Consider the following 72,089-nt stretch of genomic DNA (forward strand, 5'->3'; position numbering starts at 1 on the left):
CCATCAGCTCGTTGTGAAATAACAACCGGGGAAATCCATGATGAGCACTCAATAGGTTCTATGACCCCATTGGCTAGCATCTCATTCAACATTTTCTTCACCTCCCCCTTACCATGATGGGAACCTTTCTCAGTTTGTGTTGCACTGTGACCGCATTACTTTTCATCCTTATCTTATGTACGTTTCCCTCCAGATTGCCCAGTTGATCTCTAAAAACACCTTTACCCCCCTTCCAGGATGTCTGCTACAGAGAGATCATCTACCACCATGACCTGTTCTACTGCATGTGGGTCAATTTTGATATGGAGGTCAAACTGGTGATACCACCCTAAGATTGGAGGTCCAGATTCTGCTACATATACCTTATCCCTCACAGATCTTCCTTTAAAAACAATCACTGTTGCCATATAACCAAGTATGTATATTTTTTCACCCTGATACCCCCCTGGATTTATATCTTTTGGCAACTGCTTCTTATTTGACCACTCCTGTTTGAATATTTTTTTTGGTATGAAAGTATATAGTGACCCAGAGTCAACCATCAAGTCGACTTTTTTTATCACCAATGACAAACCCTGCCTTAGGCCTGTTTTTCCTCCTATCGTCTAAATTATGAGGTTCAGTGAGAAGAATTTCTCCATCCTCCTCACCACCGCAAGACGAAGGTTCAACACACAAAATCCTATCAGGCTTGTAAGAGCATTCATATGTAGTAGACTCATCTGATAACATTGCCACCTTTCCCTTGTTGGCATCTCTGCACATTCTTTCAAAGTGACCCCTCCGGCCACACTTTCTGGATTCCTTCCCAATGGCCCAACACTGCTTTGAGTCGGAAGTGTGGTCAGCACTGCCACACTTTCCACAAACCTTGTTCCCGAACCTACTTGGATATGCTCTACCCCTGTTAGCATTCTTCACACCTTTAAACTTGGTAGAGGCAGCTACATCCCCTTCACAACCCTCTACAACAGATGTTTCACCTTCACAAGACATGCTAACTTTGTTGTCCCTACGATCCATTTCTTTCATGCAAGAGTCTGACTCCTCTATTATTTTTGCAATGTCAATTGCATCCTTGAGAGAGGGGTCCTTTGCGGCCCATAAACTTTCCTGAGTCTTCCTGCTTCGACACTGAACGATAAGTTGGTCTCTGATCATTTCTTCAGTCATAGGGCCAAATTTGCACTTCAAAGAAAGTTCGCGAAGTCTTGTGACGAAGTCATCAATTGACTCTCCAACTGTCTGTGGCTGGGTATAAAACTTGTACCTTCTCAACGCTATGTTTGTTTCCTTAGCAAATCTCAATTCTAGCCTTTTTTCGTGCCTCCTCGTAAACATCCTCAATGGGTTGACCACGCTCTTTATTAGCAACAGGCAAATATTTAAAAATATGTTGTCATTCTTTGCCAAAGTTAGTAAGCAGAATTGCTTTTTTCCTGTTGCTGCTGTAGTCCAGCGCATCCAAGGCTTCCAGATAGTTATCGAACACCTCGATCCACTCATCCCACTCTATGATTGGATTCCCTGGCTGAATGAGAAAGTGAGGAGGCGTAGACACTGCAGATACATCAAGGGCACTTACATCCATTTGAACGCAAATGTATTCTCCCAACCAATCCAATTGTCTTATTTCTAGGCACTATCATATACAAGGTTCTGTCTTTAGGCAAATGTGTTTTCTCGAAATTATGTGGCCAACATATACCACAATACACCATGAGGTGGCGCTGTTGCCTAAGACTTACTGCTCTTCTCTGTTAAATGTGCCAATTACACGTGAATGTGAATACAAGGCAGAGCGTAGCTTATTCACCTCACAATTTCTTATTTTCTTGCCTTGCATATCTCAGAAATTGCAGTTTTCCTTTTTGCCTTTCCTATTTTACGTGCGCATCACTTCCTTGCACTTTCCTGACACGAAGCTTGAACTTCTCCTCACATGACAGCCTACAGCTGACTGCTCGCGTTTAATCAGAGTCTGTTGTCCTTCGTGCGTTGATAATCCTCCTTTCTTTCCCTGGTTCGGAAATTCGGAGATTTGCCTCACGCTCCACTAAATACTGCATGTCAGTGCTCTCCATGCCATTAGTACCTCGAGCAGTTTGGCATCTCTCCTGGTGTTCCTTATGTGCCCCATCTCTGTTAGGGCCCACTCGCGTAGATCTGTCCTCCATTTTCTCAGTAGCGGTCCTTGCTGAGTTAACCAGTGGATTGCAATACGCCTCTTGGCTATAACTAGACCCAGGACCAGGACCCGCCTGCTTATCTTACGTTTCGGGTCCCGAGGAATCAAGCCCAGAAGACAAGTGCAAGGATCAAAGGCTATTGTCCACCCTGTTATAGGGTCAGATCTTCGAGAACCGCCCCCAATACGTCTGGATCGTCTGGATTGTTGGGCATGTCCATACCATATGCAGAAAATCTGCCTGATCATAGCGACATCTGGGGCAGTTTGGATCTCTGGAGCCATCAATAGCTTGCAGCCTCCTGGGTGAGAGGCAAGTCATATGTATTATATTGTACTGGATTTGCTTAAAGCGATTGCTCACCGACACCTTCCGTACACTCCAATGTGTTCTTTCCCAGTCTCGCGTTGTGACCTCCTGTGGACACACCTCCTGCCATTTTTCTCCTAATTTTAGGGGGCCGTTCTTTTTATTGTCCCTCAACGCCCTATAGAGGTGAGTAACCCTCTTTCGCCCTCCCGACCATAGCAGTCATAGTGACCAGGGTTTGGGTGTGCCCCGGGGCTTCCGGAAATGTGGGCCATAATTGCCGTTCGCCTTTTTTTGCATATTGCAAAAACTGCCCTGCCCCCAACTCAAAGGTGGTCACTGCCTGGTAACTGATAGATTTACCGTCCAGTTAGAGGTCAGACAACATCAGGCAGCCCACAGCCTTCCAAGCCTCTATTGACATCACCTGGTCAATTTGAGCAGAGGGCGGCATCAGCCAGAAGTCCGCCTCCGGGGCAAAAGGTCTTTCCTGGATTATTCTATGGACCACCCGATTCCAAATTGCAGCCCCAAACTGCTCCAAAGGAGAACTGTGCTCCTTGAGCCCCCAGGCCTGCCATAACAGTACCCCTAGCTGTTGGTCCCCGTACGTACCTGCTAGCAGGGACCTCTCACAAGAGGGATCCGCTTCCAACCAAGCTATGGCATGTTGCAATTGTGATGCAAAATAATAAAGTTCCAAGTCTGGGATCTCTAAACCCCCTTTGCCCCACCTACGTTTTATGACTTCTAAACTAATCCTGCATCGCTTTCCGTTCCTTAATAAATGCACCAGCAGTGTATTTAGTTCCCTGAATACCCAGTGCGGAATTTCAAAGAAGGAGCCTTGAATGGTATAGAGACATTGTAGTAGGAACACCATCTTTATTAGTGCAATCTTTCCCATCAGGGAGAGGTTAGGCGTGTTCCAAAAGGTAATACTACCCTGTAGCCCCCGGATTATCCTCCCCATGTTGAGCTGATAAAATTCTGCCTCAGTCCTACCGATCCGTATCCCTAGGTAGCTGACCGTGTCCTCTGCCCATGGATGCTCCAGCACCAGGCGTTGGACCCCTCCCAGTAGCAATCGCGTAGACCTGTGACTTTGTTCTTATTTATTTATTTAAAGAGTTTTATATAGCTCTGGCTAGACCCAAATGTATCAGAGCGCTTTACATAAGGTTCCACATAGTTGCAAACTTACATCAGTTACAAGTTACCAATGATATCGGTAAAAACATTTAAGGAGTATAGAAGAAAAGGAAAATGGAGTGAGAAGGGGAAGGGGTAGAGGAAAAGGGGTAGGGTATACATACAACGGAGAGATGAGGGTAAAGTCTGCCCACGGTCCGGCTGGGTAGGTGACGGCCGAGGGGGAATCCACAGTCTATCTCCTCTTCAGCTATCAGGTAGCACCACAGAGCATCGGTCAAATAGCTAGGTCTCAAAAGAAAAACATTTAAGGGATAGAAGGCAAGAATAAGGGAGCGTAGAGGGGGAAGGAGGTAGGGTGAAGGGGTAGGAGGGAGATACGACAGAGAGACAAAGTAACATCTGCCCAGAGTCCAGCTGGGGAGGTGACGGCCGAGGGGGGATCCACAGCCCATCTCCTATTCAGCTAACAGTTAGCTCCACCGGGCATCGGTCAAATGGCAGGGTCTCCACAGTTGAAGAAAAGTTTGAAGAGTACCTGTCCTAGAGGGAGAGCAGGATCAAGGACAGGTGAGGGATGTGGTTAAGATAAGGTCGATGACCAGTTGTATTGTCCAGTAGTGGTGGAGTATCGTGGAGAGACCAACTGAGGCTGCCATCTTGAGTTCAGGCAGGGGGGGGTTGTGACCTTGGTGTTAAGTTCAGTAAGTCCCCAAAATTCTCAATGGCTAAGAAGCATAGGGGATGCAACCATAGGGGGCTGGTAGGGGGTCATATCTGGCAGATCAGCAGTGGGAGTAAAAAACCTTGTGGGGGTCCAAGAAGGTAGAGTATAACCGGCCCCACACTGAGATGGGGTCTCATAGTCATTAGTTGAAAGCTGGTTGCCATTTAAAGTCACGCAAGACCCAGGTAACTGGGCACAATGATCTCTGTGCACAATGGCCGCCATCTTAGGGTCAGGCAGATGGGATCTGGTCAGCCCGTGAGACACCGGGGGTCAGGGAATCATAAGAGGCACACACTCTGAATGTCATGGGGGCCCTTGGCTTAAATGGGAGTCCCCAGCCACCAACATCAGAGGTCTCTTACCGGTGCGACCCGCAGGGCGGATGACGGGAACACCTAGTCTCGTCCTCCGGTAAAACTCGACCTCCGCTCCTCGCATCTTACCACCAGAGCCTCGGGGTTTCAATAGTGGATAATGCTGCCCTCCCGTCACCTGCTTTGCCCCGATTACAGCTGCACTCAACCCGCCAGCAGGCGCTCAATCGGGCGCTTGGCAGGCCCAGCCTGGTAGTGCAGCCTCACCTTCAGCAGCTCTGATGGCCGGAATACTTCCCCAGGCGCTCTCGAGACCCAGCCTTCAAGAATCCCTCATCCGGTAACTCAAATAGCTTTAAGGTGTAATGACTCTCCCTGTTGGTCCATGGGCTCTGTCTGGGGTTTACAGCCTCTCAATCACCGAGAGTACATCCAACCTGTTCTGTTACTGGAAAACTCAGAGGCATCAGCGAATTGGGCCAGCGCCGCTATCAATACAACAAGCCATAATTGCAAAGCAGTTGGCTTTCTCTGACTCTAGGTTTGGCAACCAGTTTCGGGGGAATCAGTTGAGCTCCCCATCCAGGGCACAATTAAAGTCACTGGCCACCACCAATTCTGTATCCGGTTCCAGATCCAGCTGTCCCATAACTGGACTCAAAAACCCACAATCATCGTTATTCGGGGCGTAAATATTTTTAAGGCATATACTGCACCCATCTAGCATCCCTTCCACCACCACAAACCTCTCATCAGGATCCTGTTTAACATGCAAAGCCTTAAAGGGGACTCCTGGTGCCACCCAAATAAGCGCTCCCCTAGCAAACCCCGAGTAGGGTGTAGCAAAAAATGGACTCCTCCATCTGTGTTGGACAAATTTAAGACAACAGCTGCGTCTCCTGGAGTAGAGCTATACTTATTCCATAACGTCTCAGGTATGGCGCCAGCCGAATTTGTTTCACTGTATTATTGAGCCCCCGAACATTCCATTTGATCAGTTTGTAATTCGGGTTACCCCCTGGCATGAGTGAGTAATTTTCGGTATCACAGTCCCCCGTCTCTGGTGTGGCAACCCCCCAGTAGTTTCAAGCTTACCCCCTCAAGAGGAGGACGTCTTTGATCTCTTGTGCGACAACACAGACCACACCCGGCAGCAACCAAATCAAACCCATAACTGGAAACCCCAACTCCCCCCACTCACAGGTAGTAGCCCTTCGTTCTCACAACCAGTCCTGGTTTGAGGACTCCGAACCCCGCCCCAAAGCTCCACCCACCCCCTAGAACACCCCTCTCAACTTGAAAGAACAATTACAACTATGCTTATTGTTAGAAATGGGATCCCTGGCTGGCCAGGGCTTGCGCCAAAGTCAGTCAGAGACCACCATTCCCAAGTCAGGGCAAGGGAGTTACACGCCAAGATAACCCCTGCTCACCCTCTAGGTAACGTGACGCGATCACAAGGCTAAACTTGGAGGCTATATAGGTTGTGTTTGCACGCGCACCCAGCAACAACACCCAAGGCCCACCACAAAGGAAACTCCACACAAGGTTATATAAAAAAATAGCCTTTGTATTATACCAAAACACATTAGATAAAAACACACACTTTACAATGTGCCAACAGGCACGGGCAGAATTTACAGGGGATATGTACAAGACAGGGCCACCTTGACCACTGTCAGGAATAGGCACTTTTAGAACTTAGAATATAAATCACTGTAGCCCAAAATTGAACATAAAGCACACAACCAGTAACTACTGGTAACAGGTAAGTACCACCTAACCACTTTAGGAATATGTCACACAGGGAACCAGGACCTCACTAGCAACACCTGTACTAGCAAGAACAACCACCTAAGTATCACAATACCTGTAGGGGTATAAGCACATTACACATGATGCATCACAACACATTCAGAGGTGTAGGGAAGGAAAACACATGATGCATAACATACATTCAGAAGTGTAAGAACAAGGCATATGACTCATCAAAACACATTCAGAGGTGCAGGAAAGCACAATTGCGCCAAACTCACATAAGTCAACACCTGTGACTGTCACTAGGCCAACTGGCTTTGTGGGGGCTAGCTGCTGCCCACTAAGTGCTGGGCAGCTGTGGAAATAATGATGGGGCCAACGTTGGAGCCTTGCAGGCTCTGACCAATGCAATGTCCCTGAGCCTCTCTGGGCTCTAAACACACTGTGGGGCAAGGTGGGAGTGGCCCGCTGCCTTCTGGGGCCGTTCTACCACAAGAAAAGGTGCCCCCTGAGCCTCTGTGGCTCTAAAGAGAGAAATGCCCCCACGAGCCTCTCTGGACTCGCAACTTTGGAGTCCCCCGCCTGGGGACTTGCAGAAACAACTGCCTCCGGAGCCCTCGTGGGCTAACTCAAGAAATGGGCACTGGCGTTGGAGCGGCCCTCTGTCCACCGGGGCCGTTCTAGGCGAAGAGAAGAATGGCCCTGCACTCACCAGCTCTTTCGACCCTGGGGCTCTGGCAGCGTGCGGCAGTACCTCTGCTCCCTGGGTGTCCCGCTCGGGGACCTTTTCACACACTTTGCCCAAGGTTGGGGAATCCTCGAGTGAGGGGCCCGCTATCCAGTGGGGCCGCTTCGTGGACAGCAAAAACAACCCACCCCAAGGCCCTCTCCTTACCGGGCTCTTTCGGGGGGGGGCAGGGGGGCACAACGCTCTCCTCTGCTAGCGGCCGGGGGACTCCCTCTTGGCTCCTGTGGTCGTGCTGGCTCTTTTCTCTCTCTCTCCCCGGGGCTCTCCCGTCCCTTGGGAGCCCCGGCAGGCAGCTTCTGGCTTCCTCTTCTGGTGTTGCTCCACGGGTGCCGCGGGCGGGGCTCCTCCTCTCCGGGGCCTCGCTGCACCTCAGCTGGGATACTCCGGGCAGGGCAGGGGCGCGGGGTCGGCTCCCGCGGCCTCCTGCTCGTCACTTCTGCTTCCGGTTGTCCACTTGTCTTGCCCCCGGCCTGCCTGACTTCCTGCTGCGGGGACAATCTCTGGTGCAATTTACCAGACAAAGCGAGGGGTGGGCACCCTCAGACGTGGACAATGCTGGGTGGGCACCGGCCTTTACAGATAAAGCGCTCCCCGCGCTAGTTGGAGGAAAATAAAGCGCTCCCAGCTCTAAGTAAACAATAAAGCGCTCCCAGCGCTAAAATGACATGAAAGCGCTCCCATGCGCTTAGAAGGAAAGTAAAGCACTCCCAGGCGCTTTGAGGAAAGTACAGCGCTCCCAGGCGCTTTCAGCAAGGTAGAGCTCCAGAAAAGTTCTGGAGGCAGGCAGGGGGGCAAGGCTGGGCCTCCAGGCAGGGAGGCAGTCCAAGGGGCGGTTCTCCTGCTGCCCAACAGCAACAGCCCCCCTCAGCAAAAGCATCCTGGAAGAGAACATTTTCATGGGGTCACAGCCCCTCTTTTATACACCTTTTCCCTTCGTCTGGCTTCAGGGTGAGGGGAAAAACCAGTCGCAGCTGGTTTGTGAGCATTCTTGATGTGCTCAGCCCCTCACTCTATTCACTGGCAGGGCTAGGGACATTAGACGCACCACAGGGGACGGAGCCAGCATTGTGTGGGGAAACCCAGCCCTATTCAGGACCCAGGTGCACTCCTCCCCAGCCATCAGTATGCTAATCTCCACACTCACCACCAGGCAGACCCATCCAGACTCCTGGAGCCAGGCTCACCAGCCAGCTCCAGCCAATCACGTGCCAGCACCCTCACTGCACACGCACACCTATGTCTAGAAGTGGCACTTCCACACTAGACACATACACGCCGCACATATCATTGCGCAGCATTCAGTCACACAAGTCCGCACATGCCTTACTCGAGCCTGCACACCGAACTACCAGGGACACAGACATTCCCCATGCATTCCTATGGCAGGGCAGGCCAACCTTACTCCACGCACTCAGAGTGCGCACACACTTTCCACTGGGTCACAGTGAAAGTGAGCAGAAACCCAAAATCACTACCACCAATTCACATTCAAAAAGAAAAAAGTTTAGGGGTGAACCTGCTAGAAGGGCCAAGTCCAACACTTATCCACCCAGGTCCATATAAACCTCCCTCCCCACTTAGACTCTGTGAATCAGCTGACTGACTGGCACCACACAGCCCCACCCAACCGAGGTCTAGCCATGTTGCCTCGGCACTCCACAGCGGGTGAACCTAACCAGTATGTAGGCGAAATAATGTAACCTCCTCCATCATTTATCAAGCCCCCCCTCAAGTCCTTTGGGCTCAATGTCCGTTCAAACGAGTCTCACAGTGAAGTTAAGTGCCCCGTGGGCCAATCCCAGTACTCAGTGTCTATGATTTAGAACCTCCCGAACTCCGCGTCCAGTCCCTCGTTCACTTATTTCCAGAGCCCTCTACAGCTGGGCCAGTGGCATGGCCCAAATCCGACTGTGTTTCCTCCACCAAACAGAGTAGAGAGAACTGGTTCTACGTCGGGATCGCCTACCGCTCTGTAAGGAGTGTGCCATCTGGTTCCACCACGATGCGTCCGTCATCTGCTCGATCTCATCCCCACCGCTGTTGTCCTTCACTGGTTCCTCTGTCGATTACTCTGGTGTCTCTGCTCCTGCCATCCCTGATTTTGGTCCGGGCCAGCGAGTCCATCCAATCTGCTGCCTCCGATGGGGTACCAAAAAAGTGTACTTTGTCTGCGTACTGCACTCAGAGCCTGGCCGGAAACATCAGGCTGTATTTAATGTTGTGGCTACGCAGCCGGCGTTTAACACTCAGGAAGTCATTCCGCAGGACTTGCACTTTTTTAGTATAGTCGGGATATATGTGAATGTCTTGGTTTTCGAATCTGGGTGGGCCATTGGCACGGATGTGCTGTAGGATAATGTCCTGGTGCCTGAAATTGAACATCCGGGCAATCAGGGCTCTGGGCGGGGATCCCGGTCTCGGTGGTGGCCCCAGAGATCTATGTGCCCTTTACACCACAAACATTTTAGAGAGCCTGAGGTTGGGGAACACTTTGCCAATCCAGTCCTCCAGAAATAGGTCTGCTGCCGGCCCCTCCGCCTTTTCAGGGAATCCCAAAAAGTGGAGATTGTTCCTTCTAGATCGTCCTTCCTCGTCTTCCGCCCTGTCCTCCAGCCGGGCCGTATGGTCCAGGAGTGCTGTCACTGTCTGCCGCAGCTGTCTGACCTCCGTCTGCAGAGTCTCGAATCGCTTCCAAAATATCTGCTTTATCCTGAGCAGCCGAGTCCTGGTGGGCCCCCTGTTCCATGTCCGCTCGAAGGCGGTCCGTCGCAGTAGGCCCCGGAACCGTGTATTGCATGATTTTATTTGTTTGGGCACCTCTTAGGGGTCGGTCCTTCCCCATTATCAGCGGGGCCATCCTAGGGTACTTCTCAGTGGCCCCTCTGTCCAAAAAATAGTTCTGCAGTGAACAGTCCAGGATAGGGGTTCCCTCCGACAGTCCACCTCACCTCTGGGGCTTCAGCGTCGTCTATATCTAGCAGGCCCCTTGTCCGCTGTTCGGAGCAGTCACTTGGCCTTTCCGACACTCCTCACCAGCCTCGCCAGACAGTTCTGTTGCAGTTCACTCGTGAGCTTGGACTTCAGCCGAACCGCAGCCCATTTCCTCACTCCAGGGAGAAACGTTAATCGGGGGGGGGACTCCTCACCCCACCAACTGGGCTACAGCCCCCCAGCCCCAGGCACTACGCACCACTGTCCGGCCCCCAAGCAGTCATCAAGCCATGTTCTAGACCCACCAGCTGGAGTGCAGGTAGGCCTCACCTCGCCCCCTATGCCTCAGTTAAGGCCTGTCTCCGGCTTCCGGGTTCGTTATTGCAAAGTTATAGGGGGGCAAGTCATGCTATGGGCATGCGGGGCAGCGCACCACCACAACCAGGCTCTAGATCCAGGCCCCAGGCAGTACAGGCCCGCACCCAGGCCCTCAGGCGGTCTCCACGTTGTGTTCTGGCACGGCCCGCCGGAATGCAGGCAGGCCGCACCGCCTTGGCCTCCCGTAGATCCTGCCTGTGGGGTTCCGCCAGCCGTCTCCTTTCTCTCATTGTTTGTTTCCCCCCTCCTGGGGCCTTACAGGACTCACCACCGAGGTCTCGGGGGCTGCGCCACTATCCCCCGATGCTCGACATTCTGGTCCGCCAGGAGGCCGCCTTCACAGGGATCAGAAGTCTTCCAAAGCTGTCACGGCCCTCGACGCGCAGGTAGGCCACACCGCAGCGGCCTCTCTCAATGCTCGCCCCCAGTCTGTGGAGACCCACCTGCCGGTCCCGCACTGTGGTCGCCTTCATCTGGTGTTCTTGCCTCCTCCTGGGGTCTTATCTCCGTCTCTGCCTCCTGCCAGGACTCCCCGACGTCCGGGGCCTCCACCACTGCCCTCTGATTCCCTCCGCTCAGTGTCTGGTGAAGCGCACCATTACGGGGAACAGGATTTCCCTGGGTTTGCCGCTGCTCGTATTGATGGTCTCCCACTGCAGGGCTGAACCGCAATGTCAGGGAAGGTGTCCGCAACTGGTTTGCGCTATGAGGGTCACCATAACGCCAGGATTTTCCAGGAATAAAGCCATTTGGGGTAGGAGCACCACAGAAACACGTCTAGACAGCCATGCTTTCAGGCCACGCCCCCCTTATTGGGAGACTTAGGGGAACACAGAATAATAGAACAAGTGTTTTTACCAATTGTCTTTCTATGCATTTCTGCCTTCCACATGTAAGACAGTGTGTCAAAATAGAAGTTGTTTTGAAAAATGCCCTCTTATACTCCAGCTAGTATGGGTACGCATAAATGCAGAAATGTCCAAATAACCACTGCTTCTAAACTCCATATCTTAGTTCGATCTCCGAAATACATAGGTCACATTGATCTCTATTTTCACTCTTTATATTTTACCAAATGAGTTGCTGTACACCTTGTGCTCAATGAAAAAACGTTGCAAGGTGCAGCTCAGCTACTGGCTCTGAGTACCTTGGGCTCTCGGTGAACCTTCAAGCCCTATGTATCCCTGCAATCAGAAGGTCCAGCGAACGTAATGGTATATGGCTTTCAAAAAGGTTTCCCAAGGTGCCAGCTGAGCTAGGGCCCAAAATCCATAGCTGGGCACACTGCAAAAAAATTGCCACTTTTCAGCAGAAAAATTCGATTTGTCTACGTTGCACTATGGGCTGATTCCTGTCACAGGCACTAGGCCTACTCACACAAGTGAGGTACCATTTTTATAAGGAGACTTGGAGAAATGCAGGGTGGATTGAAGTTTGTGGCTCCTTGCAGGTTCCAGAACTTTCCATCACAGAAATGTGAGGAAAATGTGTTTGTTTTACAAAGTTTGTAAGGGATTCTGGGTAACAAACCTGGGGAGAGACACACAAGGTGTCCCATCCTGGATTCCCCTGGATGTCTAGTTTTAAAATATGTTCAGGTTGGCAATGTTTCCCTAAGTGCTGGCTGAGTTCCGGTCCAAACTCTAGAGCTACCCAAAAGGGTCCTTTTTCGGTAGATAAATGTGCTGTGTTCAAGTTGCATTTTGGGCCGTTTCCTGTTGCCGGCACAAAGTCTACCCACACAAGTGAGGTACCATTGTTATCGAGAGACTTGAGGGAAAGCCGAGTGTTTGGAAGTCTGTGGTCCGCAGATTCCAGGACTTTCCATAATAGAAATGTGAGGAAAATGTGTTTTGTTAAACAGATTTGGAGGTTTGCCGGGGATTCTGAGTAACAGAACCTGGTTAGAGCCACACAAGGCACCCAATACTGGATTCCCATGTGTGTCTGTTTTAAAAAATGTAAAGGTTTTCTAGGTTTCCTTAGGTGCCAGCTGAGCAAGGGCCCAACATACACAGCTAGGCACATTGCAAAGAAAGGGTTTGTTTTCAGTGGAAAAATGTGATGTCTCCACGTTACGTTATGGGCCATTTTCTGTCGTGGGCACTTGGTGTACCCACACAAGTAAGGTACCATTTTATCGGGGAACTTAGGGGAACACAGAATAGTAGACCAAGTGTTTATACAGATTGTCTTTCTATGCATTCCTGCCTTCCAAATGTAAGACAGTGTGTAAAAAGAAGTCATTTTGAAAAATGCCCTCTAATTCACCAGCTAGTATGGGTTCGCACTAATTCAGAAATGTGCAAGTAACCACTGCTTCTAAACTCACTATCTTAGTTCCAATTCAGAAATACATAGGTTTCCTTGATATCTATTTTTCACTCTTTATATTTTACCAAATGAATTGCTGTACACCTTGTAGACAATGAAAAAACATTGCAAGGTGCAGCTCAGTTACTGGCTCTGGGCACCCAGGGCTCTTCTTGGTGAACCTTTAAGCCCTGTGTATCCCTGCAACCAGAAGATTCCAGCGAACGTAATGGTATATGGCTTTCAAAAATCTGACATAGGAGGAAGAAGTTAAAGACGAAAACATAGGCATTAATGGCTGTTTTTTTTAACTTGATTTCAATATTTTGTTTATTTTCAACTGTTACTTCCGATAGGAAAACATTGAAATATCTTCACAAATGACCTCGTGCTGAATTCAGAATTTTGTCTACTTTTCAGAAGTGTATATCTGTCTAGGATCTATAATTGGTTTCACACCCATTTCTACCACTAACTGGAAGAAGGTTGAACGCACAACAAAATAGGCTATGTCCCAGTAAAATGCCAAAACTGGGTAGACAATTTTGGTTTTCTGATAAAAGTCTTCTTGTTCCTGAAAGTTGGAAAGATGTGATTTTAGCATCATAAACCCTTCGTTGATACCATTTGTAGGGAAAACACTTTCTTCTGCAGCACGTCTTTACAGTTTTCCGAAAAAACCAAAATATAGTTGTATTTTGGCTAATTTCTCGGTCTCCTCCAGGGGAATTGGTAAAGCCTGGGTACCCCTGGACCCTCAGCAGCAAAGTGGATAAAATACCGGTAATGAAAAAAACAGGTTACAGTTTTTGCTAACAATTCATTAACCCCCTAGCAGCCCTACAGTTGTTTTTCTCAACTGAAAATTTTACTAAATATCTCCTCGAAAGATATAAAATACACATAAATGAATAGCAAATAAATGTTGAAACATAACTGAATATTTTTTTTTTTATTTAAAAGATTTTATTGAAAAATAAAAGTTGCATGTACATAGGCAGTTGTTTCACAGTACATTTGTTGTCTCTTTTCCTTGGCCTGTTGCTGAAGAGAAAGGAAAGAAGAGGAAAGAGAGAAGAAAAAGAGAAAAAGGAGGGGGTCGTTAGTGTGTCTTCTTCAAGTGTTCATCAAGACGTTCCCACATGGGCTCTTTGGGGGTGTCGTTTATGAATGCGTTTATCTGGCCCCAGAACTTCTTGACTTTGATGCATCCAAAGATGAGGTGTTCGAGTGTGCCCTCCTCTTTCTGGCAGTTCCAGCAGTCGCTTGATTCTGCTATGCCACTTTTGTGGAGTCTGGATGGGGTCCAGTATGCTCTGTGGAGTAGCCAGTATTTTGTTTGTGCCAGTTGCGGGGTGATTTTGTTTTTTGTGGCTGAACACAACATTTGCGTCTGTTCCTTTTCGTTTAGCTGTCTGCCTAGGAGTGTTGCCCATGAGTTTGTTGTCTTCTTGTTTAGAGACATGGTGGCTGGGGCAATTAGTTTATAGATCTTCGCTGTCTGGTGGCCTGCCGAGTTTAGCATTTGCACGTACTTGACGATGCTTGGCTCCTCTCGGGTTAGGTTTGCTCTGGTTATGGCAGTTCTTATCTTTAGAAATGTGTATAGCTCTTTGTTAGGGAGGTTGTATAGTTGTTGTAAGTTTGCGAAGGTCAGCTGCCTCCCCTTAGTTTCCATTTGTTTGGGGAGGCTGATTCCCTTTTTGATCCATGTGTCGTAGTTCATCGTTGCCCCTTGATATGAGATTTTTGCGTTGAGCCAGATGGATTCCCATGTTGTGCCTCTCAGCTTCTGTGCCATTCGCCTGTCCACTCTCATCAGTGCTTCTCTGGTGTGCTTCAGTATCCTGTTAGACCATAGGGGGTGTTTGTTTGCAGTCAGTATTGCTGTTGGGTGTAGGCCTTCCAGGAGCTCTCCCTCCAGTTCTAGCCATACTGGCTTGTACTGTTGCGTTTCGTCAATCCACGCGAATCCTTGCTTGGCCAGGCAGGCCGTCTGGTAGGTTTTGAAGTTTGTTAGGTTTAGGCCTCCTAGTTCTTTCGCCAGCCTCAGTTTGGGTAGGCCTATTCGTGGTTTTTTGTTTTTCCATAGGAAGATGTTTATCATGCTATCCAGCTTTTTGTGGAAGCTATCTGTCATTGGGAGCGGCAGCATGCTTAGCGTGTAATTTATTGCGGGTGTTATCATCATTTTAATAGTCTCGATCCTTCCCCACCAGCTGATGTACTTGGGCGACCACAACTAACAGGCCTCACTTTCGAGAGACCGCTCGAGCTCGTCAAAGCATACCGCATCCCAGCAAAGAAACAATCGAACAGCAACACCCCAAGACCAATCATATGTAAACCGCTACGTGAGAACCACACAGAGGAAATTTTCGCAGTAGCCAGGAAAGGCAAACCAATGGTAATCAACGGGAAGAAAGTAACAATCACGCAGGACCTATCCAAGCTGACGGTGGAAGTGAGGAAGGGCTTCCTAGCCCAGCGAGAAGCCCTGCGGAAAAAAAATATCACCTTCTCCTTCGCAGGCCCGTCAAGACTGAGGATCACAGACAGACTCGGAAGCAGAACCTTTGACGACCCCAACGACCTACACAGGTACCTACAAGGTCCAGCCCCAGAAGAGATGGAACACCAAAGCCCAGGAGCAAAGAGGAGAGCCTCGACAGACGAGGCCGAAGAAGAAGTCATATGACAAGGGGGAAGTGCGTGACTAAACGCAAACCAATGCCAAGGGCAAACACATATAGGAAGAGACAAGGTCCTAAACCAGTTTGACAGCTCTAAACGCACAAGACAAGAGCCCAAGAACACCCTCGAACTTTAATCAACAATCTACCTCGATAACGCACAATCCAACCAACGTTTCTACCTCATCGTTGTTAATCAGAAGAGAGACAATGACGACCAATAGCGACCATATCCTTTGCCATATCATGCAGAGACATTGACTTACTTGGGGGGGAGGGAAGTGTGAGGATCCTTGCTGTCACACACCCATTTTTCTACAGGCGGAGGGAGGGGGGAGGGAGGGGCGGGGGGGGGCCAGACGGGGCGGGGGGGACAGGCAGGCATGAAGGCGAGCGAGATAACGGACATTTGCGCAATGCATAACTTCTTTTGGTTTCTTTTCCATACCTTTCTCTACACCCATTCCCACACTTTTTTCCTACCGCTACTCCAACCCAGCTCACTCTTCCCCCAGGGGGGGGGAACCAGTCACCTGGCGAGAACGAAGGCAGGTATCTCTGAATCAAATAGAGGAAACGACAGAACTACCAGCGAAAACAACAAACCCCTATGACAAACCAAACACCGGTGAACCTGTCCACGAATCTAAAGGTCATCTCCATGAACGTCAAGGGCCTAAACCATCCAATCAAACGCAGGAAAATACTAGAACACCTGGCAAAACTCAAGGGGGACATCTACACGCTACAGGAGACCAAACTCTCAGAGGAGGAGGCAAAACTGCTTAAGGCTAGATGGATAGGCGACATCCTATGCTCACCTGCCAATGGGAAGAAGAGAGGCGTGATAACTATCCTAAGCAAGAAAGCCAACCTCACCATCCAAAAGACAAAAACAGACAAGGATGGCCGCCTGCTAATAGCAAGTGTCCAGAGAGGAACTGACCGAATACATGTGGCAAACATCTATGGACCAAACTCTGAAGACAAAGACTTCTGGCAAATGGTAGACGGTGAACTCTGCGATCTAACACAGGAAGACCTCCTGATTGTAGCTGGCGACCTGAACAAGACAATGGACCAAGCAACGGACAGACACCCAAGCAGGCCAAGCCACAACTCTCCAGGCAACAACACCCTTAAAGAACTTTGCGTCAAACATCATCTAGCGGACCCGTGGAGGCTACAACATCCCACAGCGCGTGAGCACACCTTTTACTCACACCCGCACAACTCCTACAGCAGGATCGACTATATATTGATGTCCAACAACCACACGCACCTAATTGAGAACACGGAGATAGCCCCGATAACCGTCTCCGATCACGCACACATATCCCTCACCCTGAACGGCAAACATAATGAGAGCGCGACGAGAAGATGGAGACTAAATGATGACATCCTACAGAACAAAGACAATGTTAAAGAAATAGAGGAGGCACTAAAGAACTACCTGGAAGACAATGACAACGGCGAAGTGGGGAAAGACACCATCTGGGAAGCACTCAAAGCAACACTAAGAGGCAAGCTGATAAACATCAAATCAAGGATGAACAGAAGCAGGAACAAAAAGATCTCGGAGATAGAAGAGGAAATAGCAGCACTGGAGAGAGGCCACACCGCAAACATAACAGACAAGAACACACTCACCACGCTCACAAAAAAAAAGTACGAACTGAACAAAATCCTAAGCGAACGAGCAGGTTCGTGGCTAACAAAATTCAAGTCAGTGAATCTATGCAGGGCAAACAAAGCAGGGAAACACCTAGCGTCCTACCTCAAAGGGAAGCAGAGACAACACACGATAGCAGCAATAACAGACAAAAACAACAAATCGCAAACAACAAACAAAGGCATACTGGAGGTCTTCAGAGAGTTCTATCAAGAGCTATACTCTGAGGATAAAAACCTGAGCAAAGACGGCGGCCGCTCATTCCTCATAGAAGTCAATCTACCGGAACTCAAGGAGGAAGAGAAAGCACCCTTAGAGGCGGACATAACGGAAGAAGAAATTGAAATTGCAATCAACCAGCTAAAAAAGAACAAAGCACCAGGTCCAGACGGGTACTCCACCGGGTTCTACAAAACTTTCGCCCCCCAAATCAAGAAAATACTATCGGAGACCTATACCGCCTGCATACAGAAAGGTGAGATGACAAACACCATGCGGGAGGCCAACATCACAATAATACCCAAGGAAGGTAAAGACCCCCAATTCCCGAAAAACTACAGACCCATATCGCTTATAAACGTGGACTGCAAAATCTATGCAAAGGTGCTTGCGAACAGACTAAATACAATCCTACCGAGCATCATACACAGCTCACAAGTGGGATACATCAGACACAGGCTGTCACAAGACAACACAAGGCTGTCACAAGACAACACAAGGCTGCTATGTCACCTAATCAACCACACAACACAGAGCAATGAACAGGCGGTCATGATAGCACTGGATGCGGAGAAACATAACTGAATATAATAAGTGTAACATGAAGAGTTCGTCTCCTACACCATGCACGAGTGTTAAATACAAAACCAAGTAGTAACGTATAAGTAGCAGAAGATGGCGCTAAAGAGCTGTTAATGGCGTGAATTGTTGCAAGAACAAAGATGAAACGCGAATGAGCCAATCCGTGCGTCTTCTGCAAAGTCGTAGTAATATTAGGTAATGAGGCACTATTTTTATTTTATTAACAATCTGCCAAATGCTGTAGACTGACACCAGGTCTGATGGACAGATCTCTTAGAGCATTAAACCCCAGTAAAAGGGGTGTCCAAAAGCGCACTTTTTTGTGATGGCAATGGGTCTTGCCGCTAAACTTGTCTGTACGTGGTACCTTAAAACACCACTCATTAACAGTGGTGTGCTGAAAATGTACAAATGACTAAGGCACAATTTCACATCTATTTGAAAATCACGCACACTGTGCCCTGGAGGATAAAGTAGTAATTCATTCATATGACAACAGATGGGGATGTTATATATTTCCACAACATGATTTATAATATGCAGTATATGATGACTAATTATGTGTGGTTTGGTAACACTGCTGATATTTACATAGTCTGCAGTAATGTTTAATATTTGTATTTTTTCAAATGTATTTTGAAAGGAGGGAGGGTAGTGGGGATATTTCGTCCCCATTCCCCTTGCCTACTTTGTCACACATGGAATGTCGATATATCAGTACTGGATAACATGCATTCAGTTAATGCTCAATTCATTTGCAAAAATAGCTAAAATATGTTTGACCTGATACCTAACTCAGAACCAGACCTATTTTCCATTGCTGAAACATTGTAGGTGATATGGAACCAGTACTCCACAAAGCAATCTCAGAAGGATATTTGTTTCATACTAATGGGGAGATTTACTAAGATTGTGTGCTGTGTTTGCATTACAAAAGTGACCCAAATTGGTGTAAGATCTTCTTTTCCCAATTTACTTTCCAGCGCTAAAGTTGCTTAGTGCTGGAAATAACATCAAAATAATGCAACTTTGCGCCATGGGGCCATACCAAGGGTGGTGCATGGGCATACCCATGCTACCACGCAAGGTAACTCCCGCTAAATCCAATTTACTAAATAAAGTAGATTGGGATTAGCGTGAGAAAACTACGCCCTTTTCAAGTAGGCGCAAGGAAGGAGAAATGCTTTCATTACTCCTTCCTTTTCCGACTTTGCATGTGTGCTGTACTTTACATCACATATAAAGTGGGAAAATGGTTAAAGTGAGTCTGAGCCTATACTCACGGAGATGCCCTTGCACCATGGTGCACAGGTGTCTCAGTGCGCACAGCAGTTGATATCAGGACCGCGCTAGTGAGAGGGAGGAGAGTGCCTTACTTTAGTAAATTGGGCGCTCTCATCCTCTCTCTTTTTCATGTAGCCCAGCATTTGAAGCTGTTGCAGTGCTCTTCGTGAAAAAATAGCAAATCTGCCCCAAAGAATCTGCAAGGCAGATCTAGAGGAAGCTTAACAGTGATATTCACAGAATCATTGCGGCGCCAATGTCGAAGACATTTGACTGTCAGGCTGTGAGTCCTTGCTAGTTAGGTGTAAACCTACCTCTTACTGTAGTAATTGCCACCAATAAATGGAGCCTTCACATATGTCCTTCCATATTCCAAAGAATTAACCATCAATACCCTTGCCTGTATTCCTCAGCACCTTGAGCATTTGGTTTGACAATCAAAAAGGCCTCAACCAAGGAGCATCATAACAAGTCTGGAAGCTTAAAATCTGCATCAACCAGGGACGGCTCCGCCATTAGGGCAGAGGAGCGTCACCGTACTGCTTTCTCGCAAAGCTAAAAAAGCCAAAACATAAAATGGTCATAACGTTTGGTTATTACCATTTTATGTTTCTTTCTGCATTGCGTGCGGGCGGGTGGGCGGAGCTGCCCGGGCAGGGCAGGAGTGGTTTGCCCACTCCTGAATGTGCACGACTGGTTAGGTCGGCCCTCTTGGGCTGCCTAACCAGTCATGCACACTCTGCACTTCTCCATGCAGGCTGCATTGCAGCCTGTATGGAGAACATGCCATCCCTAACAGCCTCTGGCTGGGTGGGGTCCCGACAAATCACAATCTCCACTGGAACATTCTGAATGGCTTAGGGGAGAGAAAGGAGGCTGCCTGCTTCCTCTTCGTGCTGGAGGCAGGATAGCAGGAGGAGCAGGGAAGATGCGGGACCAGGGCTGGCAGAAACCCCCCCTCCTCCCTGTGCAACCCCCCTCCTCCCCGTGAGACCCTCCCTCCTCCCCACGACACCCTCCCTACTCCCCGCATCACCCTCCTTACTTCCTCCTCCCCGGGCGACCCTCCCTACTTCCTCCTCCCCATGTGACTCCCTCCTCCCCGTGCGACCCCCCTCCTCCCCGGGTGACCCCCTCCTGCACGCATGACCCCCCCTCCACGTGTGACCCTCCTCCCTGCATGAGACCCCCCTCCTCCACCCCGTGCGTGACCACCTCCTCCACCCCACGCGTGACCCCCTCCTCCACCCCGCGCGTGACCCCCTCCTCCACCCCGCACGTGACCCACTCCTCCACCCCCCATGTGACCCCCTCCTCCACCCCGCGCGTGACCCCCTCCTCCACCCCGCATCCGCCCCCCTCCTCCCCGCACGTGACCCCCTCCTCCCCGCACGTGACCCCCTCCTCCCTGCACGTAACCCCCTCCTCCCCGCATGTGACCCGCCCTCCTCCCCGCTCATGACCCCCCTACTCCCCAAGCGTGACCCCCCTCCCCTCCGCGCGTGACCCCCTCCTCCTCCCCGTGCATGACCCCCTCATCCCTGTGCATGACCCCCCATCCCCCGCGTGACCCCCATCCCCACGCGTGACCCCCCATCCCCACGCGTGACCCCCATCCGTGACCCCCATCCCCATGCGTGACCCCCCCATCCCCACACGTGACCCCCCATCCCCACGCGTGACCCCCCATCCCCACGCGTGACCCCCCCATCCCCACGCGTGACCCCCATCCGTGACCCCCCCATCCATGACCCCCATCCCCACGCGTGACCCCCCCCATCCCCACGCGTGACCCCCCCATCCCCACACGTGACCCCCCCATCCCCACGCGTGACCCCCCCATCCCCACGCGTGACCCCCCATCCCCACGCGTGACCCCCCATCCCCACGCATGACCCCCCATCCCCACGCGTGACCCCCCATCCCCACGCGTGACCCCCCATCCCCACGCGTGACCCCCCATCCCCACGCGTGACCCCCCCATCCCCACGCGTGACCCCCCCCATCCCCACGCGTGACCCCCCATCCCCACGCGTGACCCCCCCATCCCCACGCGTGACCCCCCATCCCCACGCGTGACCCCCCATCCCCACGCGTGACCCCCGATCCCCACGCGTGACCCCCCCATCCCCACGCGTGACCCCCCCATCCCCACGCGTGACCCCCCCATCCCCACGCGTGACCCCCCATCCCCACGCGTGACCCCCCATCCCCACGCGTGACCCCCCCATCCCCACGCGTGACCCCCCATCCACACTTGTGACCCCCCCATCCCCACTTGTGACCCCCCCATCCCCACTTGTGACCCCCCCCATCCTCACTTGTGACCCCCCTCCCCACTTGTGACCCCCCCTCCCCACTTGTGACCCCCCCTCCCCACGCGAGACCCCCATCCCCACGCGAGACCCCCCATCCCCACGCGAGACCCCCCATCCCCACGCGAGACCCCCCATCCCCACGCGAGACCCCCCATCCCCACGCGTGACACCCCCACCCGTGACACCCCCACCCGTGACCCCCCCATCCGTGACCCCCCATCCCCACGCGTGACCCCCCCATCCCCACGCGTGACCCCCCATCCCCACGCGTGACCCCCCATCCCCACGCGTGACCCCCCCATCCCCACGCGTGACACCCCCATCCCCACACGTGACCCCCCATCCCCACGCGTGACCCCCCCTCCCCACGCATGACCCCCCTCCCCACGCGTGCCCCCCATCCCCACGCGTGCCCCCATCCCCACGCGTGCCCCCCATCCTCATGCGTGACCCCCCATCCTCACGCGTGACCCCCCATCCTCACGCTTGACCCCCCATCCTCACGCTTGACCCCCATCCCCACGCGTGACCCCCCCATCCCCACGCGTGACCCCCCCATCCCCACGCGTGACCCCCCCATCCCCACGCGTGACCCCCCCATCCCCACGCATGACCCCCCTCCCCACTTGTGACCCCCCCTCCCCACTTGTGACCCCCCTCCCCACGCGTGACCCCCCCATCCCCACGCATGACCCCCCCATCCCCACGCGTGACCCCCATCCCCACGAGTGACCCCCATCCCCACGCGTGACCCCCCATCCCCACGCGTGACCCCCCATCCCCACGCGTGACCCCCCCATCCCCACGCGTGACCCCCCCATCCCCACGCGTGAACCCCCCCATCCCCACGCGTGAACCCCCCCATCCCCACGCGTGACCCCCCCATCCCACGCATGACCCCCCATCCCTGCGCGTGACCCCCCATTCCCTGCGCGTGACCCCTCATCCCCACGCGTGACCCCCCATCCCCGCTTGTGACCCCCCCATCCCCACTTGTGACCCCCCCATCCCAACGCGTGACCCCCGTCCCCACGCGTGACCCCCCGTCCCCACGCGTTACCCCCCGTCCCCACGCATGACTCCCCATCCCCACGCGTGACCCCCATCCCCACGCGTGACCCCCCCATCCCCATGCGTGACCCCCCCATCCGTGACCCCATCCCCACGCGTGACCCCCCATACCCACGCGTGACCCCCATCCGTAACCTTCATATCCCCTATATCCCCACGCGTGACCCCCCCATCCCCACGCGTGACCCCCCCATCCCCACGCGTGACCCCCCCATCCCCACACGTGACCCCCCGTCCCCATGCGTGACCCCCCATCCCCACGCGTGACCCCCCATCCCCACGCGTGACCCCCCCATCCCCACGCGTGACCCCCCATCCCCACGCGTGACCCCCCATCCCCAAGCGTGACCCCCCATCCCCACGCGTGACCCCCCCATCCCCACGCGTGACCCCCCCATCCCCACGCATGACCCCCCGTCCCCACGCGTGACCCCCCCATCCCCACGCGGGTCCCCCCATCCCCACTTGTGACCCCCCCATCCCCACGCGTGAACCCCCCATCCCCATGCGTGAACCCCCTATCCCCACGCGTGACCCCCCATTCCCACGCGTGACCCCCCATCCCCACGCGTGAACCCCCATCCCCACGCATGAACCCCCCATCCCCACGCGTGACCCCCCCATCCCACGCGTGACCCCCCATCCCCACGCGTGACCCCCCGTCCCCACGCGTGACCCCCCGTCCCCACGCGTGACCCCCCGTCCCCACGCGTGACCCCCCATCCCCACGCGTGACCCCCCCTCCCCACGCGTGACTCCCCCGTCCCCACGCGTGACCCCCCCGTCCCCACGCGTGACCCCCCGTCCCCACGCGTGACCCCCATCCCCACGCGTGACCCCCCCATACCCAGGCATGACCCTCATCCGTAACCTTCATATCCCCTATATCCCCACGCGTGACCCCCCCATCCCCACGCGTGACCCCCCCATCCCCACGCATGACCCCCCCATCCCCACGCGTGACCCCCCATCCCCACGCGTGACCCTTCATCCCTACGCGTGACCCCCCATCCCCACGCGTGACCCCCATCCCCACGCGTGACCCCCCATCCCTACGCGTGACCCCCTATCCCCACACGTGACCCCCCATCCCCACGCGTGACCCCCCATCCCCACGCGTGACCCCCCTCCCCACGCGTGACCCCCCTCCCCACGCGTGACCCCCCTCCCCACGCGTGACCCCCCCCTCCCCACGCGTGACCCCCCCTCCCCACGCGTGACCCCCCATCCCCACGCGTGACCCCCCCTTCCCCACGCGTGACCCCCCCTTCCCCACGCGTGACCCCCCCGTCCCCACGCGTGACCCCCCCTCGTCCCCACGTGTGACCCCCCTCGTCCCCATGCGTGACCCCCCCGTCCCCACGCATGACCCCCCCGTCCCCACGCGTGACCCCCCCGTCCCCACGCGTGACCCCCCGTCCCCACGCGTGACCCCCCCGTCCCCACGCGTGACCCCCCGTCCCCACGCGTGACCCCCATCCCCACGTGTGACCCCCCATACCCAGGCGTGACCCCCATCCGTAACCTTCATATCCCCTATATCCCCACGCGTGACCCCCCCATCCCCACGCGTGACCCCCCCATCCCCACGCGTGACCCCCACCCCACGCGTGACCCCCCATCCCCACGCGTGACCCCCCATCCCCACGCGTGACCCCCCATCCCCACACGTGACCCTTCATCCCCACGCGTGACCCCCCCATCCCCACGCGTGACTCCCCATCCCCACGCGTGACCCCCCCATCCCTACGCGTGACCCCCCATCTCCACGCGTGACCCCCATCCCTACGCGTGACCCCCTATCCCCACGCGTGACCCCCCATCCCCACGCGTGACCCCCCTCCCCACACGTGACCCCCCTCCCCACGCGTGACCCCCCTCCCCACGCGTGACCCCCCTCCCCGCGCGTGACCCCCATCCCCACGCGTGACCCCCCATCCCCACTTGTGACCCCCCCATCCCCACTTGTGACCCCCCCATCCCCACTTGTGACCCCCCATCCTCACTTGTGACCCCCCCATCCCCACGCGTGACCCCCATCCCCACGCGTGACCCCCCATCCCCACGCGTGACCCCCCCATCCCCACGCGTGACCCCCCATCCCCACGCGTGACCCCCCCGTCCCCAGGCGTGACCCCCCCGTCCCCAGGCGTGACCCCCCGTCCCCAGGTGTGACCCCCCGTCACCAGGCGTGACCCCCCGTCACCAGACGTGACCCCCCTGTCACCAGGCGTTTCCCCCCGTCCCCAGGCGTGACCCCCCGTCACCAGGCGTGACCCCCCTGTCACCAGGCGTTTCCCCCCGTCCCCAGGCGTGACCCCCCGTCACCAGGCGTGACCCCCCCGTCCCCACGCGTGACCCCCCCGTCCCCACGTGTGACCCCCCCTGTCCCCACGTGTGACCCCCATCCGTAACCTTCATATCCCCTATATCCCCACGTGTGACCCCCCATCCCCACACGTGACCCCCCCATCCCCACGCGTGACCCCCATCCGTAACCTTCATATCCCCTATATCCCCACGTGTGACCCCCCATCCCCACACGTGACCCCCCCATCCCCACGCGTGACCCCCCCTCTTCACGCGTGACCCCCCCTCCCCACGCGTGACCCCCCTCCCCACGCGTGACCCCCCCTCCCCACGCGTGACCCCCCGTCCCCACGCGTGACCCCCGTCCCCACGCGTGACCCCCCGTCCCCACGCGTGACCCCCCCGTCCCCACGCGTGACCCCCCGTCCCCACGCGTGACCCCCATCCCCACGCGTGACCCCCCATACCCAGGCGTGACCCCCATCCGTAACCTTCATATCCCCTATATCCCCACGCGTGACCCCCCCATCGCTGCGCGTGACCCCCCCATCCCCACGCATGACCCCCCCATCCCCACGCGTGACCCCCACCCCACGCGTGACCCCCCATCCCCACGCGTGACCCCCCATCCCCACGCGTGACCCCCCATCCCCACGCGTGACCCCCATCCCCACGCGTGACCCTTCATCCCCACGCGTGACCCCCCATCCCCACGCGTGACCCCCCATCCCCACGCGTGACCCCCCATCCCTACGCGTGACCCCCCATCTCCACGCGTGACCCCCCATCCCTACGCGTGACCCCCTATCCCCACGCGTGACCCCCCCTCCCCACGCGTGACCCCCCTCCCCACCCGTGACCCCCCCTCCCCACGCGTGACCCCCCCTCCCCACGCATGACCCCCCCCTCCCTACGCGTGACCCCCCTCCCCACGCGTGACCCCCCTCCCCGCGCGTGACCCCCATCCCCACGCGTGACCCCCCATCCCCACTTGTGACCCCCCCATCCCCACTTGTGACCCCCTCATCCCCACTTGTGACCCCCCATCCCCACTTGTGACCCCCCCATCCCCACGCGTGACCCCCATCCCCACGCGTGACCCCCCATCCCCACGCGTGACCCCCATCCCCACGCGTGACCCCCCCGTCCCCAGGCGTGACCCCCCGTCCCCAGGTGTGACCCCCCCGTCACCAGGCGTGACCCCCCGTCACCAGACGTGACCCCCCTGTCACCAGGCGTTTCCCCCCGTCCCCAGGCGTGACCCCCCGTCACCAGGCGTGACCCCCCCGTCCCCACGCGTGACCCCCCCGTCCCCACGTGTGACCCCCCCGTCCCCACGTGTGACCCCCCATCCCCACGCATGACCCCCCGTCCCCACGCGTGACCCCCATCCCCACGCGTGACCCCCATCCGTAACCTTCATATCCCCTATATCCCCACGTGTGACCCCCCATCCCCACACGTGACCCCCCATCCCCACGCGTGACCCCCCCATCCCCACGCGTGACCCCCCCATCCCCACGCATGACCCGCCCTCCCCACGCGTGACCCCCCATCCCCACGCGTGACCCCCCATCCCCACGCGTGACCCCCCCATCCCCACGCGTGACCCCCCATCCCCACGCGTGACCCCCCCATCCTCACGCGTGACCCCCCATCCCCACGCGTGACAGCCCCCTTCCCCACGCGTGACAGCCCCCATCCCCACGCGTGACACCCCCCATCCCCACGCGTGACACCCCCCATCCCCACGCGTGACCCCCCATCCCCACGCGTGACCCCCCATCCCCACGCGTGACCCCCCCTCCCCAGGCGTGACCCCCCCTCCCCACGCGTGACCCCCATCCCCACGCGTGACCCCCCATCCCCACGCGTGCCCCCCCCATCCCCACGCGTGACCCCCCATCCCCACGCGTGACCCCCCCATCCCCACGCGTGACCCCCCCATCCCCACGCATGACCCCCCGTCCCCACGCGTGACCCCCCCATCCCCACGTGGGTCCCCCCCATCCCCACTTGTGACCCCCCATTCCCACTTGTGACCCCCCCATCCCCACGCGTGACCCCCATATCCCCACGCGTGAACCCCCCATCCCCACGCGTGACCCCCCATTCCCACGCGTGACCCCCCATCCCCACGCGTGAACCCCCATCCCCACGCGTGAACCCCCCATCCCCACGCGTGACCCCCCCATCCCACGCGTGACCCCCCATCCCCACGCGTGACCCCCCGTCCCCACGCGTGACCCCCCGTCCCCACGCGTGACCCCCGTCCCCACGCGTGACCCCCCCGTCCCCACGCGTGACCCCCCCGTCCCCACGCGTGACCCCCCGTCCCCACGCGTGACCCCCATCCCCACGCGTGCCCCCCATACCCAGGCGTGACCCCCATCCGTAACCTTCATATCCCCTATATCCCCACGCGTGACCCCCCCATCCCCACGCGTGACCCCCCCATCCCCACGCATGACCCCCCCATCCCCACGCGTGACCCCCCCCCATCCCCACGCGTGACCCCCACCCCACACACGTGACCCCCCATCCCCACGCGTGACCCTTCATCCCCACGCGTGACCCCCCATCCCCACGCGTGACCCCCCATCCCCACGCGTGACCCCCCATCCCTACGCGTGACCCCCCATCCCCACGCGTGACCCCCCATCCCTACTCGTGACCTCCTATCCACACGAGTGACCCCCCATCCCCACGCGTGACCCCCCCATCCCCACGCATGACCCCCCTCCCCACGCGTGACCCCCCTCCCCACGCGTGACCCCCCTCCCCACGCGTGACCCCCCTCCCCACGCGTGACCCCCCCTCCCCACGCGTGACCCCCCCTCCCCACGCGTGACCCCACATCCCCACGCGTGACCACCCCTTCCCCACACGTGACCCCCCCTTCCCCACGCGTGACCCCCCCGTCCCCACGCGTGACCCCCCCTCGTCCCCACGTGTGACCCCCCTCGTCCCCATGCGTGACCCCCCCGTCCCAGCGCGTGACCCCCCGCCCCACGCGTGACCCCCGTCCCCACGCGTGACCCCCCGTCCCAGCGCGTGACCCCCCGTCCCCACGCGTGACCCCCATCCCCATGTGTGACCCCCCATACCCAGGCGTGACCCCCATCCGTAACCTTCATATCCCCTATATCCCCACGCGTGACCCCCCCATCCCCACGTGTGACCCCCCCATCCCCACGCGTGACCCCGCCATCCCCACGCGTGACCCCGCCATCCCCACGCGTGACCCCCACCCCACGCGTGACCCCCCATCCCCACGCGTGACCCCCCATCCCCACACGTGACCCTTCATCCCCACGCGTGACCCCCCATCCCCACGCGTGACCCCCCATCCCCACGCGTGACCCCCCATCCCTACGCGTGACCCCCCATCTCCACGCGTGACCCCCCATCCCTACGCGTGACCCCCTATCCCCACGCGTGACCCCCCATCCCCACGCGTGACCCCCCTCCCCACGCGTGACCCCCCCTCCCCACGCGTGACCCCCCCTCCCCACGCGTGACCCCCCCTCCCCACGTGTGAACCCCCTCCCCACGCGTGACCCCCATCCCCACGCGTGACCCCCATCCCCACTTGTGACCCCCCCATCCCCACTTGTGACCCCCCCATCCCCACTTGTGACCCCCCATCCCCACTTGTGACCCCCCCATCCCCACGCGTGACCCCCATCCCCACGCGTGACCCCCCATCCCCACGCGTGACCCCCCATCCCCACGCGTGACCCCCCATCCCCACGCGTGACCCCCACGTCCCCAGGCGTGACCCCCCGTCCCCAGGTGTGACCCCCCGTCACCAGGCGTGACCCCCCGTCACCAGGCGTGACCCCCCTGTCACCAGGCGTTTCCCCCCGTCCCCAGGCGTGACCCCCCGTCACCAGGCGTGACCCCCCCGTCCCCACGCGTGACCCCCCCGTCCCCACGTGTGACCCCCCCGTCCCCACGTGTGACCCCCCATCCCCATGCGTGACCCCCCCGTCCCCACGCGTGACCCCCATCCCCACGCGTGACCCCCATCCGTAACCTTCATATCCCCTATATCCCCACGTGTGACCCCCCATCCCCACACGTGACCCCCCATCCCCACGCGTGACCCCCCCATCCCCACGCGTGACCCCCCTCCCCACGCGTGACCCCCCTCCCCACGCGTGACCCCCCCTCTTCACGCGTGACCCCCCCTCCCCACGCGTGACCCCCCGTCCCCACGCGTGACCCCCGTCCCCACGCGTGACCCCCCGTCCCCACGCGTGACCCCCCCGTCCCCACGCGTGACCCCCCGTCCCCACGCGTGACCCCCATCCCCACGCGTGACCCCCCATACCCAGGCGTGACCCCCATCCGTAACCTTCATATCCCCTATATCCCCACGCGTGACCCCCCCATCCCCACGCGTGACCCCCCATCCCCACGCGTGACCCCCACCCCACGCGTGACCCCCCATCCCCACGCGTGACCCCCCATCCCCACGCGTGACCCCCCATCCCCACACGTGACCCTTCATCCCCACGCGTGACCCCCCATCCCCACGCGTGACCCCCCATCCCCACGCGTGACCCCCCATCCCTACGCGTGACCCCCCATCTCCACGCGTGACCCCCATCCCGACGCGTGACCCCCTATCCCCATGCGTGACCCCCCCTCCCCACGCGTGACCCCCCTCCCCACCCGTGACCCCCCCTCCCCACGCGTGACCCCCCTCCCCACGCGTGACCCCCCTCCCCATGCGTGACCCCCCTCCCCACGCGTGACCCCCCTCCCCGCGCGTGACCCCCATCCCCACGCGTGACCCCCCATCCCCACTTGTGACCCCCCCATCCCCACTTGTGACCCCCCCATCCCCACTTGTGACCCCCCATCCCCACTTGTGACCCCCCATCCCCACGCGTGACCCCCATCCCCACGCGTGACCCCCCATCCCCACGCGTGACCCCCCATCCCCACGCGTGACCCCCCATCCCCACGCGTGACCCCCCGTCCCCAGGTGTGACCCCCCCGTCACCAGGCGTGACCCCCCGTCACCAGACGTGACCCCCCTGTCACCAGGCGTTTCCCCCCGTCCCCAGGCGTGACCCCCCGTCACCAGGCGTGACCCCCCCGTCCCCACGCGTGACCCCCCCGTCCCCACGTGTGACCCCCCTCCCCACGTGTGACCCCCCATCCCCACGCGTGACCCCCCCGTCCCCACGCGTGACCCCCATCCCCACGCGTGACCCCCATCCGTAACCTTCATATCCCCTATATCCGCACGTGTGACCCCCCATCCCCACACGTGACCCCCCATCCCCACACGTGACCCCCATCCCCACGCGTGACCCCCCATCCCCACGCGTGACCCCCCCATCCCCACGCATGACCCGCCCTCCCCACGCGTGACCCCCCATCCCCACGCGTGACCCCCCATCCCCACGCGTGACCCCCCCATCCCCACGCGTGACCCCCCCATCCCCACGCGTGACCCCCCCATCCTCACGCGTGACCCCCCCATCCCCACGCGTGACAGCCCCCATCCCCACGCGTGACAGCCCCCATCCCCACGCGTGACACCCCCCATCCCCATGCGTGACACCCCCCATCCCCACGCGTGACCCCCCATCCCCACGCGTGACCCCCCATCCCCACGCGTGACCCCCCTCCCCAGGCGTGACCCCCCCTCCCCACGCGTGACCCCCCATCCCCACGCGTGACCCCCCATCCCCACGCGTGACCCCCCATCCCCACGCGTGACCACGCGTGACTCCCTCTCCCCAGGCGTGACCCCCCCTCCCCACGCGTGACCCCCCATCCCCACGCGTGACCCCCATCCCCACGCGTGACCCCCCATCCCCACGCGTGACCCCCCATCCCAACGCGTGACCCCTATCCCCACGCGTGACCCCCCCGTCACCAGGCGTGACCCCCTCGTCACCAGGCGTGACCCCCCCATCACCAGGCGTTTCCCCCCGTTACCAGGCGTGACCCCCCATCACCAGGTGTGACCCCCCGTCCTCACGCGTGACCCCCCGTCCCCACGCGTGACCCCCCGTCCCCACGCGTGACCCCCCGGTCCCCACGCGTGACTCCCCCGTCCCCACGCATGACTCCCCCGTCCCCACGCATGACCCCCCCGTCCCCACGCGTGACACCCGTCCCCATGCGTGACCCCCCATACCCACGTGTGACCCCCATCCGTAACCTTCATATCCCCTATATCCCCATGCGTGACCCCCCCATCCCCACGCGTGACCCCTCCATCCCCACGCGTGACCCCCCAATCCCCACGCGTGACCCCCCCTCCCCAAGCGTGACCCCCCCCAGTCCCCATGCGTGACCCCCTGCCCCAGGCGTGACCCCCCATCCCCAGGCGTGACCCCCCGTCCCCAGGCGTGACCCCCCGTCACCAGGCGTGACCCCCCCGTCACCAGGCGTTTCCCCCCGTCCCCAGGCGTGACCCCCCTGTCACCAGGCGTGACCCCCCCGTCACCAGGCCTGACCCCCCGTCACCAGGCGTGACCCCCCTGTCCCCACGCGTGACCCCCCGTCCCCACGCGTGACCCCCCTGTCCGCACGCGTGACCCCCCCGTCCCCACGCGTGACTCCCCCGTCCCCATGAGTGACCCCCCATACCCACGCGTGACCCCCCCATCCCCACGCGTGACCCCCCCATCCCCACGCGTGACCCCCCCATCCCCACGCGTGACCCCCCATCCCCACGCGTGACCCCCCCAACCCCACACGTGACCCCCCATCCCCACGCGTGACCCCCCATACCCAAGTGTGACCCCCATCCGTAACCTTCATATCCCCTATATCCCCATGCGTGACCCCCCCATCCCCACGCGTGACCCCTCCATCCCCACGCGTGACCCCCCCATCCCCAAGCGTGACCCCCCCAGTCCCTGTGCGTGACCCCCCCATCCCCAGGCGTGACCCCCCCGTCACCAGGCGTGACCCCCCTGTCACCAGGCGTGACCCCCCCGTCACCAGGCGTTTCCCCCCGTCCCCAGGCGTGACCCCCCTGTCACCAGGCGTGACCCCCCGTCACAAGGCGTGACCCCCCGTCACCAGGCGTGACCCCCCGTCCCCACGCGTGACCCCCCGTCACCACGCGTGACCCCCGAATCCCCACGCGTGACCCCCGAATCCCCACGCGTGACCCCCCCCTCCCCACGCGTGACCCCGCCATCCCCACACGTGACCCCCCATCCCCACACGTGGCCCCTCCCATCCCCACGCGTGACCCCGCCATCCCCACACGTGACCCCCCATCCCCACGCGTGACCCCCCCATCCCCACGCGTGACCCCCCCATCCCCACGCGTGATCCCCCCATCCCCATGCGTGACCCCCCATCCCCACGCGTGACCCCCCCATCCCCACGCGTGACCCCCCCATCCCCACGCGTGACCCCCCATCCCCACGCGTGACCCCCATCCCCACACGTGACCCCCCATCCCCACGCGTGACCCCTCCAACCCCATGCGTGACCCCCCATCCCCACGCGTGACCCCCCATCCCCACGCGTGACCCCCCATCCCCACGCGTGACCCCCCCATCCCCACGCGTGACCCCACATCCCCACGCGTGACCCCCCATCCCCACGCGTGACCCCCATCCCCACGCGTGACCCCCCATGTGACCCCCCCATCCCCACGGGTGACCCCCATCCCCACGCGTGACCCCCCGTCACCAGGCGTGACCCCCCCGTCCCCACGCGTGACCCCCCCGTCCCCACACGTGACCCCCCCGTCCCCACACGTGACTCCCCCGTCCCCACACGTGACTCCCCCGTCCCCACGCGTGACCCCCCCGTCCCCATGCGTGACCCCCATCCATAACCTTCATATCCCCTATATCCCCACGCGTGACCCCCCATCCCCACGCGTGACCCCCCATCCCCACGCGTGACCCCCCCATCCCCACGCGTGACCCCCCCCTCCCCACGCGTGACCCCCCCTCCCCACGCGTGACCCGGCCATCCCCACATGTGACCCCCCCATCCCCACGCGGGACCCCCCCCATCCCCACGCGTGACCCCCCCATCCCCACGCGTGACCCCCCCAACCCCATGCGTGAACCCCCATCCCCACGCGTGAACCCCCATCCCCACGCGTGACCCCCCCATCCCCACGCGTGACACCCCCATCCCCACGCGTGACCCCCATCCCCACGCGTGACCCCCCATCCCCACGCGTGACCCCCATCCCCACGCGTGACCCCCCCTTCCCGACGCGTGACCCCCCCTTCCCCATGCGTGACCCCCCCGTCCCCACACGTGACCCCCCTCGTCCCCACGCGTGACCCCCCTTGTCCCCATGCGTGACCCCCCTCGTCCCCACGCGTGACCCCCCTCGTCCCCACGTGTGACCCCCCCGTCCCCACGTGTGACCCCCGTCCCCAAGCGTGACCCCCCCCGTCCCCAGGCGTGACCCCCCCGTCCCCAGGCGTGACCCCCCATCCCCCCACGCGTGACCCCCATCCCCCCACGCGTGACCCGCGTGACCCCCCATTACCCCCCCCTGTGTGACCCGCGTGACCCCCCATCCCCCCACGTGTGACCCCCATCCCCCCACGTGTGACCCCCATCCCCCCACGCGTGACCCCCATCCCCCCACGCGTGACCCCCATATCCCCACGCGTGACCCCCATATCCCCACGCGTGACCCCCATATCCCCACGCGTGACCCCCATCCCCCACACGTGACCCCCATCCCCCCACGCGTGACCCCCATATCCCCACGCGTGACCCCCATATCCCCACGCGTGACCCCCATATCCCCACGCGTGACCCCCATATCCCCACGCGTGACCCCCATATCCCCACGCGTGACCCCCACGCTTGACCCCCATATCCCCACGCGTGACCCGCGTGACCCCCATCCCCCCACGCGTGACCCCCATATCCCCACGCGTGACCCCCATATCCCCACGCGTGACCCCCATATCCCCACACGTGACCCCCATCCCCCCACGCTTGACCCCCATATCCCCACACGTGACCCACGTGACCCCCATCCCCCCACGCGTGACCCCCATATCCCCACGCGTGACCCCCATATCCCCACGTGTGACCCCCATATCCCCACGCGTGACCCCCCAATCCCCATGCGTGACTCCCCCAATCCCCATGCGTGACCCCCCAATCCCCACGCGTGACCCCCCATCCCCACGCGTGACCCCCCCCATCCCCACGCGTGACCCCCCATCCCCACGCGTGACCCCACCCATCCCCACGCGTGACCCCCCCCATCCCCACGCGTGACCCCCCCATCCCCACACGTGACCCCCCATCCCCACGCTTGACCCCCATCTCCACGCGTGACCCCCCATCCCCACGCGTGACCCCCCATCCCCACGCGTGACCCCCCATCCCCACGCGTGACCCCCCTATCCCCACGCGTGAACCCCCATCCCCACGCGTGACCCCCCCATCCCCACGCCTGACCCCCCATCCCCACGCCTGACCCCCCCATCCCCACGCGTGACCCCCCCATCCCCACGCGTGACCCCCCCATGCGTGACCCCCCCATCCCCACGCGTGTGAAAAGCTTTCGTGCCAGTGTGCCTGCTTGCCTTAACAAAATGTAAATGTGCCTATCAGTTAATCTGCAAGTGTAAAAGGGTGCTTGGGAGCAGGTTCTGGCTTTAATTGTTCAAATCACTCCAAGCTTTGTGATGACAAAGATTTGTTTGGTAGTGCAAAGGGTTAACAACTGGGCAGTGAAGTGCTTGCTTTCAATTTTAACTGCATTTACAGAACCTTAGTACCCCTAAAGAGGTGTCGAAGGGACAGTCATGTAAAAAAGAATTTGCATTACATACGCTCTGGTATTAATAAAATATACATTTTGGAAGCACTATTTTAGTGTAAAACTGTTTCCATGTTTTGCAGCACCCTATCTTACACTGTGTGTAATTCAAGTATAAAATAATGAATTACTTATGCACAGTGCTTTCTGTCCTAGGTGACGTTGTGGCTCATCACTAATCTCCACTGTACTAATCAAGGTTTAATTCTGTAGCTCACTGGTTACACATAGACCTCTGCAATACATTAACTAATAGAGGTTTCATAATGTACAGAAGTGCATTTCCCAATGAGTAATAACTTTTTAATTTTGTTTCATTACACTGCCCATTATTTTATATGTAGATACCAGATGGTGAAAGTCCTAAAAAACATACAGATTGGTTTTAAGCTTATTTATGAGAGGCTTGCATCGCCTGGGCATCACTTTTTCAGACCCTCTGGCGGTGCAAGCATCAAAACCATACCTATGAGGCGGTGCAAAGTCACCCTGCATGGCTTTGCATGGCCTCATAGATTTGGAGTAAGACATAGCAGTTCAAGTCACTGCGTTGCCTTACTCTGGGTCAAGGAGCCGTTCCATGGGCTTTGTTTGGGGTTCCCACGCAACACCCATGGATTTTGATGCTGCCACATATTTACAAAATCAAGTAAACCTGGGGCAGCTCCAAAAACGGACGCCTCCCTATCGGAGGCGTAACGAGGAGAAATATTGTAATTTCTTCTAGTTTTTTCCTCTTTCCATGTGTGGTGCATTCTGCGGCTCACATAGAAAGAGGAAAACGCCTCTCTGGATTGTTTTTGTGAAGAAAGGTGCCCCTTCTTGTACAAAAACCATCCTGCCTATGTTGGTGCTATGGAGCAATTTGTGTGCCAACACAAGGGAAAAGGACAGGAATGCACTGTATTTCATAACTAACGGTGCATTCAAGCCCTTTCATATTGGCATAGGGCAGCGAGCAAGAAGATTTGCAGCAGTGCAGCAAAAAGATTTGCAGCGCTGCCCTACGCCAATTTCTCATAAATGAGGCAGTTTCATTTGAACTACACCTCTGACTACAAACCCATGCTCAAGGACCTTTGGTTTGCTAAACACTGTCTAATATTATTTTACCACCGTAAAAATTATTTGTTGTGGGAATTTGGAACGTTTATCGGTGTTGATAATTGTTGATGATGAGGAGTACCGGGTTATAAAACTTTGTCCGAAGGGGGTCCTTACGCCTAAATAAAGTTTGACAAGGGGGGTCTTGGGATCAAAAAGTTTGAAGATCTCTATTCTAGAGGTTTGAAGTCCACTGGATTCCTACCTTCTCTGTCCTTGCTCCAGATTAACTACAGGGGGTAAGCAGCCCTATATGTGAAAGCTGAACCAGTTGCGGCTGGCATGGCTCGGGGGTGGGAGGGCCGGGGGTCATGCAGGGAGGGGGGAGTTTTAATTTAATAATAAATCATTTTTAAAAACATACCTTCCTGCCGGCCCGGTCCCGTGCCTTCTTGGCTCCTGCTGCTGCTCTCCTGCCTCTGGCAGGAACAGGAAGCAGGCAGCCTCCCCTCCCTCCCCTAAGCCAATCAAAATTCTGCAATGGCAGCATTGTAATTGGTGGGTCCGTCGCCCTGCCAGGGGAATAAGGGGAGGTCATGTTCTCCGTGCTGGCTGCATTGCAGCCTGCATGGAGAAAGGGCAGATTGTGCATGACTGGTTTGGGCGACCCCAAAGGGCAGACCAAACAGTCATTGCACCCTCAGGAGTGTGCACACCACTCCTCCACTGCTCACAGAGCAGCCCCGCCCACCCGCACTAAACATAAAATGGTAATAACAGGAAGTTATTACCATTTTATGTTTCTGCTTCTTGCACTGCAAGAAAGCAGTGAGGTGACTTTCCTCCTCCCTAGTGGAGGAGCTGCCCCTGGGAAGAACACGTACTATTCAAGTGTGAGTAGGGCTGTGCCCAACTCCACCCTCCCTGCCTGTCAGTGATGGCCCCTCCAGGCACACCTAAGCACTCTAGTGTGTGTGGCTATCTAGGAAAAATACACAAAGCCCCACTGTCAGCTACTTCCAGTTCCGTGACCCAGAGGAAGGCTGCATGCACTACATGGCTAAGGCAGGGAAATGCCAACTTTCTTTCAGAATTGCAACTTAAAATCTGACTTTACCAGAGGAGGAGTTTCATTACAATTTCAAAAACACCAAACATGAACTGGTTACATGTTCCCATTTAGAAGTTACAGCATATTAAATCTAATAAGGCTCCAAAGTTATTGTATGGGAGAGGTAGTGAGTGAAAAACAAATGTAAGAGTTTTTCACTACCAGGACATGTAAGACAAAAAAGTGCATGCCCAACTATTTAAAATACACTGCTCCCTGCTCTCTGGGCTCTCCAGGGCATAACCTAGGTGTGACATATATGTTTTAAAAGGGAGGTTTGGGTCTTGCAAAAGATTTATATTGCCAAGTCGAAATGGCATTTTAAAAACTGCCACACAGGTTGCAATGGCAGACCTGTGGTCTGTTTAAACGGCTACGTAAGTGGACGGCATAATCTGTGCTGCAGGGCCTCTAGTAACATTTAATTTATCGGCCCTGGGTACATATAGTGTCACTTTACTAGGGGCTTACAAGTAAATTAAATATGTCAATTGGTGATAAGCTAATTCTACCATGTTTAAGGTGAGAGAAAAAGCACTTTAGCACTGGTTAGAAGTGGTAAAGTGTGCAGAGTCCTAAAGACAGCAAAAGCTAAATCAGTAAAGCAGGATAGGCAAACGTTAGGGGAAAAACATAACAAGGATGCCAGGTCTCTCAATCATTAATCACTACAATAATGAATAACAGAAACTGGCATTGAATTAAGCATCCCCAACTGGATCTCCAGCATTAAGGACAGATCAAGCAGTATCTCAATACTATCTTTCACATCTAAGACAGACTGCAACAAAGTAGGGGTACCTCAAGCTTCAATCATGGTGGCACATATTGAAATATCATTATAAACTGCAGCTCGGTTGATAGCTCTGGTTTGTGGGGTTTAGACAACAAATAAAGACTATGAACCTACTCACAAACTGCATAAGTACATAAGGTAGTACTATAGTAGTTCTATTCACTTACTTTTAAGTGCTGTTCATAAACCTGTGGGCAAAGACCTCTACCAACCACTCCCCTATCTTTTCTTAGCGGAGATTGCCATTCCAGTAGAATATATATGTTTCCGGAGTAAATGTCAGAGTGACGAGGAGAAATGCCTGGAAAAAGGGTAAAACTCACTACTTAATAAAGAGGTTTAACAATTTCTAAAGAGAGCTTTGGAGAGGGACATGCTAATACAAAAAGAAACCCAAATCCATTGTTATTCACAGACTACGCTTAAATAGCAGCCCACAGTAACTAATTTTTAAATGATTACATTTTTTATACATTACACCCTAATGTAACTATAATTTATTTTATTTTATTTTTTGTATTTAAGAGGTTTTATATAGCGCTAGCCTGACCGAAGGGTATCGGAGTGCTTCACAACGCAGAGGAAAAGAGAGCAGAACAAAATACAGTAAAGCAAGACACTCCAGATAATAGTAATTGTAATGACAGTGACGAAGAGTTCCATCTCAAAGGTCTTGTTAACACTGTATCGGAGAGGGGTGAGGTGTCAGTCTCAGGCTCCGGCTGCTTATATCTGTTCGCTAGGGATCGATCAAGGAAAGGGGTTTTGAGCTCTTGCTAGGCACAGTGTTGTCATCAATGATGTCATTTCAGATGTTGCAGTGATGTTATCAATGCTGTCATAGAACATGTGATGTGATGTAATATGGGAGGTAAGTAACAGTGTATGGCGAGGGCTTGAGGTATAGTTACTTTAGGGCTGGAGCTATAGTTACTTGAGATAACTACAACTAGTGAATTTCAGTAGTTTGGTTAGTTTATAATGGTATGTTTTAACTGACATTTTCTCCTAGCTTTAACGTCCCTCTAACCTTTGCTTTTATCAGCGAATTTCTAATATTTTTTTAAAAGGAAATGTAAGATATTTACTATTACAGTTCCTAACTATAAAATCACTTACGCCTTTACTTTTTTTAAATGAATGTCTATGTTTTTTAAAATGTAAAGTAAAAAGTCCAGTGCTATGCATGGCATAGGTTTGGGGGCAGGGCCCGGCCTGTCTCCAACCCCTGTGGGCAACAAACCCCACTATGCCCTGCCTTTGGCAGTGCACTGTGCTCTTCATCCATCCCCAAAATGGCTGCCCACCACCTCCATGTGCATGGCTTTCGGTTGTGAATGGCATGGGGTTGGGCGCTGGACCTTGCTTGCCAGGCCCTGTGCTGAATCTGCTGACTTTGTGCATGGCTAACTATGCAATGTAACAATAGAAAGGGTGCCATGTTAAGTTAAGCAGACCTTCTGGATTTGTTAAAGGGTGTGAACGCCAACATTTTAAAAGTGGGGAGTCTACTGGCTTTATCTAGGGGTCAGTACATAAACATATATAAAGCAGACCTATTGGCTTTGTGAAAATTTCACCAATAACTATAATCAAATGTATATTTGATAAATTCACACATTGTAATGTTTAATAATAGTGATTGTCACAAAAAATATTCAATAAAGCATTAACAAAAACATTAAACATGTCTTTTTAGTCTTTTTTAAAACATTCTTTAAGCCACAAGGTGCAGCCACAGACTCCAGCGGAATTGAGGTGGATTCAACCCAGATCTGTGACTGGGGGTGAGTACCTGAAAAGTTTCAGCAGTTCATCCATCATCTCTTTGCTGTTAGCCTGAAACCGGTCCCAAAATGCTTGTTTCCAGTCCAGAGACGACATGGCTTGGCAGTTCGGGCTGGACTGTTCCCATGAGGCACAGGGTCAAGACTGATTTGCATATAGCTGTGTCTGAACTGGGGTGGTGAAGTGAGCTAAAGAAGGATGATGGATTTAACCTAGATCTGTGACTGGGGGTGATTATCTGAAACGCTTCAGCGCTCTGTCAATCATCTCCTTGTGTTTGCTTTGTTCACCCTAATTTGTCAGGGTCTGCCCAGACATGGGTCCCTTGCTCAATTTGCCACTGGACTCAAGCTAGCCTGACTGATGAGGGATGTTAGCCTGACACCGGTCCCAGGATGCTTGTTTCCAGTCCAGAGAAGACATGGCTTGGCAGTTTGGGCTGGACTGTTGCCATGAGGCACAGGATCAAGACTGATTTGCATATAGCTGTGTCCGAACTTGGGTGGCAATGTGATCTAAAGAACAATGATAGATTCAACCAAGATCTGTTGCTGGGGGTGAGGGTCTGAAAAGTTTATGCGCTCTGTCCATCAGCTCCTTGTGTTTGCTTTGTTCGCCCTAAGTTGGCAGGGTATACCCAGATGCGGGTCCCTTGCTCACTTTGCCACTGGATTCAACCTAGCTTGGCTGATGAGGGCTGTTAGCCCAAAACCGGTCCCAGGATGCTTGTTTCCAGTCCAGGTAAGACATGGCTTGGCAGTTCGGGCTAGTCTGTTCCCATGAGGCACAGGGTCAAGACTGATTTGCATATAGATGTTTCTGAACTGGGGTGGCAAAGTGAGCTAAAGAATGATGATGGAGTCAACCCAGATCTGTGACTGGGGGTGAGTGTTTGAAAAGTTTCAGCGCTCTGTCCATCATTTCCTTGTATATGCTTTATTCACCCTAATTTGGCAGGGTATGCCCAGACGTGGGTCCCTTGCTCACGTTGCCACTGGATTCAAGCTAGCCTGGCTGTTAGCCCGAAACCAGTCCCAGGATGCTTGTTTCCTATCCAGGGAAGACATGGTTTGGCAGTTCGGGCTAGACTGTTCCCATGAGGCACAGGGTCAAGACTAATTTGCATACAGCTGTGTCTGAACTGGGGTGGCGAAGTGAGCTAAAGAACGATGATGGATTCAACCCAAATCTGTGGCTGGGGGTGAGTGTCTGAAAATTTTCAGCACTCTGTCCATCATCTCCTTGTGTTTGCTTTGTTTGCCCTAAGTTGTCAGGGTATGCCCAGACGTAGGTCCCTTGCTCACTTTGCCACTGGATTCCAGCTAGCCTGGCTAATGAGGGCTGTTAGCCCGAAACCGGTCTGAGGATGTTGGTTTCCGGTCCAGGGAAGACATGGCTTGGCAGTTCGGGCTGGACTATTCCCATGAGGCACAGGGTCAGGACTGATTTCCATTTCGCTGTGCCATAACTGGGATGGCAAAGTGAGCTGTAGAACGATGATGGATTCAACCCAGATCTGTGACGGGGCTGAGTGTCTGAAAAGTTTTAGCGCTCCGGCCATCATCTCCTTGTGTTTGCTTTATGTTTATATATATACATATATATGTATGCATTTATTCAAACAATTATTAAAAAGAAATAGTTTACATTATGTTAATTTTTTGAATTCTTTACATTTACTACTATATAAAGCACATTATTGATATATATATGTATATATTGATATATATACACACACACACATATATATATTTGAACATGAAACATAACAAATATTAACAATTGAATTCTAAACATTAAATAAATTACCACGCATCTAAACAAATACTATAAAATTTAAATTAGAAACAAATATTAATAATAACAATATGTTAGAAATGGGATACCTGGCTGGCCAGGGCTTACTCCAAAGTCAGTCAGAGACCACCACTCCTAAGTCAGGGCAAGGGAGTTACACGCCAAGATAACCCCTGCTCACCCTCTAGGTAACGTGGCGCGAGCAGCAAGGTTAAACTTGGAGGCGATGTGAGTTAAGTATTTGCGCACGCACCCCAGCAACAACACCCAAGGCCCACCACAAAGGAAACTCCACACAAGGTTATATATAAAAATAGCCTTTGTATTACACCAAAACACATTAGATAAAAACACACACTTTACAATGTGCCAACAGGCACGGGCAGAATTTACAGGGGATATGTACAAGACAGGGCCACCGGACCACTGTCAGGAATCAGCACTTTTAGATCTTAGAATACAATACTTGTAGGCCTAGAACTTAGAACATAAAGTACACAACCAGTAACTACTGGTAACCAGGACCTCACTAGCACCACCTGTACTAGGAGAACAACCACCTAAGTATCACAATACCTGTAGGGGGGTAAACACATAACACATGATGCATAACATACATTCAGAGGTGTAAGTAACACATGATGCATAAAAACATTCAGCGGTGTAGAACAAGGCACATGATGCATAAAAACACATTCAGAGGTGCAGGGAAGGAAAACACATGATGTCTAAAAACATTCAGAGGTGTAGCAATCACAATTGCGCAGTAATCACATTGGCACATAAATCATAAATGCGCCAGAATCACATTAGTAACCACCTGTGACTGTCCCTAGGCCAACTGGCCTCCATAGGGCTAGGACGCCCTGTGTCCCAGTGTCAAGGGCCTAAACGTGGCAGTTGCCCACAAAGTGCTGGGCAACTGGTGTAGATAATGAGGGTCAACGCTGGAGCCTCGCAGGCTCTGGCCACAAGAAATGCCCCCTAGAGCCTCTCTGGGCTCTCAAAACACAGATGCAGCCTCACTGGGTGGGGGGGTCCCTCACGAGGGACCTAGGAACACTTAGGGTGCCTTGAGCCTCTCTGGCTCGCAAAAGCACTGTGGCGCCGTGAGCCACTCGGGGCGCTCTGAATTTAAAAATGTCCCCAGGAGCCTTGGGGCTCCAAATCACAAAGATGCCGCTGTTGGAGTCCCTCATGGGGGACTCAAGCTCACAATTGCCCCCGGGGCCTCTCAGGGCTCGAAAACCAGCAATGCCCCCGGTCGGAGCCTCTCAGGCTCTTCACACTGCAGGGGAGGGGCGGGCAATGTGCCCTGACACCCTCCTCCCCGATACTGCACACCAGGTCCCCACTCAACGGCTCTCTGCTTCCCGGGCGGCTCTGGCTACGGGCTCCCTTTGACGGGCCTCTTCACCGGCTGCTGGCAGAGGTCCGGGGCTCTCCTCTAACTCGGGAGCCTCGGCAGGACGTGCAGGCTGCTTCCTGCTTCTCCGGCCTGGCCCTGTCACGCTGCAATCTGCCTGACTTCCTCTGGGGCCGCCAATGGCAGCGCCGCCCTGGGGGTATGGAGGCGGGACTTCCGGGTCGCACTAGGCAGCGGCCCGGCCATGGTTGCGATGTCCCTGGGCTGCGGCGGTGAATGTCGAGAGGCGGGCTCCCTCGGCCATTACATCAAAAAAGCGAGGTGGGCACTCGATATGGGCCAAACACAGCGCAAGGTCCCTGGCAGGGTGGGCACCTGCCAGGGGACTTTAAAAATCGGCAATTAAGCGGCCAAATGCCGGGTGGGCACCGGCAGAGAAGGTACAGCGCTCCCAAGCGCTATCATAGCAAATAAAGCGCTTCCAGCGCTTGAGGGGAACAAACAGTCCAGCCAAGTTCCTCAGATGGGCAGGGGGGCAAGGCTGGGCCCAGAGCCAGCTCACTGGGTCTCCAGGCAGGGAGACAGTCCAAGTGGCGGTCCTCTGGCCCAGCAACAGCAGCAGCCCCCTCAGGATCCTGGAAGAGGACAACATCTGTGGGGACACAGCCCCATTTTTATACACCACATTTCTTTGTCTAAGGGTGCAGGGTGGGGAAAAAACCAGTCACAGCTGGTTTTGGAGCACTTTTGATGGCTCAACCACCCATTTCATTCACTGGCAGGGCTAGGGTCATCAGTCGCACCACAGGGGGCGGAGCCAGCATTGTCTGGGGAAAACCCAGCCTCATTCAGGACACAGGTACACTCCTCCCCAGCCATCAGCATGCTAATCTCCACACTCACCACCTGGCAGACCCATCATGACTCATGGAGCCTGGCATCCCAGCCAGCTCCAGCCGATCACACGCCAGCACCTTCACAGCGCATACACAGCCATGTCTAGAAGTGGCACTTCCCCACTAGACACATACACGCCGCACATACCATTGGGCAGCATTCACTCTCACGAGTTCGCACATACCAAAATTGAGCATGCACGCCTCACGCATCAGGAACTACCAGGGACACAGACATTCCCCATGCATTCCTATGGGAGGGCAGGCCAACCTCACTACACGCACTCAGAGTGCGCACGCACTTTCCACTGGGACACAGTGAAAGTGCGCAGAACCCAAAAATCACTATCACCAGGTCACCATTAAAAGCAAAAAGTTCAGGGGTGAACCTGCCAGAAGGGCCAAGTCCAACACAATATTTTACCAATATTAAGAAATGTATTGGAGTCTGAAAATATTAGCTATACTACTCCCACTCCAGTTATGCATCAGTAGAGTAAATGTAGGACTTCAGAGGCGTTGCATTTACTATTCCCACTCCAGGCTGTGCAACAGTAGGGAAAGAGTTGGATTTTGGAGAGATTACATTTACTATTCCCACTTCAGTCTGTGCAGCAGTAGAGAAAGAATTGGACTTCAGAGGGGTAAGATTTACTATTCCCACTCCTGACTGTTTAACAGTAGGTAAGGAGTTGGACTTCGAAGGGGTAAGATTTACTATTCCCACTCCAGTCTGTGCATTTAGCAGTAGGGAAACTTTGGAGGGGCGAGATTTGCTATTCCCACTTCAGTCTGTGCAATAGTAGGGAAAGCGTTGGACTTCGGAGGTTACATTTATTATTCCCATTCTAATCTAAGCAGTAGGTCACTTCAAACACATTACATATGTGAAAAACCATAATAATGTAGAAATGAATTAAAACTCTTTATATAGACTAAATATATATTTGAACAAATAAAAAACAATTAACTAATTATAAAATTCATAACCAATGTAATAACTAATTTTCAATAGAAAAATAATGTTTATTTAATTATTACTTAATTAACTTGCCACACTATACTTCTACAAACATAGCAGCCCACACCTAAACTATAGATAAAATAAATAAGTATAAAACAATTGACATAATTGGTATTCAATTACATATTTAGTTACCAATTCATAATTAATTGTTAGTTCATTTTTACCATCCTTCCCTCCCTACAACCTACAAACCCAGCAGCCCACACCTACAATGTAACTAAAATATATAATTATTACACAATTTACATAATTATTAATCAAATAATTATTTAGGTATACATTAATGATCATTTTTATTCTTATTACTTAATTAACTTCCCATCCTATACAGTTACAAACCTAGCAACCCACTACTAAAATATAACTAAAACAATCAGTATTCATCCAGCTACACGCCCCACGAGTCAGAAAAGCTCGACTTGGAGGCAGGTCCTTTTCTGCTGGCACAGTGAAATTGTGGAACGCCCTACCGCCCTTCATCCAGTCTGCAACAACAGAATCTGGATTTAAGAAACAATTAAAAACTTGGCTCTTTACTTAGAAAATCTAAGCCTCCCTTTTGCTACTTGTTCTGCTAAAACTGCTCACATAGCGCCGGGGCACCTCCAGGTTAGGTAGCTGTTCGCGCTTTATAAGTATCAGTATTATTATTATTATAATGTACATTAATAATGAATTAAATTATTAATAATACATTAATAATTAATTGCTAATTAATTAGTCCCTAATTAACTTCCCAACCTATACGCCTACAAACCTACCAGCCCACACATTAAGGGGTCGATTCCGATTCGGGAAAAAGCGCTCCGATTAGCTGTATGGAGCGTTTTTCCCGTACGAATCGTATACCTTCAACGTCCCCGTACGAACAAGCAAGTATGATCCGAACCCAAAGCGCCACTCCGTACGACGCGTACCAAACACCTACAACTAGAAAGTACATACGGATTGTACGCTACGTCCGAACGTAAATTGGACGCTCTTTCCGGACCAGGAAGTACGATCCGTGTCGACGACACTCCATACGGCCCTTTTGCTGTGAGAGCTGAAAACTGCCGTAAAAGCAGAGTCCGGCCCGAACTGCACCCCGGTACGCGACATACACGACATGAACCCCATCGTCTGTGTCATCCCAGTCCTGTACGCCTACGACCTCGTACAGCGAAACCGACAACAGCGCAGACAGTGAGTACAACGTACCACAACAACCTAAGTATACCTGTACGGTGCGCCACACGGCCACATCACTATTGCAATAGCAAAACGTGCCTCATATGCGCCATCACTTTCGGGGTACGTTGCGCCACACGCACGCGCATATCACCATTGCAGTAGTGATACGTGCCGCACATACTCCATTAATGTCAGGGTACGTTGCGCCACACGCACGCGCATATCACTATTGCAATAGTGATATGTGCCACACATACGCCATTAATGTCGGGGTATGGTGCGCCACAGGCTCGCGTATATGACCATTGCAATAGTGATAAGTGCCGCACACACGTCTGTCATGTATGTGTACGGTGCGTCACATCTGAGTGGTGGGTGCACAGGACTCCCAGCAGTGCCCAGACATAGGAGGGGTGGCTGGATAGGACTCCCAGCAGTGACTAGACTTGGGAGGGGGTGTAGATAGGACTCCTGGCAGTGCCCAGACAGTATAGGGGGTGGCTGGATAGGACTCCCAGCAGTGCCCAGACATAGGAGAGGTGGCTGGATAGGACTCCAAGCAGTGCCCAGACATAGGAGTGGTGGCTGGATAGGACTCCCAGCAGTGCCCAGACATAGGAGGGGGCTGGATAGGACTCCCAGCAGTGCCCAGAAATAGGAGAGGTGGCTGGATAGGACTCCCAGCAGTGCCCAGACATTGGTGGGGGGTGTAGGTAGGACTCCCAGCAGTGCCCAGACATAGGAGGGGGTGTAGATAGGACAGCCAGCAGTGCCCAGATATAGGAGAGGGGTGTAGATAGGACTCCCAGCAGTGCCCAGACATCGGAGGGGTGGCTGGATAGGACTCCCACTAGTGCTCAGACATAAGAGGGGTGGCTCAATAGGACTCCCAGTAGTGCTCAGTCATAGGGGTGTGCATTTCCAACAGCATACAACAACTACATGCCTGTATGTGTACATCCCTAACCTGTAACACTCATGATAGTTGCATATCAACGCATCACTCACAGCAGTGACCTACTTCACGTAGAATGGTATCCTGCCACACACTGGGTGACACACCACATGTGGTTTTTCTTGTCAGATCCCACATGCATATCCACCCATGTATTTAGCTGCCCCCCCTCCATCATGACTCAATAGAGTGTAGTCATGTAACAGACCAACAAACAAATGAAGCACAAATGGACATGATGTGAATGTCCAGGTGGTGAAATATGTACTCCCTCATGGAAGGAAGAGGCTACAAAACCCCTAGATACAAAGCACCCAAATGTGTTTTGTGTGCACAAAGTTCTAGGTTTACAATCTGAATCATGAGGTCAATGCAGATAACATTGTCTTGCTTAGTGTGAAAAATTATGATGGACCCCCTGAAGGCAGTACTACACATTACAAACCCAAGCACAGGGAGTAGCATGGATGGCAATGACCAATTATCTGATTTCATTTGTGAGCACTTATGGCCATTGCCGAAGGGAATGTACAATCCTAGGGGAAATCCATACAAAAGTCACCACAACAATTGTGCAACTGTCTGTAGTGAAGATCTCATGTGACACTGAGGAAGGGACACTCTTTTGGATAATGTAAGTATGCAAACTGCACACACACCAATCTAGATAATGTGTGTTACATTGGGATAGCACAGAGATACCATGGTCTACCTCATTCCCATCAAAAAAATAGACATCTTTCACCATACCAAAACATCAACATTACACCACCTCGTAGGCACACAGCACCTAAAGCAATTGCCTGAAATGCAATAGTTTAGAATGATAAATAAAATGCTTTATTCAGCCCCATCATGTAAAATAATAAATAAATGAGTCCAGCCTCACAGAAGGCCAATGACCAGTCCAAAATACTGTTCACAACAGTGGTGACGTTGTGGAGGTTGTCACCCCAAAACTTGCCTGCACATGGTGGAGTCAGAGGTCTGTGGACACATGGGAGGCATAATCGGAGTCAGTGTCTGGCACCGCAGGGACAGGAGAGGGAAGGGTATGTGTAGTGGGTGCAGGTGGGGAGGATTCCTCCACAGTGGCAGGTGCAACGCAAAAGGTGGCAACATATTCGGCGCTGAACACTGCTGCCAGTTCTGACAGGCTACCACCTCAACCCGGGGACTCAATGGGAGTGGAGGTAGAGGGCTGTGACTCAGCTGTAGGGTGTCTGTGGGTGGGTGGGTGATGTCTGTCCCCTGTCCCTGTGGGTGTGCGTATATCCCCCTGAGATTGAGTGCCTGGAGGTCTTCGTTTTGACTTACATGTGGGTCTGCTGGGTGTTCCTGTTGGGGTGTGTGATCTGGTGCATCTGCATGTATGTTGAACAGGTATGGGAGAGGGGTATGTGGATGGGTCAGAAGGAGGGGGGGTTGACGCTATAGGATGGCAAGTGCTGCCGTCAGTGTTGAGTCAATGGACGACAAACTCCAACGTTGGTCAGACATGTCAGATTACATGCCCTCCATGAATGACACCAACTATGTCATGATCTTGGTTTGTCCATGGAGGACAGTCAGCACTGACGCCTGACCAACTTGAATATGCCAGAGTATGTCCACAGACTCAGCACTGAGGGCAGCAGGGGAGATAGGGGCAGGGGCTGCGGTGCCGGGAACGAAGGAGACACGGGGGGCAGCACGGATCAAAGGGGCCCTAGCAACTGGGAGGGTGAAGATTGGTCTGGAGGAGGAGGGGACAGACATAGTGGGTGAAAATGCTGTTGCTGCATATTCCCCCCTCCTCCTGGGAGTCCAAAGCCGTCCGCATGGTATGAGGTGTCTGGCTCATGACGTCCGGCCGCCTGACTCCCTTCACCCTCTGTGCCACTGCCTCCCTCCGACAGCTCAAAGCTGGTGGCACTGTGGCTGGGTCCCTCTGCCTGGTCCGTGCTTGTGTCTCCTCCACTTTCAGGTGATGATGCTGTTGGCAAGTAGAAAGAAAAAATATATATCAGTCACCTGTACAAATCAGACATATGATCAACAAATCATTTGGGGACATTTCTAATCATGGTATGCATCATGAGTCACATGCCACATAACTCAGCACATATTTGACTCCAGTAATGCGCAATTGTAATAGACACAATGCTCCTTGTATACAAAGATACAAGTAACAGACCAGGCTACCATTTGAATGAGAGTCACAATGATGAGCCAGTGTATGTCAACAGCTCAGGTGTTGATCCATCACCATTCTGTTGCCCACTCTGCCACCCCAGTCCATACATGGTCATGCTCAAATCTGTCTGACCCTGTGCCACATTGGAACAGTCCTGCCCAAACTGCCATGTAATGCCATCCATGGACCTGAAACAAGCCTTCTATTACCTCTCACTGGCATCACTGCCGTCTACAGCCAGGCTTGCGTGAAACACAGATGTGTATAAAAACAAGCATGGCTGAAGACGGCTGTAATGCCAGAAAGTGGTCCCAGGAACCTTGTTTCCAGTCCAGGGAAGGCATGGCTAGACATTTTTGACTGGACTGTTCCCATTAGGCACATGGACAGACAGAGTTGCACATGATCATGTTTGAACTTGGGGGGCAGAGTGTGCAATAGAAAGGTGATAGATAAAACCCTGACCTGTTGACTCGGTGTGAGTATATGATTGGTACAGAGATACCCTCCATCACCAAACAATATTGTGACACTCCTCACAGGGGCATCTATCACCAGATCATACAGTTCCTAGCACATAACACACACTGGCTGTCAAGTGAAGTGGCCCTCATGTCCAAAATCTTGAAAAGATAGTGTATTGAAAACATACACAGAAGCAAAATTAACAGAGAAACAGTTAAACAGACATAGATAACAGTTTGAGATTTGATAAATGTGATTTATTATCAAAACGCAGCGTGATTGCTGATAACAATGAATGAATTCACTAATGCAAATTAACAAGCCCCGAAAGGAAGGGAAGGGAGGAAGTGCTCAGGGAAGTGAAAGAAATTAAGGAGTATCACAGATAGTATAAAAGGGAAACATCCAAATTCAATAACAGTCACATCCTTGTAGGATGAACTGTGGTCGTCCTTATGATGTATTAAAGTCTTACTATTCCTCACACAGATCTGCCCCTTCCCTCCCACCTCTCCAGTATGTCGTCCTGATGAAGACCCCGTCTAAGGACTTTAATTAGCCTACGTAAAGGGGTCGAAACGTCGACTTTTCTTCTTTTGAGATTCCGGCACCCCCCCGATTCATTAAGCAATCAGCTGTGACCGTTGAATATGATGTATTGACTATGTTTTGAATCTTGCCTTATTTTTTGGCATTTGTATTGTGATTGTTTTGTACTGTTATTGAATTTGGATGTTTCCCTTTTATACTATCTGTGATACTCCTTAATTTCTTTCACTTCCCTGAGCACTTCCTCCCTTCCCTTCCTTTCGGGGCTTGTTAATTTGCATTAGTGAATTCATTCATTGTTATCAGCAATCACGCTGCGTTTTGATAATAAATCACATTTATCAAATCTCAAACTGTTATCTATGTCTGTTTAACTGTTTCTCTGTTAATTTTGCTTCTGTGTATGTTTTCAATACACTATCCTTACGGGGACCGCCCTTTTATATGTACTACATAACGCCCAGGTCCCCGTGACTACATGGGTCCAACCCCCTTTTGTGTAACAAAATCTTGAAAATACCTAAGCTAATCTGCCTGCCATTGTGAATATTAAAAACATCGCTGTATTGTTGACACACCCTCAACCACATGGGAAATGTGAATACAGTAGTGTGCACACCAAGACAAAACTGCGATGCACCACCAATTCATATATGTTGCACAAATCTAGGTGGAACAATCATCTCTGTGAGCCAACAACATAGCCTCTAAATCTAACAATGACAGCATTGTCCAGCATCACAGGGTAAGTCCATAGTGATGAGTTCACATCAGAAATTACATACACAGCTCACCACGGACAAGATGAAACAGGCTGGCCATTCACACCTCCCCTGCACAACAACCCCATTGTAGTGTAGTTCCTAGTTTCCCACTAGGCCCTGCGCATTGGAATAACATAAACAGTAGTATCGACGTAGAAGTGCGGATCTTCCAGGCCTCTACTGACTATGCTAAACTTAATTGGGTTTGTTACCAACTAGCTCAGAGGTCACTGGAAACTTTCTTGACTGAAATAGGAAGTGATCAGCTTCCCTGGTACAGACAAGAAGGGATTCAGTTTTCCAACAACCGTGCAACATGACAACTTTGCTCCTCAGATCAAGAGTCAATCTCTAGGGTCGTGTGAAACAATAGACAGTTATTTTACTCAGTCAGATTAGTGCAGATTACTTTCACAATATGTAGAGAATAGAGAGACGGGCGTTTGTCAATAAAGGGTTAACATTTATTGAACAGTCTTTCTTCTCGTACAAGAGAAATGTATTGCCACAATTGCAAGACTTGTTATTATAAAAAGTACGTACAGTAAGATAAGTATTGCAAGATAATACTGTAAAAGCATTGATATGGTTTCTTAGCCATACAATGGTTTAAAAGTAATAAAACATATATACATTCATATATACATTAGGCTAAAATACTCAACTGGTGCTTCTAACTACGCCTACCCCAGTGTGCCTGACCTAAGCCTAACACGTGGAAGGGGAGTAAGTAAGTAGCTTTAAGTTAAGTTGGTTTTGCCAAGGTTTGCTTCAAGAATTCTCTTCTAAGGGTTTAGTCAACACCATACCTCTGAATAGAATGATGGAGGTCTGGTACCTCCTTCAGGGGGTCTCGGTATCCCAGTCACCCGCAAGGGTAGACCAGAAACGCTGGAGCTGGATTTCTCTGCAGGAGAAAGGCAGCGTCTCTCTTCAGCGCGTCGAGGAGGAGGAGGGGGGACAGCGTCCGCGGGCAGCTGGCATCTGCTGGGCTCTTCGCAGAGGGACGGCTGTTCAGCTCCTAAGCTCACCACACCATCGTTCGCGCTTTAGCAGCGATAATGGTATCAGTAGCTTCACCAACAGCAACGGGACAGCAGCAGCATCAGCGTACTGCATACAGCATACAACAGCAATGGGACACCAGCACAGCAATTGCTTAAGGCAACGTTGGTAATATTTATACCTGACAGGTGCCTGGTTTGACGTAAGTTTGCTGGACATAAGACGTCAATTAAAGATGTCACTAGGAAGTGATAGCTATCAGTTGCTCATTAGAGTTCCATTACTAATCAAAACACAGCAAGCGGGGATTTCCAGGTTTGCTGAGTTATTATCTTGTTGAAGAACTCGGAGTGTTAATCTAGGAATATCAGATAGTGACTTCTGCTCTGTCATTGCACTAATTGGTTGCAAAGGAAGTGGCAGAGAACTATTCTGGAATGTGGCTCTGTTCGTGTGAGGCCAGAGATGACTTTCTGAATATTGTACTTGGACGGTTATGCCAATATAGGGAATAAATGGATTTATAGCCGAATAGGGGCATAAGGTCACAGTATCGATCAGGATCCTAGATAAGCACACAACACCCACTCCACGGGTTCATGTCCATCAAATTACTAAAACTAGAGCAATAAGATGCATGTGTAACATTGCCCACCCCAAAATACATAAATGCATTCGAAATAGGCGTATTTGTAATACGTGAAAATATAGGTACTGTACGTTTTCGAAGCATAGAAATCATTCAAAAATTATAGCATATGAAATCAATGAACGATTATGCAAAAAGAATTACACATGAAATATCTCTGAAACAGAAGAAGGGCGAGATAAATCATCACATATAAATGCATTGCAATAAATGTGCTAGAGGCTGATGTAAGTTATTATGTCTCTAGATGTGTTTAGAAATAGAAGTTTGAAGCTTCTGTTCTCTAAGAATAGTTTTTACCTTAAGCAAAGAATTGTTCGTGCCAAAAAAGGGTCAATATTAAAAAATGTTCAATTCAAAAGAATTATAGCTTGAACGGGGAAATAGAGTTCCAACGCTTTTAGCAGTTTTTGTTGTTCAAAACTGAAGGCCGAATTCAGAGTTCATGGGAACGCTGTGTGTCGGAAAGTTTCTCTAAAGTTATTGTTTCTGTTCGGGTGAGAACATCATATCAGACAGGCTCTCAAAGAATTGGTCTACAAAATCAGGTGACAGTTCAACCAAATTCGATAGTGCTGTAACTTGGCAGGTGTGAGAATGATCGCTGTCATCATATGCTGGATCAGCAATGCTCACAGAAGGTCGTACCTGGGTGATGTTGCTTTTGTCACTTGCTCCACTGTTACCACCTAGTCGTTGCACAGGAGTCTCAATGAATGCCGTCATCAGGATTGGTAGCCGCTGGGGACAACACAATGCGTGAGACGTTATCGGACTGAGCAAAGTATCGACGTCCATTGGTACTGCTGATGGAAGTGAAAGACAGATGTCCAACACGCACTCATCTCCGCATAGCATACATCGAAGTACCGGTAAGATACAGTTCTGCCATATAGGTCTGAATGAAAGGAACCAGGTCATGTTTAGATCTCTCAGCCTGGCCAATCCAAGGACGTTAGTTATCCTGTCCCGGTAGCGCATTGCTAGGATTGTTTCTTCCATTCCCATGGGAGCTATGTCTGAGCTTTGGCTTGCCATAACGAAGCAGGACGGTCAAAAATAAAATGCCTGCTACAAGGCCCAAAAATAAGGGTATGCCGCCAAAAACAGAGTGAACAAAATTAGGAACGATTCCCAAAATTGCTTGAAAAGGTGTTAGCAGTCCCGTAAAAATCGTCTTAAATATGCCTGGGATGCCTGTGGCACTAGACATGTTAAGGAGTTGGCTAAGCATTTCTACAAAATGCACGGGGCAATTTGTTGATAAAAGTTCATGAACTTCAGTAGCTGTCCTTGCAACTAGAAGATCATACGTCTCTTTTGATGATGTTATGGGCACTGTTGTCTGTAAAAGCACAGACTTCATTTTGCTTAAAGTATCAATTCGTATAGAATAGAGATTCAGACGAGGCCAGATGGGAGTCACTGTGTCTGCAGGCCCACTCGGAAACAATGCCTGCATACAGCATTTGACCATGGATGTTACGCTTACTAGATAACTTTTCCCTGGCACAAGGCCACAACATCTGTGATCCGTTCTAAGAATGTAACTCCCGTTTGCAAGTTGCATAAAGAAGGGCTCTATCTGAGTTGCAGGTGTGACAAGCTGGTGGCATGAAAGGTTGTTAGAATTTCCATCACAAGCTCCGTGTAAATTAATACCCTGGCACAAAAGTGTACCGCTTAGTGAATGTTTACAGTTTTCACCACTAAGAAATACATTTTTGTCGCTGTCACTATAGCAAGAATGTGTGTATGGTAATTTCCATTCTGATTTTACATATCCTTTACCCAATCGTTCATACTGGCCAGTAGATATGTACTCAAGGCACTTTTTAAATCGGAAAGTTGTTATCGGAATGGTGATAATTCCGTGTATTATCCATTCAATGACAGGACTTTCTGACATTGTCAATGGTAATCTCTCAAGTTTTTCGATGCTCAGGATTGTATAGTCTGCTCCTTTCTGTGCCAAACTGATTTGTTTATCAGTAAGGTTAAAAATGGAAAATAATGACGTTGTGTTGATTAAACGCCAAGGCACATAGCCTGAATGAAGATTTTGCAGCGTCCAGCCCAATTGTGCAATAGAGCGTAATTGAGATTGGCCATGTTGTAACATTAGCAAGTCTCTGTCTATTATGTCAAAGGCAGAAGATACAATATTGTCCAACGAATATATTCTGGAGGACAGAGTCATTAACCCATTGTCCACTACAGAAAGTGATTTTTCCAAATTAATACGATCAATTTCTCGTATTTTTTCTGCTGTTTCAATTTGTGTGACTTTCCAAGCCTCGTTGTACGCAGCATAGATACTGGTCGCTATGAAACGCTTTTGACGCTGTTTGCGTGGTCCAAGAATGAAATCGCGCAAATCAGCACCATCTTTTAGTAAAGACAAGTGTTGCTTAATTTCAGCCAGTGTGGATGATGTTAGCCATTCAAGGCAGAGTTTCCCTACACTGTATGTTGTTATTATCCCTGGATGTTGTCTCTGGGAGTATCTAGGGTCTAGTCTGGTCATTGTTAACCCCTGTGTTTTGTTCAGGAATCTATCTTGACAGTTGTTTGTGTCAATAGGCCAGATTAACCACTTTTTCCAATCAGGATGTGTTCTGTTAAAATGTAAAATTTGTGATACGTCTAACTCAATATCTGCAGTTGCATTTTCAGGTATTGGCTTTGGAATAGACGGTTTATTTAGGTCTTTGATCTTAGCTAGGCCAAGACAGGATGTTTGGTGTATTGTGTCATTTAAAAACATCATTTGTTCTGGTATCATGCAGGTTCTGAATAGTGCTTCAAGGCCTTGTACCTGCCAATCTTTTGTACCCCAAATGGTTTTCGTTTCAATGTTATTTTTCCAATAATCAAAACCAAATGTCATCATTTTTTCATAAAATGCTTCTGAATATATCAATTTAGAATTTGTCAGCATTGTTTTCATTACTGTTTTATCTAACAGTTTGTAATGAAACGTTTCTGCATCACTGGTGTTAAACCCTGAGAAGTATTTGAATTTCTCAAAGAATGTCTTATAACTGCTTTTAGGTGGTGTAGCACAATGTTCCCATTGATTATACTTAAAAACATTTCTAGGCTGTGCAGATTTATGCAAATAATGATCACCATAATGTGTGTAGCAGAATAATTGCTCATAACTAGATGAACCTTGTAAATAATCATGTTCTGTGAATCTAGCTGACATTACTAAATCAGACATCATGTCATTAATACTGTTAAAGTCCCAATCATCAGAGAATGTACTAGGTTTTACAAAGTCACTTAAGGAAACCTTCAGTTGATGAGGATACTTCAGGATTTCGACCGGACCATAGATCTCATAGTCAGTTTTCTCCCATACTACCCCACCAGGTATTGGAATGGCTGTGACATTTACTGTTGACAGTTCTCTTTTCTTCACGTGGGATGATCTGTGTGGTTTGAGGACTAGGTTGATGTTCTGACTTGCTGTGTCCATTCAATTGTAATAAACTTTCCTAAAATTAAAACTAAAATTAGGCAGAGTAGGAGTATGAATACCCCTGAAATAATCCAATGCTCAATCAACGATGAATCCAGATATAATTCTTTGATTTGTTGAAAGAGTTCCGTTGTAGTTTCTTTAGAAGTCTTTTTTGTTTCTGGCATCACTTCGGGGTCGTTTTGATCTTCAGAGAAGTTGTCGAAGTTGATGAAATAACCAGAGGCAGTTCTGTCAATTGTTGGGATTGGATTTTCAATTTGTCTTTCGGTAGCACTTTCTTGACGAACTGTTTCAATCTGTGTCACAAGAGGCACGAGTTCCATGGCATTATTGCATAGTCCTTCTCTGTGCACTGCAGGCTGATCGAATGTGATTAGTCTTTCAGTTTGAACCTCTTGGATTGTTGCAAGTTTGGGTATTCTGTTGTTTCTTGGGAGTCCACTGGGCCTACTGTAAAACCACATGCTTGTGGTTTTACCAGGTCGATGGACACGACTCTGTTCTCCTTTTTACCAGCAAGGGGCAGTAGTACAACTGATCTTGATCCGGTGACTGCCAAGACAAGTACTGCTTTTCTGTAAGAAGGCCCAAATTCCTTCTTCACCGCGATTTTTTCTCTGACTAGATCCCCAATCTTTGGAATCCAGACAGGCCTTGCTGGGGCTGTTGCTTGTGGTGCCTCGTCAGTGGTAGTTGGCTGTTGCTTTAACTTTATGTTGCTTAAGGATTTTCTTGTTTCATTCAGTTCCTGTAAAACAGCCAAACGATCCTTTACATCAAAGTGCGTTGTTTTTTCTTGTACCACTGACATCTGACTATCGAGGTCCTGAATGTTCATTCTAATTCCGAACAATAGTTCGTATGGGCTGAAACCTTTTAGAGAATTTCTTGGCAAGTTATTAAGACTAGTCTGGACACTTATTAGATGTTTGACCCACCCAGCGCCTGAACGTAATACCTTCGCTGTTATAGATCGCTTTATGTCTCGGTTTTTTCTTTCAACCACACTATTCCCTTCGGGGTGCGACGGACAAGAATACCGCAACCCAATTCCCATGCTGGCCATGGCCTCCTTATAAGCTCGAGAGCTAAAAGCAGGACCCTGGTCAGAATGGAACGTGGTAATTGCGTATGTGCCGATAAAGACTCGCAGATCTTTTATAACCGTTCTAGCGTCAGCCGAGCGCTGGAGGCCACATTTTTTAAGTGTGTTTAGCCTTAAGGATGTACAATGGGACGCGCTTCTCTTCTTTGATTGCGCAGATAGACCGCCTTATGCTGTCTATCAGGGTTCCTGAAACTACACTGGCCTGTTCATTACTGCGATCTCTGTTGCAGTTTTCACAATTTTGAGCAAAACATTGAATATCTATGCTCATTCCTGGCCACCAGTACTCTGATTGTAATTCTTTCAGAGAGTCTTTAATTGTTTGATGTCTCAGACCCAACCCCATGTGTGCTTCCAGTAAGAGGAAGCCCCTCCTGCTCCTGTTTGGAATTACTCTGTCCCCCACTCCAGGGATTCGAGCAAAAGGAACGGAGTTTGCATCGATTACGTATGCATAATTGAGTGGATAGTTCACGGGCAGTGCTGCACAGTCGCCTTTTACGGTCGTTTTTACTGCCAGCATGGTTTCCCCGTCAATGTATTTTTCTGTACGCTTTTTTGTGGCTACGGAAGCAGGTTTAGTTGCTTCCGCTGTGGCTGTATTAGCCAATGAATTCCCTGCAACGTGAACGCCATCACGTTGAAGACTCTGTGCGTGTATCACGTGAGTCTTTTGTAGTTCTTTGTGTAAAAGAGCTACCTGTTTCCAGAGCAATTTATGCTTTATTGTGGCACCTGTGTCATCTTTGTAATCGTTTTCAATCCACCTCTGCAGGTTGTTATTGTAAGAGTTGACGCAAAAATGAGAATCGCACACGATAAGTGTCGGGAATTCACGTTCTGCATTTTCGAGCGCCATCTTTAAACATCTGATTTCAGTTCTCTGAACCGAACAGTTTCTTACAGATTCAGTTTTTGTTACTTTCGGTCTGAATTTACCGCACAGCCAACGACCTTTAACAATCGTACAGGCTGCATCGTAGGATTTGCTCTCTACGTTGAAATGCTGTACAAATCTATCTGTATAGATTATACAGGCGTATTGTGGGAGACGCAGAAGTTCGATTGGCAGAGGATACTCTTCTTCATATTCTAAATCATTCAGTTCTTCGAATTGCGGGGCGAAATAGTATTTCACGTCTTCCGCTCCTAGAGAATCTACACACTGTATCCATTTCGGATCCAGTGACACTGTAGGCAGGTTTACTGGGCTGAATAGCGCCTCGAAGGCGGATTCCGCTGTAAGGATATTAATCCTTTTGCCGTGTGCTAGGTCTAGTTCATTTGCTAATGCGATTTGCACTGCTTTCACAGTTCTTTCTGTGTGACTGAATGTTTTTTGTGCTTGTGTGTACAAGTGAGATTTAATTGAAATTGGTACCTTTTCTCCCTCATTAGAGGTCAGGTACTTGAATCCGCATCTTCCTGGGATGACTCGATTGCAAGATCGCGTGTGTTGTCACGTGTATCTAATTTAGTTTTAGCTAACATGTCTGTTTGCAATGATCTCAAAATTTCTGTGTGTTTTTGAGTCCAATTGATTTGTTTAAAATCAGGTTTAATTAGTTCGTAGAGAGGTTTAACCCTCTCTGCGTAATTTAGGATGTAAGTTCTTCCGAAATTCAGAAAACCTAGTATGGATTGTAATTTCTTCAGCGTTTTTGGAGCTTGGAGTACAGCGCACTTCTCTAAGAAGTTATCCGCTAGGCTTTTCCCTTCACTTGATAATTCGTATCCTAAAAATAGTATTGTCAGATGGGCAATTCGAGACTTTTTAAAGTTGAATTTGTAACCCTCTGCTGCGAACCCAAGTATAATGGTGTTCACTCTTTTCAAGTGAGTATCCAAGTCGTCATCTGTGAGATAGATATCATCTACATAAGATCATGCCTCGTCATCATATATTTGTAGTAACTCTGTTACCCTTGCTGAGAATAGTCCTGGGCTGTTCTTGAACCCTTGTGGGAGTCGACAGAATTTTTTCTGCGACCCAAATGCTGAGAAAGCGGTCAAATATCTGCTTTCTGGAGCAATGTTTTGACAAAAGAAACCATTAGATATGTCTAATGTCGTTTTATATTTTTTCCTAGCTATGTTATTCATTAGGGCTGCACTATGCGAGTTTTGTACTGCAAATGTTTTACAACATGCATTAAGGTTTCTGTAGTCCAAAACTAGACGATATGAAATGTCTGGCTTGGAGACAGGAAACAAAGGATTGTTCATTTGAGAGGTGCATGTTTCAATCACCCCCTGGTATTCAAGTTGATCTAAGATCTCCCTGACTTGTTTTTGAGCTTCTTGCTTAATGGGATACTGCCGTTGGGCAGTTGGTTCACTTTTTAACTGGATTTTGTGAGGAGTTGAGTCCTCATCCCATCCTACATGATTTTTATATAATGCCGGTGCCTGGGCTACTGCCCATTTCCTTGCATATGTATATTTTTTTGTGTATCGGAATGTGATTCGAGAAGGCAGGCATAATCATTTCTTCGCCACGAGGGCACTCCCTGACAAACTCTGGGGGCCAATCTTTTTCAGCTAACAGAATATCATAGCCTTTTGAGAGTTTATCCCAAAATAGACCCTTTATTTTCCTAGTCTTATCACCCTCTATACGCAATGTTATTTCGTATATCTTATGGGGCTCGCTAAGTCTGGTGTTGGCAGTTTCAACCTGAATGAATTCATTCGTGTCCACTGTCTCCAGATGACTCATCAAGATCTTGCGCGCTATACTGATTTCTGCTGCACTGTCTAACATTGTCAATGCCCACTCCCCGTTTTTCAACTGTGTCCTCAGTATTCTTGGCATGTTCGATTACTCTTATACTGGCTACCTTCTTTTTAGGAAATTGTGATTTCTTATTTTGAGCAGGTTCCTTGTCTTTGGACTTGGTGTGCTCTCCTGGGTCTGACCGTCCTCTTCTTTCCGATTTCTGCGAAAAAGATCGAGAGGGACGTGTATCAATACTTTGATATCTGTCAGGCTTTTTCTAATTATCCCTATTTCTAAGGTTATATCTTTTCTCAGAGGGCTCCCTCTGGGGAGACTGGTGTTCTCGAGTCAGAGTTCTTTCCCTCCGTCGAGGAGACCTTCCTCTGGACTGGAAAACTTTTCCCTTGGGAGTGGATTGTTTATTTCCATCCCAGCTCTTTTTAGGAGTGTTTAAATTATTTTTAATAAATCATTTTTCAGGATTTTCGAGCAGTTGAGGTTTTACTGGTTTCCCACCCAAGCTGTCTCTACCTAATTCTTCTTAGCATTTTTCTATGATTTTGGCAAGCTCAACTGGCTGATCTTTTATATCTGTTTCCTTCAACTTCTGGCGAATCGCCACAGATGCTGCTTCTCCTTTTATGTTGGCTAATAATAAGGCCGAGACCTGCTTGAAGTCTTTCAGTAATTTCATACCAAGAGTTAAAGCGGGCTCTGGACCGTATTCATTTTGAATCTGTTTTAGCACTTCTGGTATTACCGCCATAGACGGAACACTGTGTGTTTTTGTGTAAATGGAAGCAAAGACTGTACCCCAAGTGTCGCAGTCCTCCACGTGTGGTGCGATTCCCATAGGAAGGCAGATGGTCAAGATTCTGTGTTTCTCTATAGGGGTAGTATCAGGAAATACTGCCTCTATTTGAGTGATTTTCTGTGCTAACCAGAAAGGAATTTGTTCCCGTTTTACGGGTGTTTTACCAAGACATGACTGTATGTTCTGTGGTGTAATTTTATCAGTGTTCCCCTGATGAGGGGCCAGCTGTGGTATATTAACAGCTGGTTGGACTGTTGCAGTCCGCATTACATATTGGACTAATTGCCTATGTATTTTTATAAGTGTTTTTAGCTGTACTAACAGCTCTTCTTTTGACATTTTTGCAATGTCCGGATGTGGTGTGTAGCCGGCTAGAACCGGCCACGTTGCTCCTGGTCTACCTAGTGGACCGAGCCTAGTTATGTGATCATTGTGTTTTAGGGCGCCATTAAACCAGAGCAGGTGCTCTTGGAATTTTAGTGGGATTTCAGTCTCCTCGAAAGGAGCATACTCTTCCGGTGGTTCCTCTATTTTGTAATAGTGAAACTCTTTTGTTCTAGCGTTTGCCGCTGGAAAGTTTATCCATGAATAGAATACCTCTGTCTGCCGATATTCGTGTGCCTCTATCACGAAAATTACTGTACCACCTTGTGGTGTCAGTCCGTTTTCTATAAGTTTTAAAGTTATAGACTTTCTTAAATGGACCGGGATGTCGATAGCATCCGGGTCTGTCTGTAGGAGACTCGAGTCTTCCTCTTATAGTAGGGCTGCCAGCCTAGCTGCTTCCCTTTCCTCTTTACTGTCTGACATTATATAAATGCAGGTTTAGCAGAGTTGGTCTCCAAGGAGACAAAGATTAGGTGCACAATATTTTGGAACACTGTATCCTTCAACGTTGAATAAACCAGAGCTTTACATAGGAATCTCTTCCTACTAAGGTCGGGCGGATTTTAACCTTTCACCCACTCCAGACGTCTATTGGAGTATTTACGGGAGAAAGGGGTCTGTGTGAAATATGCACAACTGAGTTACTCTAATGTCTTGCGTTGGTACAGACAAGAAGGGATTCAGTTTTCCAACAACCGTGCAACATGACAACTTTGCTCCTCAGATCAAGAGTCAATCTCTAGGGTCGTGTGAAACAATAGACAGTTATTTTACTCAGTCAGATTAGTGCAGATTACTTTCACAATATGTAGAGAATAGAGAGACGGGCGTTTGTCAATAAAGGGTTAACATTTATTGAACAGTCTTTCTTCTCGTACAAGAGAAATGTATTGCCACAATTGCAAGACTTGTTATTATAAAAAGTACGTACAGTAAGATAAGTATTGCAAGATAATACTGTAAAAGCATTGATATGGTTTCTTAGCCATACAATGGTTTAAAAGTAATAAAAAATATATATATTCATATATATATTAGGCTAAAATACTCAACTGGTGCTTCTAACTATGCCTACCCCAGTGTGCCTGACCTAAGCCTAACACGTGGAAGGGGAGTAAGTAAGTAGCTTTAAGTTAAGTTGGTTTTGCCAAGGTTTGCTTAAAGAATTCTCTTCTAAGGGTTTAGTCAACACCATACCTCTGAATAGAATGATGGAGGTCTGGTATCTCCTTCAGGGGGTCTCGGTATCCCAGTCACCCGCAAGGGTAGACCAGAAACGCTGGAGCTGGATTTCTCTGCAGGAGAAAGGCAGCGTCTCTCTTCAGCGCGTCGAGGAGGAGGAGGGGGGACAGCGTCCGCGGGCAGCTGGCATCTGCTGGGCTCTTCGCAGAGGGACGGCTGTTCAGCTCCTAAGCTCACCACACCATCGTTCGCGCTTTAGTAGCGATAATGGTATCAGTAGCTTCACCAACAGCAACAGGACAGCAGCAGCATCAGCGTACTGCATACAGCATACAACAGCAATGGGACACCAGCACAGCAATTGCTTAAGGCAACGTTGGTAATATTTATACCTGACAGGTGCCTGGTTTGACGTAAGTTTGCTGTACATAAGACGTCATTAAAGATGTCACTAGGAAGTGATAGCTATCAGTTGCTCATTAGAGTTCCATTACTAATCAAAACACGGCAAGCGGGGATTTCCAGGTTTGCTGAGTTTTTATCTTGTTGAAGAACTCGGAGTGTTAATCTAGGAATATCAGATAGTGACTTCTGCTCTGTCATTGCACTAATTGGTTGCAAAGGAGGTGGCAGAGAACTATTCTGGAATGTGGCTCTGTTCGTGTGAGGCCAGAGATGACTTTCTGAATATTGTACTTGGACGGTTATGGCAATATAGGGAATAAATGGATTTATAGCCGAATAGGGGCATAAGGTCACAGTATCGATCAAGATCCTAGATAAGCATGCAACACCATCACCCCGTCAATGTGAGTGATACAGCTCAAGTAGTGAAAAGTCTGTATCAGGGTATCAATAACTGTGCAGCAATTTAAATTAACCTAAGGCCACCTCGTGTGGCAGCCCATCCATATTAGTCACAAACCACCAGCAACATATTCTTCTGATTATGCACACACGCACTGCCCAGTGTGAGTATGCACAAGCCAATCATTGTATACATGGACAGTGTGCACATGTAGCTAACACATGAGAAATACAAAGTATACCAGGTACAAAGGCCACTGAGGCAGACCCATGCTGAACTCCATGTTGAGACTCATGATCAGTGCCAAAAAATCATGAAGGGCAAACACAGTGCACAGGTCGTGGAACAGGTAAGGTACCAACACGTGTCACAGACCTCCCTCCAACATGATGATGTGCTAAGCAATATGCATACTAATACATTTCACCCTAGGAGTACATGCGCAAAAATGAAATACCCAAAGCAGGTGACACATGTGGAGGAGGGGAAGGGATGTAAAAGAGTCTCAACTGAATATGGTTCATCGAAATGACAATGCATAAATTGCCTGTCTGACCACCCCACCCCAACTGTGGGAGTTTTACCGGGCTTCTGAGCACTGCAGGTAGCATGTGACAAACATGACAACAAACAGACATGTACCTACCCCCTCCTTGCTACTGTCCCTCCTGCAACTGCCTATGGAGGTCTGGAAAAACCACTTCCAGGACCCGGAGCATGTGGGGGCTGAGGTGACGGGTGCCGCCATGACGGCGTGGAGCTTCAAGATTCAGCTGGACCCGGGCGATACGGCGGGTCCAGCACCGGATGTCCTGCCACCTATTCCTGATGTTACAGATCCTTCGGTGAGGGCCCCCCTCACTCCTGACAGCCCTGGCTATGTCCAGCCAGATCTCCCCCTTCTCATAGGCAGATAACTGTCAGGAAGATAAAGTGAAACAACATCAGTACACCTGGTCCATGTCCCAAAGACACACAGTTGCACCACATTGACGATGACAACAGGGCATAGGATGCTGACCGGACTTGCATCATTGTCCATGTGAATGTGGCCTGTGAGCAAACACCAATGCAGTGAAAGGCAACAGATGCCATAAGGGGTGCAAACCACTCACTGAGCATGGCACACACTGAACAAGATATGCTACTTCAGAGTGGTGGACAGCACGTGACATGCTGTCACATATCCCACTACACCTAAGAACCCTCAGCAGACCACACATGCACACCCTGGCACAGATCATTTGCTTGTCATTGTCAACAGTGTATACAACATCACTTTGCACATGTCACACTTTAGAAAGATGTGACACAGGCGTCATGTTAAATGTCCAAGTCATGCACATGGCACTGCATACTTGTCACATCAGATGGGTACAGCTGTGGCATACGTCATGAATCAGTGTTGCAAAATATCACATACACAATTAGCCAGGTGACAAAGAACATTCACACTCTTCAATGTCCATGACTTCAAAGCATGCATTAGTCCAACATCCACACAGGTCATGAAAAACAATCATCAACAGTGAGTACATTCATCTGTCACTCTGGGCGGAACAATGTTACACCTCCGTAAATCATGCCAAAAAAAATGCAAGGTGTGGCACAGCAGAAAGTGTGATTCACATTGCATTGAATGACACAGTTAGCACAATGCAGTTAAGCAGTAAACGCTGTTTAACCACATCATTCACTGCGTGGGAGATACCACAATGTACACACCTGGCACTCACTCCAAACAACATTGCTTCTCTGTTCCATAAATACACAATGGCTGTAGTGTCACACACACAGCAGGTGCACAGTCCAAAGTAGTGCAGTCATCACTCACATGCTCCCCTGGTCTCCCATACAGCTTGCTGTAGTTTGGCAGGAGGTCATCCAGCAGGGCCTTGTTCTCCTCCTCACTGAATGCAGGTGCCCTCTCCATGCTCAGCAAAATCATGGTCCAGGGAATGCAGAGACAGCAGCAGTGTTGTCCACTCCAATGTTGTGGAGGCAAGTGCCCTCTCACAGCCACATGCAGCCTTAAATCAGTGCTGCTGAGGGGCTGTCAGTCCAAGGAGTACAGTTTGATAGGCCAGATTAGTTTGCATTCTATGTTTCATCCAATCCCATTACACATAAGGCCATGACCCACATGTGCATGGTTTAAAAATTGAGCTTGAGCACCACAACAAATTTCGCAACATTGTATAGTTTTGCCCAACTGAATTTTCTGAACACCTGTAGAACACACTCAAATCTCTGTTTCCTTGACAACTAGCCTGCATTCTGGGCATTCTACTCATCCCCTAGATGTTCCCTATGTATTTTCTGGGATCCCCACACAAGTACGGTGCGTTTTCCGTCACGAATGCAACTTATTCAATAGTGAAACGTCCCGCACACACACACGCAATGGCTTGGTACGCTCCGCTCGCGCATGGCTCGAATGCAATAGTGAAACGACCCGTACACACGCACGTACAATTGGGGTATGCTCCGCTCGCGTATGGCTCGAATGCAATAGTGAAACGACCCGTACACACGCAAGTACTATTGGGGTACGCTTCGCTTGCGCATGGCTTTAATGTAATAGTGAAACGACCCGTACACCCGCACGTACTATTGGGGTATGCTCCGCTCGTGTATGGCCCGAATGCAATAGTGAAATGACCCGTACACACGCACGTACTATTGGGGTACGCTCCGCTCGCGTATGGTTCGAATGCAATAGTGAAACAACCCCCACACACGCACATACTATTGGGGTCTGCTCCGCTCACATATGGCCCGAATGCAATAGTGGAACGACCCGTACACACGCACGTACTATTGGGGTACGCTCCGCTCGCGTATGGCTCGAATGCAATAGTGAAATGACCCGTACACACACACGTACTATTGGGGTACGCTCCGCTCGCATATGGCTCGAATGCAATAGTGAAACGACCCGTACACACGCACGTACTATTGGGGTCTGCTCCGCTCACATATGGCTCGAATGTAATAGTGAAATGACCCGTACACACACACGTACTATTGGGGTACTGGGCATTTGACACGCTCTAGTGAATGCATGTGTACGGTGCGTTTTACGAGCTCACGCATGTCACCATTACAATAGTGGTACCAGGAAAACACATGGCAGGGATGTAGGTGTAAGGTCAGAATGAGGATGTCGATGTATATATTGGCATGGCATCCTCACATCAGCAGGCCCTAGGTGTGGCAGACAGTGATATAGCACAGGGCATGTGATCATGTGGCACAGTCGATTTGTGATGGGGCACTATGTGGTTCACATAAGCTTTACACTTGTCACATAAGTAACCTCATAAACATGTTGCGATGCACATCAACACTGGGATATCACACTATTCAGTATGGACATCTGTCACATGATGCAAGGGACAGGGGCACTGTCTCACTTGTAAAATTGATGCCCAGCATGACCCTGTGTGACAATGTAATGTGTGTTCCATGTGGAAGATTAGGCATACTGTTTGTATCCTGTATACTTAATTTGCTGAAGGTGCATCTATGATGGGTCTGTACCGTGATTGCAAGGGTTTCCCATGTACGCACACCATGCCACAGGGCCATTTCAACTGCTCATGTGTGTGATGGCACCATAGAACTTTTGTCCAAAAACATACAGGTCTGCATTCTGTGTAGTTTAGTCAAATGCACACCTCATTCACAATATTACAGATTTGTATAATAAATAGCAAATGTGACGTGGGTGTGTGCCTTGCAGTCAGCTGTCTGGATATGTTGACAACCTTCTCATGCAGGTCATGTGACGTGTGTCACGGACGTGATACATTGTCCTGCTCACTCAGACCAGCCCAGCAGATCATTTGTGTGCATGTCATGTCCATTTCACAGACAACAATGGAGGAGTGCCAGCCAGCTGGTATATGTGTCCTCGATGTACAGCCCATGCCAGACTCAATGGTGATTTGATGTGTTAAAGCATTGTTGCTTGTGCTATGTACATTGTAACAGTTGTTGGCTGACAGTTGTACACCTTTTTCCACAAACATGTCGTGCAGGGCGCCCCCTCTGCCAAGGCCGTTGCCAGACTTGGATGCCATGAGGGAACGTGATTGCATCCGCCGTTACAGATACACTCAACAGTTGATTCAGGACTTGACGGACAGGCTGGAACCCCATCTCCTACTACAACACAGGTATCCAACTGCTCTGACACCCAAGGTAAAGGTGATGGCAGCCCTGCCACAGGTATGTTCCAATTTACCATAGCCGATGTGGGGGGATGCCACAGACCATGTTCAGCTGTGTACTACGTGATGTGTTAGCTGCTATGATGAGTAACATTGATGAATTCATCATATTCCCTACTCCAGAAGAGTTGACAGGTGTCAAGGGAGATTTCTATGACCTGTGTGGGATGCCAAATGTGATTGGGTCCATTGATGGAACACGTTTCTTTAGTGCCAACACAAGCTCAGGAGCAGGCCTACCGCAACAGGAAACATTACCACTCCATAAATGCCCTGGTGGTGTGTATTGCTAACATGCTGATTTCACATGTTTGTGCACGTTTTCCAGGATCGTGCCACAATGCATTCATCATGAGGCGTAGCAGGGTACCACAGATGATGCTGCAGCTGAGCAACCATCGGGCATGTCTTGTTGGTGGATAAACTCTGTTTCTCATGTATGTCTCAATTTTATTTATTTCTCTGATGGCATCACATTACACCCTCATTGCCATTATGTCAATTTGTAGGAGACGCAGGATATCCCTACATGCCGTGGCTCATGACTCCACTCCGCAACCCCAGAACAGCTGCAGACCAACGGTACAACAATGCACACGGGATAGGGACAACGTTTAGACTCCTGAAGAGCCGGTTCAGGTGCCTCAACAAGACTGGTGGATCCCTCCCATACCCTCGCTCAAGGTGTGTAACATCTTCATTGTGTGCTGCATGCTGCACAACATAGCAGTTGAGTAGGCCGTGCCACTCATCCTGGATCCTGATGAGCTGGAACATCCACCCGTTGAGGATGAAGGCCTTGGCCAGGATGCAAGCGATGAGGAGGAGGATGATATCCGGAGTCAGCTCATACACAACTTCTTCTCATGATGGTGAGTCCTAGTAAACTATTGTGCAAGCTTGTACCATAGAGTGGCATGTGTAGCATACTGTCTGTCCAGCTGACTGTATGCAATGTCACTTTGTTGTTTGTTGTGCTGTGTCACACAAGTGCTGATGTGATGCCACACACATACGTGCAATTTGTGAACATGGAATGTACAAGTGTACTACATTCTTAGTGTTCTATAAATGACCATGTCTGAATGGAATTATTCTGAACGTGACCCCTTGTGTATCTTTCATTCCCAGGTTGCCCTGCCTGTTGTCCGTTGGTGTCATCTTAGTCCTCCAGCTATTCCTCATGAAGATAGCAACGTCAGCTGAATCAGCGGTACATGCACAGACATGTTGAAATGTCAGTTTGGCTAAGGATTAAAAACAGTCTGTTTTGTGTTGGTATGGTTTCAAATGTGTGGAAAATGTTCATGCGCATTTTGTCGGACCATACATACAAGTAACATTACCATGTCTCAAATTTCATGTTGCCCCACTCCCATGACAGGACAGTCACCCTTCTTGACAGTCATCTGTAGTTGAGTTTTGACTTTGGTGAATGCATCAATGTGTGTACACCGTGACCCTGACACTGTGTGCAGCAGGATGTGTCTGCCTGTACAGTTTGATTTACCAAAAACCATGTTGTGTAGGTGTGGGCCAGTCTATGTCCCACATGTTCATTCAACTACCCTGTGAGTCTGTTTGCATGGATGCATTGCCCCTTATGCCAGTATGTCATGTCACTGTCATGTCGTTACTTCAGTGCCGGTGGAGAACCCTGCTTCACTAGCCTTCTCTGTGAGTTGATGTTAACTTTCCATTCCCATGATGCCAGGTATGTTGCGCTGATGTCGCCACAACGTTGGGCTGTAGCAAATGTTAAATCTCCGTGGCACCAGTCGAGTGAGGTTATTCACAGGATTATCTTGTGCCGTGCTGCATCTCATGGTTGGTCACGGTAGGCTTATTTTTGTGGCTTTGTTCATCATTACTTGCTGTTGAGTTTGGTCCCACCTGCTTGTCATGTTTAGCATAGTGGGGCACAGTTGCAAGAGCCAATGACTGGCACCTGCGGGGCTTCCTTGTGTTTAGATCATTCCCTTCCTCATTGGAGGAGCTGCTAACGGCTCTTGCAGGTGATGTCTTTCCCGTCATGGCCCTTACGGATTCACAGGGCTAAATACGGATTGTTGGCTTTGTGTCAGTAGCACTGCTGTACATTACATTTTCTGACATTAGGACCCTCAATCATACACTGTGACAGATTTGATGGCCGCATGGATCTAATTGCATAGTGGCAGCCTTGTGAGCATTACACTTGCTTTGTTTAGGTGAGAAACTGTAGTACCTATTTATGTGTCGGTGTTCAAGCATCTGATCTAGTCTCATTGCTCAATCTGTGATCACACATAGGGTACAGTGGCAGTGGTTACACTTCACAGGTGTGACTGGTACAGTGTAGGTCCCAAGGTATTCTGTGATTCTGTGACAAAAGTATTGAATCCTTATGCTTGTTTTCCTTTGTTTCAGATCTCCCTCCATGCAGTTCCCATCCTCTCCTTTCCCTCGCCTGATCTCCCTTTTGTGTCTGTCATTTGTACTCAGACCAAGGGGCTATTTGGAGATGGAACCCTTTCAGCATCGCACCACTCTGCTGATCAAAGGTACGGACAGTCCCTGGCAGTCGTGTGGAGAATCTTTCAGCAGCATTACAGGTAACATCATTGCATGACTGTTATTGGCTTCAGAGCAATGCCACTGGGCATGTACATTGGCTAATGCAGCATGGCCTCACAAACAACTTTATCCTATTGTGTAGTAAGTGTGTTTACCACAGTACATTGTGCCTCATTGCTGTCAACGCACATCTCTTGCCAGTCTGCATGCGTTCAATATGGCATTGTTTACGATGATTGTTCATATGTGTTTACGTGTACAGTGACAACATGCATGCTGTTGGTAAAGGCAAATGTACCATATTGTGCCTGACGTACATGGTTGTGTATGTGTTGTTGAGCTTGCTACACACGACGTGCTGGTTACACCCACTGAAGCTGGTGTCCTGTGCCCAGCTTGCCCTTAGGCTGCCTAATCCTGTGCCCATGATCTTTGGCGACTGTTCACACATTTTGCTCGCGGTGACCCATGGTTTAACCAGACACTCCAGCTTTCACATACACATGTCACTTTGTGCCATGGTAGAATCCTTGGTTTTGTGTGCTTGTTTAGCATGTTCTCTCACCCCTTCTGCCATCATGTGTTTACTCATTCCTGCTGCTGCATCCCCAGCCACAACGCAGCACCAAGTGGCCAGATTCTGCACCACACACGCCTACAAGATACTCCTCCATCCATCTATTCTTAAAGCATGTCGCAGCTTGTCTGTGCCACTGTTGCACAATCTCCATGACAAAGGCAGGTCCGTCAGCGCCGGCAACAAGCACACTGCAAGACACTCAGCTCATTTCCTGACTCATGTGACACAACAGACTCTTGCTCCGCTTTTCCAGTTTTTTTTCCCACCGCTGTCTCCCCTGCGGCCCGCCCACCCCTGCACATTCGCTGCCCTCTTTCCCGCCTCCCGCCTCCTAGCTGGTCCTCCCTCCCCACCTACCCTTAAATGGCGTCCACTGCGCGACCGTCTGCGCCCGTCCGTGCCTGGACATAGCCCAGCGCCAGAACCCCTGGCCCTCACACCACCCACAACGCACGCCACTGCTACGATGCCAGCACCCTCATCGCACTCACCCACGGACGCACCCCTAACTGCTACAAGGCCACCCCCAAGCACACACACGCCCTTTCACCTGCCAGAACTGCAACTTCTCCTGCAACAATAACGCCAAGACCACCACAGCAACGGAACACAACCAACTACGATGCATCCTGCTCAACACCCGCTCCGCACGCAAGCACGCCGTCGAGCTCTGGGACCTGCTCACCAACACTCCACCAGAAGTCGCCTTCTTGACCAAGACATGGATGAACGATGCCTCCACCCCAGACATCGCAGTGGCCATCCACGACGGATACAAGATCTCGCGCAGAGACCGCACCAATGGAGCCGAGGGAGGCATCGCCATAATCCACAAGAACACCATCAAGGTCTCCACAAACACCAACGACACACTCGCCACCGCTGAACACATGCACTTCAAGATCCACACTGACCCCAAGACCACCCTCAGAGGCTCCCTCATCTACAGACCACCAGGCCCACATCCCCAATTCTGCGACTCCATCGCCGACGTCATCAGCACGCACGCCCTGACCTCCACCAACTACATCCTGCTCGGCGACCTGAACTACCACATAGAAAACAACAACGACAGCAACTCCTACACCCTGATAGACAACCTCGCCACCCTCAGACTGAGACAGTTCATCACTACCCCGACCCACATCGCCGGTCACACGCTCGATGCCATCTTCACCACCAGCCTCCACGTTGCCTTCAGCCACACTTCCAAGCTCACCTGGACCGACCACCACTGCGTCCACTTCACCTTTCAGAAACCTGTCTCCCACCACTTCACTCTACAGATCCATCGCAGATGCTGGGGAAAAGTCAATAAGGAACAAATAGAAACACACCTCGCACTCATCCCACCGACCAGCCCCACCGACCCCGAGGAGGGGGCCCGCACCCTCAGACTCTGGATGGAGGACTGCGCCAACACTGTAGCACCCATGAAACAGCCCACTGACAGAGACACCAGCCAGAGTGCCAGCTGGTTCACCCCAGAGCACCTAGGCTCCAAGCACACCTGACGGAAACTGGAGAACATCTGGTTCAACGACAGAACCCCCGCCAACCGCACAGCCCACATAGACGCCATCCGCAACCATCACCACCTCATCAGGACCACCAAAAAAGCCTCATTCAAAGACCGCCTCAACAACAACGCACAAAACAGCAAAGAGCTATTTAACATCGTGAAAGAGCTCTCCTCTCCCAGCTCCTGCACCAATAACATACCGCCATCAAAAGCCCTGCGCGACACCCTTGCTGCCTTCTTCCACCGCAAGATCACCGACATCCACAACAGCTTCACCCCCCGGACCCCACCACAACGAACACCCCGAGCCCCACCGACCACGACCCCCTGACCACTTGGACCAACGTGAGCACCAAA

The sequence above is a fragment of the Lissotriton vulgaris genome, chromosome 3_2 (genome assembly GCF_964263255.1).
Source record: "Lissotriton vulgaris chromosome 3_2, aLisVul1.2, whole genome shotgun sequence".
NCBI lineage: Eukaryota > Metazoa > Chordata > Amphibia > Caudata > Salamandridae > Lissotriton > Lissotriton vulgaris.